The sequence below is a fragment of the Pyrus communis genome, chromosome 14, assembly GCF_041283825.1.
Source record: "Pyrus communis isolate YQ-2024b chromosome 14, ASM4128382v1, whole genome shotgun sequence".
Classification (NCBI taxonomy): Eukaryota; Viridiplantae; Streptophyta; class Magnoliopsida; order Rosales; family Rosaceae; genus Pyrus; species Pyrus communis.
Genome location: NC_142578.1, coordinates 12,144,705 through 12,216,793, shown reverse-complemented (window position 1 = coordinate 12,216,793; position 72,089 = coordinate 12,144,705). Strand labels below are relative to the sequence as shown.

General features: G+C 37.1%; 2 protein-coding genes and 3 pseudogenes across 2 annotated transcripts; 1 reads left to right on the top strand and 4 right to left on the bottom strand.

Moving 5' to 3' along the window:
• Window positions 1–5,074: 5,074 nt before the first annotated feature.
• Window positions 5,075–5,687, bottom strand: LOC137712567 (protein LURP-one-related 3 pseudogene; annotated as a pseudogene).
• A 23,817-nt stretch (window positions 5,688–29,504) lies between these two features.
• LOC137712220 (protein LURP-one-related 11 pseudogene) lies at window positions 29,505–30,144 on the bottom strand (annotated as a pseudogene).
• Window positions 30,145–42,608: 12,464 nt separating this feature from the next.
• LOC137712221 (uncharacterized) lies at window positions 42,609–45,585 on the bottom strand (annotated as a pseudogene).
• Window positions 45,586–52,131: 6,546 nt separating this feature from the next.
• LOC137712083 (protein LURP-one-related 4-like) lies at window positions 52,132–52,942 on the bottom strand. Its single transcript, XM_088684813.1, has 3 exons — window positions 52,700–52,942; window positions 52,389–52,610; window positions 52,132–52,266 (listed from the first exon to the last, which is right to left on the bottom strand). The coding sequence occupies exons 1-3, from the start codon at window positions 52,940–52,942 to the stop codon at window positions 52,132–52,134; spliced, it is 600 nt and encodes a 199-aa protein (XP_088540939.1).
• A 3,813-nt stretch (window positions 52,943–56,755) lies between these two features.
• Window positions 56,756–58,934, top strand: LOC137713852 (actin-depolymerizing factor 7-like). The gene is made up of 3 exons (XM_068453205.2): window positions 56,756–56,881; window positions 57,364–57,623; window positions 58,365–58,934. The coding sequence occupies exons 1-3, from the start codon at window positions 56,879–56,881 to the stop codon at window positions 58,513–58,515; spliced, it is 414 nt and encodes a 137-aa protein (XP_068309306.1). The 5' UTR covers window positions 56,756–56,878; the 3' UTR covers window positions 58,516–58,934.
• Window positions 58,935–72,089: the final 13,155 nt, after the last annotated feature.

Below are 72,089 nucleotides of genomic sequence, written 5' to 3'. Positions count from 1 at the left end.
GTTGTTACTTATTCAACAGAACACAGTTTGATATTGTCGCTTTTCATTTATATTGGTAGCTACCATATAAGTGAAAACATCATCGATGGTAATCTCATTTCAATTCCATTAACTCATCCAAACTAGTATATTGGACCAAGAACATCAAGTTTCGAGAGTAATCTGGATAAATCTCATGAGATGGAAATGTTCTGAGACAGCGATCAAGTATGGATTCATTGTTGTGCCATGATTTTCCTCTTCTAGGGAAGTGAATCTGATGAACCGAGTGATATATTGTGCTCCAAGCCAAGACAGATGGATTGGCTATCTACAATATACCGGACCATCCATTAAGAGCATCCAAACTGTCGAACAGGGCGGTACACCCTCTAGGGATGTTGACTCGACGTCCGTTAAGTACGTCTATCCTTGTAGGCATGTTTGCAGCTGGTACATGATCTCGTCACTTTAGTTAGATTAAAGGAATGTGCCTGGAGCAACATTCTAAAAACTAGAATTCATCACATTTACTTATCACACTCGTGCGGTATGGGGATCGAGATGAGACATAGTGGGCAACGTCCACGCAAATTCACTTTGTTCTACAGGAACATTGATGTTCTTATCTCCTTCTAACGATGAGAAGACTGTCTCATTAAAATGACAACCCGCAAATGAGTGGTAAAGAGATCGTGTGCAAGGTCTTTAAGTGAGCTAGTGTGAACGAGAATCATAATCGACAAAGATTCACATCCTTCTTTGAGGACCAATATTGGTACGTTGTGGCAACGCAACTTGGGACATGGAATGCACACCCAAATCGCATAAATACAAAGCATCAGGTTCGTACCCAGTAACCAAATGTAATGTCGAATAGGTTGGGTGGCAATAGGCCTTAAGGCAGACCAACATAGCTGCGTACAAGATTGCATAGCCTCAGGCAAAAACTGAAAACTTGGTACGTTCACCAAGGTCCAAATGATCATTTAAATTGTGATTTATGATCACTAGGCAAGGCTATTTAGGGTGAACGTAGGAATTCGATGTTCAATCATAAACCTAAAAAACATGCAATACTTTAGCGAAAATCGTCGATATAAACTCTCCGGCATTATCCAATCTCCTGGACCTTAAAGGATAAGTAGGGTGGTGAACCCTTAATCTGCCGGGGGATTTAGCAGCAATATGTGTGGAAAAACATGTGACCAGTCTGTCGATTCATCAACCAAAACCATAAGTATTTATATGGTCCGCATTTTGGTTGGTTTAGTCCACATATATTCCTTTGAATCCACTGTGAAAAGAAGGTTGTTTCGTATCTTTTCAAGGGATGATTTAGAAAATCAATTTCCCTAATGAGCAGGCTTGGCAATTTGTGCTTGTAAGCATAAGATCTTTACTTCAAGTAAGGAGATATGTTGTAGCATCATTATTCAACCTAAATGTCCCAAATGGTCATGCCAAAGCAAGTAAACTGCTCAATCACCAAGCTCCAGGCTGGCCACATGTGGCTTGTGCCCAGTTGGGAGACAGCCCATTGGCCCAAAATCAAAGCTTCAAGCTAATTCTTGGAGGTGGTGCAAAGATATTTCACCCTATATTCTTTAGTGGTTTCATTCATGATCATTGTCATCTCGAATATCTTTAAGAAAACTTAACAACGTTCTTCTGGAATGGATAGAGTATAAGGTCTCTGACATGATAATTTAGTACAATTCATACAACGAGGAGCATGCCAATTCGCTAATCAGGTTGGATAAACCTGAAGTCGTTGCTAGATATGTGATTTAGGTGTAAAGTTAGTGTGCGTAGTGTGACATTCGTCCATACAACTAACTTTCCCACATTCCTACCTAATCATGTGTTTAATTGAATTTGGTCACATGTATGCAAGAAACATGATTCAATTAACTTGTATTTGAGGATAATATCAATAAGATTATCCATAACGAAAAACAAACACCAAACTTGAATCCAAGAACAAGAAAAAATGTTCACAAAGTAAACCAGAGTTACTAAGGGGATTCAACCAACAAGGCCATTCATGTCAAAATTCTGCTCTTCCAACAGTGTTTGGTGGAGCAAAATTAATCTCACAAATTGACTACAAGAATGTTACTCCTCAACGACGTTGGTAGAGGCACGAACATGTGCATAACCAATGATTTATTCCATTGAGACGGAAGTAGATTCTACAAGGTTGAGGTTTGGGAATAATATCTCTTATTCTTGAAGTTTTAGGTCTTAGATGCCAAGGATCATGCTTTGGGCAAGATGCCACACCTTGGCATGCCTTGATTCCATCATATGTTGTAAAAACAAACTCGAAATTGGATGATGAGATAGATAGACCCCGAAAGGTTCGGTAGGCTCCAGCCGAAGCTGGAGAGGTCTGCTCGGTAGGTATCTGCGAAGTAGAGTAGTACTGTTCAGTGCATTTATGTCGAAGCAGAGTATGTTCTTCAGTGCATCCCTGCCAAAGCAAAGCATCACCATTCGGTAGGCTTTGATCAAACTAGGTTGAGCCATTCTGTAGACTCCAGTCAAACTAGGTTTATACTGTTTGGTAAACTCCAGCCAAAGCTAGGTCTATACCTTTCTTTCACGTTTGTGGTAGTAATCAAATTCGAGAATTTGGTAAACTTCTGCTTTCTACACTGCTACCTCGAGAGGGAGTTAGAAACATGGAAGGACGAGAAAAAGTATTCTCCAATTAAAATTCTATCGGATTTATAAACTTCAAAATCATACTCATTCATGGACATTATCATGGTGTGCTTTAGGCAATATCTCGCATGATCAGACGATCCGTAGAAACGAGCCAAATAGCCATGGAATCCTTGCTCAGGAGGTACTTCCGTTTGTAATGCTTTGGGCATAAGTCTTCAAATGAAGATCATGGCAGAGGCTTATTCAGCTCTTCCATGCCATTGTTAGCTACAATGGTTTCTCATCTCCTTGATAGTCAAGTGGAGATGCACGTCTTGTACCCCACATAAAGTGGCTTCTATTAGAAACATCCAAATCAGGGAAAATCAAACTTGTGACAGTTTGACAATCACTGAATTGGAAGGAACATGATTGTGATTGGTGCTATAGGAATGAATCATCCATAAGCATCAAAGTTAGAACATTCGAGTTCTAAGACATGGTTTTCATGAAAAACATTGGGTTTCCATGAGTGTATTGTTTTATGAAAACTACAGGCTTCAAAGGCACTAAGTTTGAATGTTTAGTTCGTAAGGGAGAGGTTCCTACAAGAAATACAGAATGCAATATGCTGATTTAAGTATAGTGGATTTGAGTTTCTTCGGGAACTGAAGTGTGAGAGCTTCGTTATTATGAAAGTATGTCAACGGTTCAAAATATAAAAATAAATTATTGAATTATTAAAGTCCAAAAGTGATCTTCAGGTCAATAATGTTGGATTTATTATCAGATTAATGGACTGCAGGTCATTTTTAATTAATTCAATAGATCGAGACCAAACGGGGTCGATTGTGGTAGCAAAATAATAATAACATTCAGGTTAAAATTATTTAAAATGCTTGGATTCAAAAAACCATAGCCCTATGGTATTTGGGCTAGGTTACGTAACTAGGGCAAGGCCCTAGAGGCAATTGGGCTTGGGTTTGGCTGCAAGAGCAGCTCATATGTGGCTAAAGGCCACGGGCTGAGACTGGGAGCCCAGCAGCAACATCTGTTAACATTTAGGCCAGGTAATTGGGCACAGGTGCAAGCCTAGCAAAGAGCGGGCGGTTGGGTTGGCTTGGGAAGCCCAGCCGAAGCTAGGTTCGAGTTAAGGCAAACCAAGCCCAGCAGACAAGTCTGCGAGCAAACTGGCCGGTGTGCATGGCATAGCCTAGTGGGCTACGGGACATTGCAGGACATCAGGCCAAAATGCTGTAGGCTTTTGGTTGGGCTAAGGGTTTGCAGGCCCATTAGGTTGATCAGGCCAAAGGCCTTGGGATGTCTGGGTCGGCGCATCAAGCCCAAAGGCTGCTGCCTTGTGGTCCAAGCTTGACAAAATTGTCACCATGTCATGATGTGCGCCACACGATTGGGCTCCAAGCCAGGGGTGGTCCGGTGGTGCCATGATAATGGTGCTGCATAGTACCTAATGCAATTTTTTTTTCCGACACGTTTAGGGTTTGAAAACCACCCAAATTGCTCCTAATTTAATTGCGTAATGCATGAAACGTATATATATATATATATATCGGAAGGTAAATATAAATTTAGGGGGTTCATGCATCATGGGGAATGTTTTCATGCTTCATGGTCGTTTCAAATATCTTCCTTTATTTTAAGTATACCTGATTGATAGAAAACAACAAAAGCCTTTGAATTAGTAGAAGATCCTTATCTGAAAGCTGGAATTGCATCTCCAATGCGTTGTATCATGTTCAACATAGAAAAATTAAATTGAATCAATAGCATGTAGATCAATTCAACATAATAATAAATTAATCATAAAAAGAATGATTAAAACGTAATACTCCCCTGATTGAAGAACAAACTCTCTTTAGCGCAACGTTAAGAGCGTGCTGATAACATGTTGTAGGCATAATTTACTTAAACAATTATGGAGGCCAGAAAGAGGGAGAGGATGTGGCATAGAGAGAGAAGAGAGAGATGTGTAATTGTGAGGTGTGTGTTGCATCACCCCATTGTGCCTTTATTTATAGTAGTAGGGAAGGTTAATTCCTTACCCTTTTAGGATTACAACCCTAATAGGTAATTAACTACTAATAGAAATATAAGAGATATTCCTAGATCTACTGGGATTTACACAATCACATTCCTAATTTAATAGGACTGCAACAATCATCACCACGAAGTAAAATTAATATACTATTTGACCGAAAAAAATGAGTAATTAATCAGCGTGTCTGAAAGTTAATTAGGAGAAAAGCTGGATCCATATATGTATGTCTCACAGAGTTAAGGGTTGAATTCCCACAAAAAAAAAAAAAAAAAAAAAAAAAAACCAAAAATCGGTTATAAAAAACACAAAAACTAAATTGATTTTACCATGCTGCTCTACTATTTAGACATCTATCCATACATGTGTCTGAGACTGCTCTAAGAATCATATTTGATGTCTATTTAAGCCATAAACAGTGACAAGAGCCATGATGAAGGAGTGATCAACGTGAGGCTCCACCACCAAAGTCAGCACATCATCTCCAAAAACTACTCCTGAATTTGACTGCTTTCTCTTTGCCTCTGCTACAATTCCTCCATTGCTGTCTCTTATTCTGAAAGTTGATAATGATGATTTACAATTCAAACCCTCTAACTTGTTGCAATTTATATCAGATCCCATTGTTACTTTATAAGAACAGGCTTTATTTCCAAGATTAATTCTACAACTTTTTCTCACTTGAAATATTCGCTTATTGGCACCAATATCGTTGCCTTTGTACCCATTCCAACTTGTAAAAACGCTCATTTTCTTCTCACCTAATGTAAAGAGAAGTTTCCTGCGGAGATCCATGAGATAAACTTTGTTGTTGTGCTTGTTGTTGTAGTTATCTATGCGATAAACAACTTTTACATTTTCATCAGAGGTAGTGCACCCATTTCCTTGCATCACATTTCATCCATATAGTGAAGGTTTCTCTCTTTGAAGTCATATGCTCACTTCTAGAACATGAAGTAGTACTAGTTGGTGTAAGATTTAGAGGATGAACCGTGGCCATTTGGGAGCTGTGAGATGAGAGAAGTTTTTGGTTTGATTATGGAGGAAGAGATGCTTGGTGTGTGATTACTACACAGTCAAGTTAGTAATTTATCCGCACTCAGAGAGGACCACGACGAATATTAAATTTTCTGAATATATATATATATATATATATATATGTTTTTATAAGTCTTGCAAAACTCCACGTTTTTTAAAGTATGCATTTGTGCAATAAAATAGAGGACACTGCGCAGCATACAGTATATTATATAGAATGAATTAAAAAGTCGTGAATATTAATCTCTAAATTGTCATAATATAGAACAATGATTCTTTTATTTAACTTTGTTAAAACTTTTGTCCACATTTTTCACTTAAAATTTTTTATTTTGAACAAAAGTTCTAAAATAACTATTACTCCACGTTATTACAACTCAGAAATCAATACTCAACGTTTTTTTTTTTTTTTTTTTTTTTAATCTGAGGCCAAAGCTCTAATGGATCTAAAGCTGTCAAAGCCTAATGCCCCAGTTGAGCTGAGTTACTAACTAGTTAAGCTTAAGAGGTGCTTAAGCAGAAGAGGACTATATGAATATATGTATACGTGGGAAGGGATCCTTTTTTTTTTTTTTTTTAATGAGGATTAGTTGTGGGGTCCATACGACATCAAATTTTACCGATTTGAATTGTCTAGTTTTCAAGTTATATTATATATGGACACACACACACACACGCACGCGCACACACACATATATACACACATGCCTTTTATGCAAAAGGATCCCCATTTTTTCCAAAAAAATGGGGACTAAGTATGGGGCCCACTTCACATCGAACTGTCTATGTTGTAAGTTTCAACTCATAGATCATCCTTGTAAAAATTCAATTTAATCCGAAACCACTATTTAATTATCAAGATAAAATTTCATTGTTTCTTATATAACAAAGTATTCGTTAATTTTTTTAATCCAATTAGATGTCATAAATATTTCCGATTTCACTAATATTTTGTAAAGATGATCTATGAGGTGCAACTTAAAAAATAGACGGTTTAGATCATTAAAGTTCGATGTGGTGTGGTCCCTACCACTAATCCTAATTTTTATATAAAAAAAATAAAAATCCCTTCCCTTAAAGGCTTCTTGTATATATGTATATAAACTATAAAGTGCTTGGAATCAGTAGATAAACTGATCTTATATTCGGCATTTGCTGACTTGTTCTAGGCTCCCACGAGTATTTTATGAGCTATAAATACAATAAAGAAGTGAAGAAAATAATGGGGATTTTAACATTATTCGTGCGTGCAGATGAGATACACTTGGTTAGCTAAGAAAATGATTTTTATTGAAAATAAATTAATCGATAAACAAATAAATAAATTAATTAATAAAGCTTGCTAACAAGAACTTGATGCATTAATGTGTTTGTATCATTTTTTTAGCGTGAGAGCTCAAACACGGTACTTCTGGAGTATACATGAATATTTTTAATTAATTAAGCTACAAGCGCCTTATTTTGTATCAATTTTTTAATTCTTTGACTGTCTTATAAATAATATAAATATATTGTTTTCCCAATTTAATTACAGACTATATGGTTTGTTGGTATTGGAGTTTGAAATTGATCTCTAGCTAATTATAATGGGAAATTTTATTTGAACCCACATAATTTTCTACACCTATATTATTTTCAATGAAACTATCAATATCTCTTTAAACTCAAATTTACTACACTACCCTCACAAACCCAAGTCAATATGTAAATTTATCTTCACACCCATTTAGAAAATAAAAACCCAAAATCAGAGTTCTCCAACTCATTAAAAGCATAAAAGAGAGCAGTCAAATGAATGATGTTTATTTCATTGATCAGAGTATAATGTCCATACATGTTTGAAGTCGTGTTTGATGAATTGGTCAAACAAGCAGTCTAGAATTGAGAAGTTATGTGAGCAAACAAGATTAGATGAAGTAATTAAATCATACGTTGCAGTCCTTTTGTGTTTATCTAAGATTGAAATGTTAAATCAATATGCTATTTCTCATACAATGGAAATCGAGTTGGGTTTTAAATTGTATTCTCATTGTTCTTACCCCATTGGTGCTTCATAAACAAGATTTATTCAAACTCACCCATTGCCACAGTAATTACACTTTCCTGGATGAATTACTGAACTCAAAATCATTCTATGAATACAAGCACACAATATAATAGTGATTATATAAATACACAAAATATATATAATGGGTTCTTTTGCCTGGTTCGTAATGTTTATTAGGCCCAAATGCTTAGGCTAGTAGTAGGGGTGTCATGAATTCGTCTAGATAATAATTGTTGTTGAGTGGCATTTCCATAAATATATTCATTGTGATTGCCCGCACAATTCATATTCCATCTTACCAGAAGACAGAAGGCTCTTTAACTAGCTGGTGAATCCATACATTAATCTAAAAAGATGATTAGCTCACCATCAAGTTAATCTAATAGAGGTTCTAGAAGAAAAAGAGCCTTTTAACAATAGCAAAGCTTCTAGAAAAAAGAGTCACGAACAAGAAGCAAAAATTGGTCAAGTGAAATGGTGTGTTCACTCGACCTTTGTCACTTTTGCTCATAGAGGTTCTCTTGTTCCAGTCATCCTTTTTTGTCGACCATGGGGATTGTTTAGGCAATAGAGGAAGAATTCGAGGTTAGCAAACAACGGTTGATGTGGGTGTTCACAGTAGATACCATGTGGTTGCTTCAAATGATTAAACCTCGTTGGTGAAGGAAGGTTGAAAGTACATAGTAGACTTGAGTGTCAAGAAAGATAGCCCCCTTGTTTACATTCAATGAAGATGTCAAGAAAGATAGGCCCCTTCTTAAATCCAATTTGCTTCTTTTAGATTCTAAATTGAAAGGAGCCTCATGCATTCAATGGTTCATTGATTAGTGGGTTTATAGATACATTTTAATTTTATTATTAATTTCATTTTGTACTTGATGATAATTTTGCAATAGGATAAAAAAGATATCTCACATTTAAAATTTAAGTTGGATGTAGAATGAGATTATATGGGTTCAAATAAAATTTTCCTAATTTAATTAGAGAGGGTATCAAGCGGTTATGATCTAGTAGTTTAGGGCTTGTCAGTACGTGGTTGTCCCGTTGGGTAGTTATACCAACCATATGTATCGGAGATAGCTTCTCATCTTTGTTGGCCTGATACACTTTAATATTAATGGTGCATTCAGTTTAACATTGACAACATCTTTTAAGAGCTCTTCGGTGGAAAAATGTACTCATGAAGATGAAGATAGACCTATTACAACTCCGGTTGAATATTCTTTATTGGAATATTTCAAATGTAAATTTGTTTTTCTCTAGTGAGTTATGAATGATTGTGAAAATCTTAGGACATCAAGGTACATTCTTCATCCAAAACTCTACATACTTCCAATGCAGAGGCGGATTCTCAAAAAATGGATCCAATGATATTGGTAAATTTTTGTGAACATTTTGAAAATATAATATTATATTCATTGAATAAAAGTAATAAAAGCGGGCCACAAAAACTAATTATCATCTACTTTCCAATAATTTGTTTTGGCCATTTAGTACTATCACTCCATCACACATTCCGATTCTAACAGTGCTGATCCACCTTATAGGACATGGTGAATCGTCCTCTATTAAAACTTCTCCACAGCTGACCTTTTTGTAAGTATCGAACCATTCTCTTACTGCACACATATGGAATGTACAACCGGTATCCAAATTCTAACTTGTGAAAGCCTTGGAGCCTGATGTTATTAAAAGAAGCTCCCCGTCACTCTCTTGCTCGGTGACCACACTAGCTAAAGCTTCCTACCATCTTGGCTTTCTTCTCTTACCAAATCTTGCAATTCCTCTTCTAATGATCGACACACATTCGAATCACCCTTCCTTCTTTTCCTTTTTCTTCTTGGGTTTTGACCTACCCTTGTTGTTGTTGGTCTTCTCTTCCTTTGTGTTTTTCTGCCTCCTCTCCTTGCCTTTGGCATAAAGACCTTGAGAACTCTCAGTTATATCATCTAATTTAGCATAGGACTGAAGAGCTAATGTACATCTTCAAGCTTCAAGGACTCTTTTCCAAACATTAGAGTTGTTCTAAACTGCTTGAAAGACGAAGGTAGAGACCTTAGCAAGATGATAGCCATATCATCATCTTCATAAGTTTCTTCGACCTTCTAAAAATTGTTTATGCAATTCTGGAACCTGCATACATGATCTTCAATATCACCTCCTTCTTCTAGTCGAAGCTCGAATAGTTCATCCTGGTGAAAAAGTTTATTGGACACGGTTTTGTCCTTATAAATGTCCTCCAACTTGTCCCATGCTTCCTTAGCAGTCATTTTTTTTTTTTTGTTGTTGTGATATGAGATCAGACTAATCTTGTGAGATGGATATTGATGGAGCTTTTGGCCTTCTTTAGAACCTTGGTCTATGCCTTTACCGTCATGATCGTAGGCTTCTTACCAACAAGTGCATTATCTAAATCATGCTATATCAATACATTCTTCATCATCTTTTGCTAGTCCATAAAGTCATCTTTACCATCAAAAGGATCTACGCAGGCCCTAGGTCCATTGTAACCTTTCTTTTGACACCATAGAACACTTTGAACCAAGCTCTCGATACCAATTGTATTTTGACTCCCTCTAGATCTTACTCTTTGATGTATCCGGTGATAAGAGCATATTTATGCGACTTAGTTAGCTTGTTTTCTTACATTTATATTGTTAGTTCCTAGTTATTTAGTATTTTGAGCTATTTTCGTGTGTTTGTAGGTCCAATTGGCTAAAGTGGCAAGAAAGTGCAATTTGGAGCAATTTGTAGCAGTTTTGGGCTTGGAATGGTTAGCACATACTTGGAGCAAGGTGGATGGACGAAATGGAAGACCAAAGGAGGCTAGGAATCTACTAAAGAGATGGAAGAAATTAATGCAAGACTTGGAAGAAAAGGAATCAACCACAAAGAAGGAAACATGAGTCAAACTTCCTTATTTTGACTTAGTTAATCCTAATCTTTTCCTACTTATGTTCCAGCTATCAAAGGGGTTCCTAATCAATTTGGGACACTTAAATATATGTTCTAGAAGCCTAAATCCCAGTCAAAGTGGGATGCCGCACCTCCTTGCCCTTTCTCTTTCCATTGCCATGCAAGGTATCCTCTTTCCTAATTCCTAATCCTTGCCGCAAGTTTCCTACCCTTCTTCCCTTAGGATTCTGACTTTAATTATCCTTTTCCTTGAGGATTTGGGGTCCAATTCTTTCCCAAAACATTTAATTAAAGTCATGATCCTTGCCTTAAAAGATATACATTCTGCCGCACCTATTCATACATATATATATATCACATACACAATTCTAAATCACTCTCTACACACACACAACCGCAGCCACCATTCAGCCATCATCCATACACACTTTTGCACCCTATCATCCATCATACTTCCCTGCCATTCATCAACCCTTCACCATAGTACACCATAACCCAAATTCACCCATTCCATACCCTTATGTCGCAGCCTAGCAAGGAAGAAAGAGAGGAGGAGCAGCCTTGGACGTTTTTGCCATTCAAGGTGGATTGTTGGAACGTTTTTAGATGTAATCTATCTTTTGTTTTCAATGTTTAATTTAATTTCTCTTTGTTTTGCTGTGAACATGAGAGGCTAAACTTGTTTTAGCTAGAAGAGACTTTGAAACCATGATTATATTTGCAATATGAATTGATTAATTCCAGTTGTGATTTCATAAATTGTGAATGTAATTTACTTAACTGTTTGATTAAGAACTTATTCTTGTATGTTGATTAAGGAGGCCTACTTAGTTTGCATGCATGAATTTGATGCTAGAATATAAGGGAGTTTCACATAATCGTTATAAACTTATATTCACAAGTAGTAAAGGTTGCTGGTCATAATCATGTTAAGTTAAATTCCTGGCATGAGTATCATGATGTCATAGTTACGAATGCTTTGTCAATGCTTATGATTTTCACGAAGCTTGATGATCTTTGCTTGTGTCTCTATTATGCAGTTCATGTAGGGAACTTGGGAAGAATAATTTGGTTGGCGATGCGTTGTCCGTCTAATTCAATGACTTAAGGAAAATCTGAGGGTTAATTAGTGATGTCACATTTAATCTGGGGTGTTAAGGTTCATGGTTTATTGAAAAAGCAACTGGAAATCAATTTGTATGCAAGTGTGTTATGTGTGGAGAATGACCCTCTAGCTAGCTTATCATCCATCCATTTACCCAATTTTGTACCAAACTTTGTTTAAGTCTTTAAGTTACTTGTTTTTACTTTAAATTCATCAAAAACCCAATCCCCTTTATTTTGTTGTGTCAAATTAGTTAGAATCTGTCCAAATTGTGTTTTTAAGTGTTTTGAGTCAAGTTAAAGTTAGAATTCGTCCAAATCACTCTTGGTGTCTAGTTTGAGTCTTTTTTATTGTTTTGTGCTATTTTGAGTCTTTTTAGTTTGTTTTGAGTTCTTTGAGTCTAGTTAAATGTTTTCAAGCCTAGTTTTATATTTTTGAGTCAGTTTTAAGTAGATTAACAATCCCTCATAATCCCCGACCTAGAACGATCCCTACTTACATCTTTACTACAATTGTCAATAAGAGGGTTTAATTTGGCAGGACTTTTGCCTACGTTCATTTGTGATTTATTTGGGTAGAGAAATCACAACTTCTTTGATTAGTAACAGAGTATACAGAACTTTTGCAGACTCTAGAACTAATCATTCTTCTCCAGTATTGGCTGTCTTTGGATTCTCTCACCTTTTTCCAGCCTTGCCACACCCTATTTATAACCATAGGGTGCGGCTCTCATGTCTCTTGACAAATTATATTTCCTATTTTAAGCGGAATAGGAAATTATACTTCCTTTCAAAATAGACTTCTAGGATTCCTAATCTAAATTGAATAAGGAAACGAAGATTCTTTCCTAGTCCTTTTAGGAGAAGAATTGGTGCACCCTTTGTTTCCCTAAAACAATCCTAAATGGAAAAAGACACTAATGAACCAAAAAACCTAGCAGTTTCTATAGTTGCTGATGAACAGGGTTGGCCGACAAAAAGGTAAGGAATTTTGTGGCCTAAGAACGGGTTAGGTTCGAGACCTCAAGAGATCTTCTTCATCTAGTTCTCATCCTCCAAACGAGACATCTTCCAGACTGCAGCAATTGAAGATGGAGCTAGCTAGCTAGCAAGCCAGAGAAAAGAAGCCGTGCATAAGCGAGAAGCCATACACTAGTGAGATGAGGGCATTGTGTGATACACTGCTGGAATAGCTCAAGCAATGTTAGCTTCTGGCATTCGCATTCCCAATCCTCCCAACGACCTTTAGCTGCCATTCCACTAGCCACCCTAGTAGTCCTACTTAGTTTAGTATTTTTCACATACAATTATATGAATATTTTGTTGTTAATATAATTAAATAAATTTCTTTTATCTTTTAAATTAACATAATTAGAAATAACTAAATTACGGAAATTAAATATTGTTTTAATATCAAATTTTTAAAAATATTTAAAGACTTTGCCCGACAAATATTTTTGTCAAGCAAATATTCCTTGTATTTTTAGTTTTTCTTTAAAATAATTTCCCCACGAATAATTCGTTGGGCAGAATATTTTTTATTTATTTATTAATTGGACGAGATAGTGTCGTCGAGCAAGCTTTCGTTGGGCTAGGTCGGTCAACGTTCTTTTGCTTGACGACTTTATTTCACTGGGCAAATGGAGTTGGCCTAACGAATGATTCTTTTTCGGGGCAAACATTTGAGTGACGGGTTTTGCCTGACCATGTTTGCTTGACAGAATGTTGTCGGGCAAAATTATAAGCGACAAAAAGGTATTTTGTCTGACAATGTTATTTCATCTGGAAAACGGTTTTTTCTTTTTTATTATTTTTTATTATTATTTTTTTTTTGTAGTGTGACTTGGCCATTTGAGAGCTGTGAGAAGAGAAGTTTTTGGCTTGATTATGGAGGAAGGGATGCTTGGCGTGTGATGGGACTGCTACACAGTCAAGATAGTGATTTATACTCTCTCAAAGAGAGGGATTAAGACCAAATGAAATGTTCAACACACAAAGAGAAGGACAATATATAGGATGGGTAGAAAAAATTGTTATACTTGGCTCGATCATGATCCAAAAACGCAGGATCCGAGATACTAATAAATAATTAAAATAGTATAAGAATGCACCAATCCTAGGGATCCATATGATTAATTGTGGATCCAACACTATAATAAAAAAAAAAAAGCGTTTAAGTTGTTTCATTTTATATTTTTGTATTTAAGATTTTGTATATCTACATAAATATGTATTGCCAAAAATCTATACACATATACAATAGGATATTTGTATTTTAGGCTCAATCCTTTTAGTAAAAGATTGGACCAAGTGTAATTTCAATTCAATTAAGAGAACAAACAATAAATAATTACTGGATTACGAAGTATCCATTGCTTCGAATTCGAATTTGATCTCCTTCCATACTTCACAAGCAACAGCTAGTTCAAAACTCCATTTACTAGCCTCACGAGCGAAATCATGTCCCTCATTACAAGCTTGTACACATGCTTCTAGAGCTAGTCGATTAGCTACGGCATCAGGTGCATTTCCCCAAGGGTGTCCTAAGGTTCCGCCACCAAATTGTAGTATAGAATCATCTTCAAATATCTCGATTAGAGCAGGCATATGGCAAACATCAATACCCCCTGAAGCCACAGGCAAAACACTTGGCAAAGAGACCCAATCTTGAGTGAAATAAATACAGCGACTTCGATATTTTTCAAAAAGATCATGATGTAGTAAATCAACAAAGCCTAAGGTAATCTCTTTTTCCCCCTCAAGTTTACATACTACAGTACCAAAGTGTATATGATTACAAACTTTACAATATGAAATATGACAAAATAACAACCTAAATCTTCAATCTTTCCTTACATCAGTCCTTTTTTATATTGTTTTTTTAATAATCATTGATGGTTTAATCCAATATGGATTTTTCTCTCTCTTAATGGTTATAAAAAGTGAATGGTACTTGTAAACACGAAAATCCTGTAGCAAATGAGACAATAACTCGTGTACAAAATAATTGATTTGTATTAATATAAATGTGGGGTTGCAATTTCTTTACAACTTAAATCCTCTGATTCAATCTCAAAAATATGTAGATTGTGGATGCAAATTTTTGCTGTCTTCTCCTTTGACAAAAATGCACCAACAAAATAAAAACACCTAAGATTAAGGCCAAAAGCCTCAAGCGCCAACGATGAATGGGGGGACTTTGGTCGAAGAATCTTTGATGACAAAGTTAGAATTTTGAAAATAATGTGTTGAGGAGTTTGTGGGTAGCCAATGGCCTCGCTTTTTAGTGGGAGAATAGGGCTATTTATAGGGGAGTGACCGGCCCTATTTGGAGAATAGGAGCCGGCCATAGTTGGTCAAATTGTGAGTATAATTGTAAGCTATTATGTGAAATAATATCTTGCAATTAACTTGGCAATTAAACCTAAAATCAATAGGAAAATTGGGAGTCATCTTTTGAATAAGGATTTGATGAGGAGTGATGAGAGGGATTTGAATAAATATCATTTTGATCACCTTTGACAATTCCTTGATTGAGTCATTATTGTTCCTTGCATACGCGTGGGAATCCTGGAGTGTCTCGAGGGTAATTTTGTCCTTTTCACCAAAAAGTCCACGTGTCACCTCCATAATTTTCTTGATTATTTTTGGCTCCACAAATGACCCCACACCTGTTGGGCTGCTTGTAAGAAAGGGCAGCCGGTGTAGAGATCTTCCTTTGCTTTAGGAAACGTAATATTATTTCCTATTTTGATGTAGATTCCCACATTAATTGGAAATTAGATCCATCTAGGAAAGGAAAATAAATCACTTCCGAAGTCTATTTAGGTCTACCTTAAGTAGATGATTATATCAATTTCAGAGAGCAATTTATTCTACCCTACAAGAGAGAGAAAGCTAGAGGATATTTCTTCTTCCTCCCCTACCAATCTTCTACACTTGACCATGGAAATGACTGTTTTTCGTTGCTTTTGTCGTCTTAACGCTGCACGAAGGTAAGAAAATTTAATTTTCCTTGTCTTCTTAATTTTTTGGAGCCTTGAAGCTTGAAATTTGGCTTGATGAGGGTCAAGGATGTGTCAAAATGTGGCTTGAAAGGGCCATGTCATTGTTGTTGTGGATGGCTTGGTGCGGCGGCAACTCAGCGTGGATCGTAGAGGCTAACTAGGGCTTAGCTCGGGTCAGGAACTTCTCGGTTTGGGTCGAGGCCATGAGGCATTGGGGAGCTAATCTTTAGGCTGTTGGGCTTAGGCCTGTGCGGGAGAGGTGAGAGAGAGAGATAGAGAGTGAGAGAGGCGCAGGGGTGCTAGCCTCCTCCTTTTGGATTGGGTCGTGAGGACTTTGGGCCGAGGGAATGGTAGCACCTGGCGTGTTGGGCTGCCTGGCATGCTGGGCCCCCTGGCGTGTTGGGCCGCCTAGCGTGTTGGGCCGAGAGTGAGAGATAGGAGCTAGCGCGGGCTGCGCTCACTTGGCTACTATTCTTAGGTCGTAGGGCCCGATTTTTTGTTTTTAGCTATTTAACGATTCTTCCTTGCATCTTTGTAGAATTTCTTCAAGCATGTCTTCTTTAAGCCATAAGAGTGACGATGGTGTGCCACCGTTGTATCGTCAAGGTGGGTCTTTGAGTAAAGTGGGCTACTTCAAGGATGCTCACTTCAAAATTAATTTTGATGACTTGTTTAGAGATTTCCTCGAAGCATATAGGCACGTCATTTCGTTTGGGGTGCATGTGAAGCGTGTTAAGAAAGATGGCAGTCGTGAGCCATGTAATGGGGCTCGGAGAACCATCAAGTTTCACCCCTATTACTTTGTGTTGGGATTTACTTTTTTCATACTGCATTTCTTCCAAGAAGTGCTTTATTCTATAAAGTGCGCCCTCACTCATTATTCTCTAAATGCGGTATTTGTGATGGTGAGATTCCTCAACCTAAGCCAATTCTTTGACTTGGATCTAACCGTCAAAGAATTTTGGTACTTCTTTGACATAGGCCATATTGATAGAGTTGGCTAGTTGCGTTTCCGCCATAAGCTCTTTGATCATTCGAGCAGGGGAGATCATGATTGGGCTAAGGAGACTTTGGAGATAAGTGGAGAGTGGGAGTCTAATTCTTCCCCTGAGCTGCGCATTCCAATGATTTTTCATCTCTGATAAATTGACTGCTTAGTTTCTAGGCTGCTTTGTGCTTTACTGAGCTGCCCTTTGATTTGTTGATTATCCTTCTCTGCTTATGTAGATTCGGAATTTGGCTCAACTCCTAAGATTACTCCAGATATAAAGAAGGTGCATGTTGCTCTAGGTATCCCTACTGAGTACCGTGAGTGGCGTTAGCTGCTTAGTCCTCTTCACTGGGAGAAATGTGGGCTACCCCTAAGAGAGGAGATAAAGCGGATCAAGGCGGAGGTGTTAGCTTATCTCATCGATGTCGTGGAGCCTGCTGTGAATGAAGGTGGAAAGAAAAAATCTTCCACGCCTACTCAAGAGATGTCATTTGAGAAAAAGCTAAAGACTTTCTCCACTGCTTGTGAGGGTCCGCCTAATACCGATAAACTAGTGATTACCTTGATTTCTTCCAATGAGAAAAAAGATAAGGGCGCTAGATCTGAGCTAATGACACCTGTCATGCTGAAGGTAGTTAGGACAATTACTGATAGGATTGATCAGCGTAGAGGTTCCGTCGTGCCCTCAGTGCTGAAATTTATGCCAAGACATCTATTGGGAGCTAAGCCTTGTTCATTTTCGGAGAGGCTTGCTACTATGAAGAACAATAAGGTGGACTCCGCTGCTAAATTGGGGCAAAGGCCTATTCCTCTTGCTACTGAGACCGGTTCACCTATTGAGAAAGAGGAGATTGCTAGCATGGGCAGTTATGAGAAATCCACCAAGCCTGTTTCTGGAATGACTGCTGAGTTCTATGCACTTTGGAAGCCAAATCTGCTTGAAGACATAGACACGTGTCCCAATCTTGTTAATGGCGTTAGAGGGGTTATTTGCCCAAGTTCCCTTACGAAGCATACGACCTAATGTAAAATGGATGCTCTGCTTGCTATGATGCAGAAAACGATGATTCTGGCAGCCGAGTCTATGCTCCTTAACCAAAATAATACTGAGGCTGCCAAAGAGATGACAAAGATTATGGCAGCTGAAGCTTCTTCTTCTGTCGCTTTAATTAAGAGGTTGAAGTCTGAGCTCATCACTTTAAAGGGGTCCAATATCTCTGCCCCCACTTCTCTGGAACTTCAGACCGCTCGCCAAGAGATCGTTGACTTAAAGACTAGGCTTGATGCGATCTAAGTTAAGTATGAAAGTGCATAGAAGGAGATCGGATGTTACATACCTCAGATTCAAGATCTTGAGCGTGCTGTTTCTGAGCTTCATTCTACTGTTTACACAAAGGATAAAGAGTTTATTGTTGTCTATAATCAAGTGATCCACTTCAAGAAGGTTATCGATAGGTTTGAGCCCCAAGTGTTGGAACTCTAAGGTGTACTAAAGATGAAGAAAAATTTGAAGAAGGATGTGGATAAGCTGCAATGCGTTCGTGTTAGTATGCTCAATGAGAACAAGCAACTAAAGGGTGAAAATGTGAGGCTCGAGGTTTCGCTTATTCAGAGTCAGGTCAATTTCTACAGGCTAGGCTATATAGGCCATCTCTTTGGTAGGCCATCTGACTTTGAGTTTGTTGGGAAAAACTTCGAGACCTTCTCTATTTCTTCTGAAAACTTGCTTGCCTTTACTTTTGATGCTTCCATTGGTGAAGTAGTCAGAGAAGTTGGTGCCCAAGCCGGGGTAGCCGGGGGTGAAATGCTAGATGATGCCGCAGCTGAGAACATCGTCGCTGCTGAAGGTGTGGTGACCGAGTAGTCATGGAATGTCCAAGCTGCTGAAGAGTAGTCTTACTTCTAGGTAGCCTTTAGGATTTTCTTTGTTTTCCTTGTTGCATTTTTGCTTTGCTTAAACTCCTTTGGCCTTTGCTATTTGTTTATCAATTTTGCTAGAAAATTTAATAAACTTGCTTCCTTCACTTTTCTTCATCTTCACTTCTTTTGTTTACGCCTAACCTTTGACATTTAGACCAGCGGCAGGTATGCTGCTTTTCTATAAGCAGACAGGCACACATAACCTATGCAGCCGTAGGTGTTGGTGTAGAACTTTTGCAAAGTTTTTAGCCATAGGGTCGACAACCGGACGCCTTACTTACAGAAGCAGACGAGTCCGTGTGACCATTTGACTGTTAACCTTGGCTATCTTCAATTCTTTGAGTTGTGTGGCTTGCATCAAAACATACTAAAGATTTGCGGGTCATGAAATTCGCTAACCTTTCGTATCAAAAGTACGCAGTTGTATAGAATTTCGTAAGCAAAGGTCTGAGAGAACTCCTTGCTTTTTATGTAACCAATTTCATGGGTTGCGTAACATGTATCACAACACTTTAGGAATTAATGTAGATCTAAACAATCATTCCACGCTTGGAAAAGGTGAAACGTATCAACTGTGTAGTATGTTGGCAGTAAATAGAGCTTCGTATATACACACTAACTGTTTAACATTTCACAAAAATGTGAGATTGTATAAGTTTAGCGTGTACTACTCGAAGGGCAAGTCGTAAGTAGTCTTTTGGAAACCGTAAGATACCTTAGTGCACTAGGTAGCAGCTTTAGGGTTCCACTGCAGCCATCCATAGGGCGTACTGCGTAATGTGCCTCCTTCATCTCTGAGGCCCGGTTCCCTACAAATTAAGCCAAGAGACCAAAAATCCCTCAGTTAGTTAAGCCTTGAAAAAGACCATTTTGGCTACTTCTAAGAATCCTGGCACAAGCTATTGTGCACCTAGTTACACTAGGGTAGCTCGACTCATCCAAGTCTGGATATTCAGAGTGTATAGTTTATCCTCCCGCATCAGAGAGTAAACCCATGTGGGTGTCGGGGAATTGGTTTACCCTCTCGTACTGAAAAGCATGGTTGGTCCCCAAGAGGTGCAATTCCTACAATAAGTCTCTAAGAAGGGTACGATCTTCATTTGAAATATAGGAGTGATCAGTTGTTATAAGCATGCAGCTGAGCCAAGTTGTAAATTACTTCTAAATTCCTTATTGAAAAAGGAGTGAAACGAACAAAAACTTAGTTATAAGATAGGAACTACATAACAACTGGATAGTCCTTGGCTAGAGTCTTCGGGCATTAATGTAGCGGGAGGTTACGCATGGTACTTTCTCAAATTGTAGATGTTCCACTGCTCGATCTCTTTGTTGTTCATGGTGGTGAGGGTGTAGCTACCCTTGCCTCCTGCTCTGCTGATCTTGTATGGACCTTCTCAGATAAGATTCGTCTTCTTGGAGCCTTCTTTGCGGGCCATGATAAAGGTTTTTCTTCGGATTAGATATTCAATCTATAACTGCAGATCTTGGTCTGTTGTTGCAGCTGAAGAGGAGTTGTTGCTGGTAGGTTGCGATGCGGGTGATAACCTTCTCGCGTTTCTCTTCTGCCAAATCTAAGTTTGTGACCATCATTTTTCTGTTATGCTCGATGCTCGACAGTAGATTACTGATACTTAGCACGATGATATTAGGAGGGATGATTGTTTCTAAACCAAATGCCAAACAGAAATGAGTCTCACTGGTTGCTCATTCTTTGGTTATGTGATACGCTCATAGACATCTAGGAAGTTTGTCTGCCCATTTTCCCTTTTTGTTGGAGAAGGATTTCTTGAGGCAGTTAAGAATCATCTTGTTGGATGCTTCGGCCTGCCCATTACCTTGGGGATACCTTGGCATGTACATGTGATGTTTGATGCTATATTTCTGGAAGAACTTCGCCAAATCTTTGCTTACGAATTACAAGCCGTTGTCTGTGATGATGGATTGAGGGATGCTAAAACGGCAAATGATGTTCGTCCATATGAAGCATTCTATCTCCGTTTGAGCTGTGGTTGTCATGGGCTCTACTTCCACCCATTTGGTGAAGTAGTCAGTTGCCACGACTATCATGTCTCTGCCCCTAATAATGGGCAACATTGACCCTACCAAGTCGATTGCCCACTTTATGATTGGCCAATGACTCGTCTGCGGGTGTAGTTTGCTGGCAAGTAGTGCTGGTACCGGCTTGTAGCATTGGCAACGGTCATACTTTTGTATTAACTTCTTAGCATCTTGATGCATAGTAGGCTAGTAATAGCCTGCGTTAAGCTCATTTTGTGCTAAGGATCAGCCTCTGGAATGTTTTCCACAAACACCTTCGTGGATTAAATGTAGAACCTTTTGGTCATTGGGAAGCACTAAGCAGCGAAGAAGTGGTCCAGTGTAGGATCTTCGGACGAGAATATTGTTCCACATGCAGTGACATGCTGCCTTTGTTTGAAGCTTTCTAGACTCCAATCTTTTTATAGGGAGTGTGCCATCAACCAGGTAGTCTATAATAGAATCTTGCCAGTTTCGAGTTGTACTAACCTATAACACCTTGGCTACTGGCTCCGCATCTATGATTGGCTTGTCTAGATACTCCACTGAAATAGAGCATTTGAGTTGAGGGTCGAAGGCAGAGCCTAGGGAAGCTAACGCGTCCGCGTGGGCATTGTCTGCTCGTGAAACTTGAGTGAGGGTTTAAGTCTGAAATGCCTCAAGTTGCTTTCCTACCTTCTATAGGTATTGTGCCATCTTCGGATGCTTTGTCATGTATTCCCCAGTAGTCTGGTTGATGATTAGCTAGGAATCAAAATGAATTGCAAGCCTTTTCACCGACAAGTCTTTTGTCATTCGAATGCCTGCTAATAGAGCTTCGTACTCTGCTTTTATTGTTAGATTCTTTAAAGCCTAGAGTCATTGCCTGCTCGAGCATTGAACCGTTTGGGGTGTCAAGGACCACGCTTGCTCTCAAGCCTAATTGAATGCGTCATCGACATGCAAATGCCAGAAGTCTCTAGGCGTCGTCAGGGCGTGCTCGGTTGCCTTTGGGGCGTTGTTGGATCGCTCTGTGGTGTCCTCTAGGCTAAGCGTGAATTCTGTTACGAAGTCCGCCAAGGCTTAACCCTTTATCGTTGTTTGGGGTTGGAAAACTAAACCGTATTGGCCAAGTTCCAATGCCCATTTCATTACTCGTTGAGAAGCATTTGGACCATGTAGGATTAATCGTAGAGGATACTGAGTTATTACGATGACTGTATGAGCTTGAAAATATGGTCTGAGCTTTTGAGTCGCAACAACTAGCACCAAAATTAATTTCTCGATCTTTGGATATCTAGTTTCCGCATCGAGAAAAGCTTTACAAGTGTAAACTACCGATAGTTGGGCCCCTAGATCTTCTCGTATGAGGTAGATTTCACCATTACTTCGAAGACTACCAAGTAGATGTATAAGTCTTTCGTTGCTTCCTGCTTGGATAGTAAGGAAGGTGATGTGAGATACTTTTCCAAGTATTGGAAAGCTCATTCGCACTCATCATCCCATTTGTCTCGTTGTGTCCTCTTGATTGCTTTGAAAAAAGACTTGCATTAATTGGTGGACTGCGAGAAAAAGCGGTTGAGTGCAGTTGCTGGTCCTGTCAAGCTTTAGATCTCCTTCAAAGAAGTTGAAGACTTCATTTCTAGGATTGCTCGGATCTACTTGGGATTGCTTCAATTCCTCGTTGGGATACTAGGTACCCTAAAAATCTGCCTGTAGATGTGCATTTGGCGAGATTGAGCTTCATCTTGTACTTTCTAAGGATGTTGAAAGTTTCCACCAAGTTGTCGATGTGGTTTAATCGCTGCTTACCCTTTACCATGATGTCGTTGACATAGACCTCTATGGTTACTCCAATTTGCTTCTTGAACATCATGTTTACCAATGGTTGGTATGTGGCTCCCATGTTCTTGAGGCTAAAAGGCATGACCTTGTAGTAGTAGGTGCCTCGCTCGATCATGAACGCGGTTTTCTCCTTATCGGGCTAATGCATGGCTATTTAGTTGTAGCCGAAGTATACGTCCAATAAACTGAGCAACTGGTTCCCAGAAGTTGAATCTACTAGTAGATTAATTTAGGGAACTCGATAAAGATCCTTCGAGCATGCTTTGTTGAGGTCGGTATAATCCACCCAAACGCTTCATTTGCCCTTCTCTTTCTTCATTACTAGTATGATGTTGGCAAGCCATGCTGAGTATGCTACATCTTCTATGAATCCGACCTCCAATAGCTTGTCGATTTCTGCTTCGATGATTGCCACTCGTTCGGGTGCGAAATGTCTTCTCTTTTAGATCATTTGTTTGGCAGCAGGGTTGACGTGCAAATTTTGGCAAGCTATCTTGGGGTTGATGCCGAGCATGCAAGAATGATGTGTTCGACATCCTCTTCGAGTTTTCATCCTAGCTTGTCTGCTAGTGCATTTACTTAGACACTATCTTCCTAATTTGTCTGCTGTAATTGTTATTTGGTAGCTTCATCGTCCATTTGGACCTCGGTAGCCTCTACGGGGGTAAAGGTCTTCTTTTTTTACTCCTTCAATACTTGCACAGTGCCTCGTCGAGATATGGTCTGATCAGACTTGATTTCTCTGATTACTCATCCTAGGATGCGAAATCAGATTTTTGATACTTAACAGACGTTACGACATCCAACTTTATCAGCCAAGGTCGCCCTAGAATCCCATTGTAGGGAGACAAGTCACTTACTATCGTGAACATCGATTTTGAGATAACTGGCAGTGTTTTCATGTCAAGTATAATGTTGTCAATGGCAGTCGAAGTGTGTGCATTAAATCGGGTAAGTACCTCCATTCAATGTATGATTGTGTTTTCCATGCCCATCTTTTAAATTACTGAGAACTAAAGTAGGTTGATCACATTGTTGTTGTCAACCATCATTATGTCAACTATAACAGGGGCTAGTTAGACAGATACCACTAGTGCATCATTATATGGGAAGTAGACGCCTTCAGTATCCTACTCAGTGAAGCCAACGATGGGTCCAGGTTGGGTATTGACTGCCTGGACTTGTAAGGCTAGTAAAGCCTGTTGGATTATCTTCTTCTTGGAGTTATTGGTGGCCTTCAATCCAGATTGTCTTGGTCAGTAGCTCTTCGTCGGCATCTGCGTTTCTTCTAGGATGCATAGCTACCTTGTCCAAGTATCTATCGACCTTGCCTTCTTTCACCACCTTCTCTAGGTAGTTTATCCAATTGTAGCAGTCGTCAGTTGTATGACTAGGACCTCTATGGAATTCGCAGTACTTAGTGTGGTCCAACTTAGAGGTATCTCCCCTTGATTGTTTTGGCAGCTTAAACCATGGTTCGCTCTTAATGTTGTGGAAGATTTGGTGAATTGATGGACGTAGAGAAGTAGTGGCTCAATCCAGCTCAATTTCTCGCAGGTTGCCAATTAAACTTGACACACAGAAAGAAGCAGTCACTTAATTTCTCGCAGGTTGCCAGTTACACTTGAGTCGGATTGAGCGATTGTTTCTCTCCATCTGTCGTGCTGCCTACTCCGATGTGAGGTGCATAATGCTCCTTATGGGCCTAGCAGCAAATAAACATTTCGCCTGGAAGGTTGCTCATGTTAATTATCGGAGTGTGACCCTAATCGTGAGTGTGTATACGTCCGTGGGCCTAACCAAGAATGCACGCTCATTCACACGCTAAGATTGGAGTATACGTTATTTTAGAGGCCTAGTCGGGAGTGTAAGCTGGAAAAGTTTACACTATCTTGGTCAGGGGGCTGCTTGTTGAAACGTTACTGGAAAAGTTTATCGTCTGCTATTGTCCTACTTCGAGACACCTCGTATAGGGCATGTTGCATCTCGGTACGTTGTAAAAGCTAATTCACCAAGGTCGTCTGCTGTGTGAGGGTGCTAATCAACTCTATGAGTAGTGGCTCTTTGGACGGTATGTGTCTCTTTGAGTAGTGGAAATGTAATGGGCCTTAGGCACGAGATTTGAGTTAGGATATGTCAAATCTTCGGTTCAATCGTCGATCCAGAAATCTGAAGCCGAGACTGTTGAACAAGTCTTAGGCCGGTTGGGATTGCTTTGAGGGCTACGGGAGTAGGCTGGACCTCGGATTGGAGCGCGAAAATTGGTTGGATCATTGAAAAGAGTTGGGCCGTTGGTGTGGATTGCTTGGCATGCGATGCGAGTGGGTGTTAGGCCTAGGCTTGGCTCAGAAGCACACTGGGCTAGCTCTGGCCTTGGACCCGTGAGCGTTAGGCTGCTTCTCCTACCTTAGCTGCTTGGGCTTGCGCTATTGAGGTAATAGCTCGAGCCGGCTCGGGCTGGGCCTAGTTTAGCTGCCTTGCAGTGTGGGCTGTAGATTAGGCCGTGCTCCAATTGGATGAAGCTTGGGCTGCTTCTAGCGCCTGGGCTTGCTGCTGCAAGTTGCGTGGCCCTAAATTATTGGCTGCCTCACTGCTCCCTGCTCATCATGGTGGCAAAGTTGCTCATCTTGCCATCATATTGAGCCTCGTGGATCGTCATGGTGGGGCTACGTCTCGTCCTTTATCATTTGATCTAGATTTTTGGGCGTAGGAAGTTTCATTCATTGTGGCTCCCGAATTTCCCGTCATTGTATTTTCTCCTCACCTTTATTCAAAGAATTAAAAATTTCTAGGAATAAGAAAGTATGAAAAACTTACGAATGAACGAGAAACTTTGAATGTGAGAGTCTTCTTCAAGCGTATGAATCAAGCTCTCAATGAAAGCACCAATTTGTGGATGCAAATTTCCACTATTTTCTCCTTTGACGAAAACGCACCTGCAAAATAATAACACCTAAGATTAAGGCCAACAGCCTCATGCGCCACGATGAATAAAGGCGAGGCTTTGGCCGAAGAATCTCTGATGACAAAGTTAGAATTCTGAAAAGAATGTGTTTAAGAGTTTTCAGGTAGCTAATGAATGTGTTTAAGAGTTTTCAGGTAGCTAATGGCCTCGCTTTTTAGTGGGAGAATAGGGCTATTTATAGGGGAGTGACCGGCCCTATTTGGAGAATAGGGGCTGGCCATATTTGGTCAAATTGTGAGTATAATTGCAAGATATTATGTGAAATAATATCTTGCAATTAACTTGGCAATTAAACCTAAATTGAATAGGAAAATTGGGAGTTACCTTTTGAATAAGGATTTGATGAGGAGTGATGAGAGTGATTTGAATAAATACCATTTTGATCACCTTTGACTCGATTTATCCGTTATTGTCCATTGTATGCGTGTGGAAATCCCGGTGTGACTCGAGGGTAATTTTGTCCTTTTCACCCAAAAGTCCATGTGTCACCTCCATAATTTTCTTGATTATTTTTGGCTCCACATAGATGGGTGTTGTTGATCTAAGGGTTGCGATAACTTGATCTCGAATGAACGAACGCCTCAAGGTTTTGGCTTGCAACGATGGAAGAATTGGCACGTGTAGTGGTGCTTGATGATTCTTCTCAAGAACAATGAAGAACACAGAGGATTTTCTAACTCTTCTGAGTGTTTGAAAGTTTGGGAACTTAGGTGTTTGGAAAGGCTCTAGAGCTTCAACGTCTAGGCTGTGAGAAAGATTTATGGCCCTTTCTTTTGTCTTGGAACCTCCTATTTATAGGCTCTCCAAACTTGGCCTACGAAAGAACCAAGACTTGATTTGTGTCTCGATTCGTGAATTGTGACTTTACTCCATCAATTAATATTTGATATAAATACATATAAAACAAATAAATTCATTCATTTAAATTGATTAATTTGTTTAATTTAAATAAAATCAAATAATCCCTTTTAGCCAGATGTTGACACGTGTAATCTTGATGACTCATCTGGTTTTTATGAGTCACATGTCATGTGTATAATTTGTGAGACACATGGTACAAGCCACGTAAGCCCTCACATGCGTCGTTGAACATTTATTTTCACTGAAATTTGCATGTCTACAAATGCCCCCATTTCAAGGCACGACATACGTATACATGTGCTTGCCATGTGTAGAAGATGTATTTTTGAAGTCCTTCAACGTACATGTCAATTCAAGGGCCGTTAAGGCTTGATCTTAAATTTGGCTGCAAGTTTCTTCAAGGCCCGTAGAGGCTTAGTTCAAATTGGGCTAAAAATTTCTTCAAGAGCTGTCGAGGCTTTATCTTGAAGGAAATGAGACCATGAGGAGCTTCACGTGGCAGGTGGTCTTCGGCTTTGTTGTGGTTGAATATAATGTGTTGGTAAACATCTATTTTCACCAAAATTTGCATGTCTCCAGTACCTATTGTCAAACCTAATACAAATAATAAGATAGGGTAGGAAACTATTCAACCAGTTAAATCTTTTTAATGATTTCTTATAAGTCTCGGTATTGGAAGAAGTTTGAAATTTTTGAATTTATCCTATCACGTTACTTGAAGATAGAGATTCAAAATAACTTGTTTATTTATTCATGTTAAAACTCCTCCACGTTTTTAATATATGCATTTGTGCAAAAAAAATATAAGAAACTGTATACACAGTATATTATTATATAAAATATATAAAGTGGTTCGATCAAGTATATATACTGATCTTATCTTCGACATATTCTGACTTTTCTCTAAGCTCTCACGAGTATTTTATGAGGTATATAGATGCAATAAGGAAATGCTAAAGAAACAAAGGAGACTTGACTAAAAAAAAAAAAAATTAGGAGACTTCAATTATTGGGAGCGTGCTGATGACACACTAATTGGCTAGCTAACAAGAACTTGACGCATTAATGTATTGTAGCAATTTCTAAATCCACTTGAAAAATCATATAATATTTTGTCTTCCAAGTTAACTGTGGCTTACATAATTTGTTTATAAATTAATTAGGGCTGGTATTACGCGGTTACGATATAATAGTTAGGGCTCCTCAGTACATACTTGGCACATGGTGTGGTTGTACCAACCATGCATATGCTTTGAAAACAGCTTTAACGAAGTATATATGATTCATCTCTTAATTACCAGATTATTGGGGCTTTCTTCTTCTATGTTGTTTTGATACCCTTTAATATTATTGAAGTGGAATTGGTGTGTTTAGTTTAATACTCAAATTAATTACTTGAACTTTTTCCAATAACATATTGTACGAATGTAACAGATCGCATAGAAGTTGAAGAATCAACTTTACAACTTGCATATCATCACTAAATCATTTATTTCCATTTGGCATATCATGTTCATCATCACTTCGATCAGTTGTTATGATTTTTTTTTTTTTTTTTTTTTTTTTTTTTTTTTTTTTTTTGTCGAACAACTGTATGGGTTTGAACTTTGAAGTAAAATACATATATAGATGCCTCCTGAATCTATTTATTTATTTATAATGAATAATAAAAATAAGAAATAAGAAATACGAAATTTAGGAATAAGGAAATAAGGCTATCCCTAATGCCCCCAAAATTTGGAGTCTAATAGTCATATTTCAGGCTACTTAGTACTACGGTTTAGTGGTATTCCTCTTCATTTGTAAGTGAGAAGTCTTATGTTCGATTCTTGCCAAAGCGAACTTAAACCACATTATTGTTAGCCCATTGTATGGCTAAACCTCACCCCCTTCCCTTAATGTAGATAATATCGTTTGTTAAAAAAAAAAAATAAATAAAAATAAAAGAAGAAGAAGAAGAAGTCATAGTTCACTCTAAATTTGATTCAATCTCGCTCTAATCCACTTAAAAAGTTGGAATTATATATATCACTTTTGTGCTATATGTAAAGTCATGTTCAGTTTTGGATCTCTCTGAAGTTCAGGGTGAAACCTTCACCTTTAGAAGACACAAAAGTTATAACTCTAAAATTTGTTTAATCTCTCTCTCTAATGCATAAGAATTAAAATTGAAAAGTTAAACTTAACTCCGTATGCATTAAAAATATTATAACTTGCACTGCCACATTTGGAGTTAAATATAATCTTATAACTTTTGAATTGAAGGCAGCCGAATGAATAGGAATCATATCAACTGTTTGATCCCATTCTTGATTTTGAGGTATTTGATTACTAATTTTAGGTTGAAAATCACATATTATTTTATTGCTAATGTGCTAGAAAACGTGGGAGGTTATAAGTTGGAATGATTCACTACCTTCTCATGGCATTAATGTTTTTAGGGACAAGTCATACACGTGCATGCCATGATGTGTATAAGATTGAAGGACATAACCCATTTTTTAAATTATCAAATTTTATATGTAAGAAAGACATTTTGAAACACTTTTTAACCCATTTAGACAAAGTAAATTATTAACACATTCATTTGTGGTGAAAAAAATGGATAAATACGATTCTACAAAGTAACATTTATAATGACTATGATTGAATTCAATAGCCATATGATTTAAAATTTGGGTGATTTTTGGTACAAATAATATTTGGGTGAAGACCTATAACATAGACGATTTGATCGTTGAAATATAAAATACGAAGTGAGCTCAACGAAAGTGTGTCAAAATATGTGTCAAAAAGTTGATTCATACCAATCTCTAGTTTAAGCCAAATAACAACTCCACTATAGCTTGAAATATAATTAGAAGTCAAGATAAGTAATTTAGTTATTAAATTGGAAAACGAAATAATGTGCAGCCAACAAGAAGAGAGGAAATTTGAAAAATGAGTATGGATTAAGCATCTCCTTTAATTACATCATGTTCATGTATTTACAAATATAACACACAAATTAATGGGTTGAATTCCCACCAAAAACAAAACTTTGAACCACATCTATCGATCACTACAAAAACTGGTCAAAATAAAGGAATTGACCACTCATGTACGAGTCATATTAGATTTCTTATTAAGCCATAAACAGTGACAAGAGCCATAATAAAGGAATGATCCATATGAGGCTCCACTACCAATGTAAGGACATCATCTCCAAAAACTATTCCTGAACTTGACTGCTTTCTCTTAGCCTCTGCCACAACTCTTCCATTGTTATCCATAATTCTGAAAGCTGTTGATTCGCCATTCAAACGCTCTAACCTGTAGCAATTGATATCAGATCTCATCGTTACTTTGTATGAAGACTCCTTATTTCCAAGAATTGATCTAAAACTCTTTTTCACTCGAAACAATGGCTTATTGCCACCAATATTGTTGCTTCTATAGCCCTCCCATCTTCGGAAACTGCAAACTTTCTTCTCACAAACAGTGAAGAGAAGCTTGCCGCGAAGATTCATGAGATAAACTTCGTTGCTGTGCTTGTTGTCGTAGTTATCTATGCGATAAACGACTTCACCATTTTCATCAAAAGTGGTGCATCCGTTTCCTTGCATCACAAGAGATTTCATCCATATAGTGAATGTTTCTCTTTTTGATGTCATATACCTATTATTAGAACATGAAGCATCATCACGATTACTACTATTGATTGTTAAGAGAGGATGAACCTTGGCCATTTAGGAGTACAGCCGAGAGAGCTTTAGTTTTTGGCTTCCGGGGTATGGTAAGATGTTTGAGGTGAGGTTTGAATTATGTTAGTAATTTATAGTCCGTTGTGATCAGTACTGAAAAGTAGAAACGAACACGAATAAAAATGTTTAATTTGGTCATCCAAGAACTCCGTTGCACGTTTATTATATGTGCACAGAAAATTATATGAAAACTAATATATATTACAAAATAAATTATCATCGACATAACTTGACTTCTTCTAGGCTTTCAAGAGTATTATAAAGGAACTTGTCGGGTCTAGGTTTTATATATAGCGTCCAATTTCTTAATAGCAAAAAATCATTGCATATAATGTTATGTTTCAGGAACTAAGCGAGGGATTTTTTTTTTTCTTGAACAAATCGATATTATTTATACCAAAAAGGTGGGATAATTAGCTAAGCCTCAAAATAGGATAGCAAAAATGTGGTTCAAATTTGCATTTGGTGAGAATCGAACCTAAAACCTCCCACTTATCAGCGAGTAGAAATATCACTACTAGATCATAGTATCAAGTGGCCTAAACTGAGGGTTGAGTTCTGCTGATTAGGATAATTAAGTGGCTATCTTGTTAGCGAACAAAAAATGATCTAATCCCTCAAAAAATTAATTAAAGAACTTATTGAATTTGTGGAGGGTGTCACGTTGCTATTTGTCGCATTGGGTGACTATATATGCCTGCCAAAGGTGAGCTAAGGCTTACATGGAAAGAAGACATGAATGTTACCTAGAAAGGTAAAAAAGAACAAGGAAATTAAAGGAGGTGTTTGCTACTTTGCATGTATCTTTTTCTTGGTCGATGCTACTTTTGCTACTTTCCACAAATTTTGTTAGCTAGGCCGCCTCCTAATGTTTAATAACAATCGGAAAAACCAAAAAAGAGAGTATTCAAAATTCCAATCTCCAAAGGTACTTCAGTTCTTTTTTTAATTCGATTAATTTCTGAGTTCTTTTTAGTGTTCTTCTACTACTTTAATCATATTTCCTACTCCAAGTACTCATGGATTTTTTCTAATTTCCTTTTTCTCTCCACGAACTCCAAACTATTGAGGTGCTTGTCAAATAATGTATATAATGTTGTAGCATAATTTATTGAACAATTATGGAGGCCATATAGAGAGAGAAAGTGCGGCATAGAGAGAAGAAGAGAGAGAGATGTGTAATTGTGATGTGTTTTTTATTCACCCCATTGTGCCTTTATTTATAGTAGTAGAAAGGGTAAAAACTTTCCCTTTAGGATTACAACATTTAATAGGTAATCTAATCCTAATAGGAATATATAATACTTTCCTAGATTCCTTAGGATTTACATAATCACATTCATATTCTAAATATGACTGCAACACTCCCCCTTGAGTGTGTAAATACTCAACAAACCATCGCATCATATTCTTCAGCGGATAAGGTAGAATAGTTGATGAAGTCATCGGCACAACGGGTGATCGCGAGTCTCAAATTTACTTTGAAGTATGCATTTGTAAAAACTCACAAAAACCTTGCTATGGTAAAACCCAAGGAATGGGGAAAACCCATAGACTAAGGAGAAAAGTAAGAAAAATATGCATAATGTCTGAAACGCTCATCAAACTGGACGAAGGTAGTGAACTCTGATGCGTGATTTATACGCACACAAATTAAACCCTCTTTTCGTCAAATTGTAGTATATGTATAAGTAGGGATCGTTCTGGACCGGGGATTAGGAGGGATTGCAAATCTCTTGGAAATTGACTCAAAAACGTAAAATAAAGTTTAAAACACTAAACTAGACTCAAAGAATGCGAAACTAAACGCTTAAAACACTAAAACAAACCAAAAGACTCAAACATCACCAAAAACACTCAAAACTGCCTTAAAAACACTTTCTGGGCAGTTTTGAGCACTTTGGTGAATTTGGACGAATTTGTGTAACAAATTGAATCAAAACTCTTATAAACACAAACTAAGACACTTTCTAACTAAATTGGACAATAAAGTAAAGGGGGATTGAGTTTTGGACGAAAATAAACTAAATGCACAGATTGCAATTTAAAGCAGAATGTAAATATGAATTTGATGGAATTGAATAGATGGGAAGCTAGCTAAGGGGTTCATCTCCATACATGTTATACTTGCATATAAAACGATTTCCAATTGCTTGTCAATAAACCATGAATTCTCAACGCCCCAGATTAACCGTGAATTGCACTAATTAATCCTCAGATTTTCCGAACGTTATTGAATTGGATGATTGCATACGACAACCCAAAGCGTTCCCCACAAGTTCCCTATATGAATTGCATAATAGAGATACAAGCAAGAATCATTAAGTTCTTTGAAAACCATAAGCATTGACGAAGCACTCGTTACTATGAATTGCATGAAACTTATGCCAAGAATTTACTTAACGCGATTGAGATCATCAAACTTTACTACTTGTGAATATAAGTTCATAACTATTAGGTGAAACTCACTTATATTCTAGCGTCATATTCATGCATGAAAATTAAGCGTGCACTCTCAATAAATCATACATAAATAAGTGTAATTCACATAGATAAGTAAATTGAATTCACAACTTATGAAACTCAATTAGAAGTAATCAAATCATAACGCAAGCATAAACATGTATTTCGAATTACCCCCTAACCAAGGGGGGTTTAGTTCCTCATGGTACAAAACAAAGAGAATCAAAGAAACACCTAAACATTCCAACAACTCAAACTTGAATTGTATGAACGTTTAGGCCCTCTTCTCTTCCATGCCTCATTCGTACAAAACAAAGAGTATTGAAATTAAACATAGAAATCAAAGAAACACCTAAACATTCCAACAACTCAAACTTGAATTGTATGAACGTTTAGGCACTCTTCTCTTCCTCTTCGTTGTGGCACAAGGTCTAAGGTGAGTTTGATGGTGTGAATGGTTTGGGGAGTGGTGAAAATGGAAGGATGGTGTTTGGATTGTAAGGGAGAGCACGGCACAAGAGAGTTTTGATGTCTACATTCTGAAATGTGGAAGGATGTGTGAATGAATTGTGTATGAATCAGAATGAATGCAATGGATGCTTATTTATAGGTGAAATGGGGGGAACATGACAGCTAGGAGGGAATGTGGCTGCATGTTTGAATGATTAAAGGATGCATGTGGGTTGGAATTGCATGTGCAATGAATATGTGGCTGCATGTGCAAGGGGACAATCTGAAAATGCATGTGAAAGCATGTGTTGGCTGCAATGATGAAATGGATGGGAGTGCATGTGCAATGTTTTAAAGGATGGAATGCAATGAGTGCATGTGGAATGGCTGAAATGTTGAAAGAATAAAGGGTGCATGTGGGTTAATTAATTAAGTGTATGATATGATAAGTGAATGATATGATAAGTGAATGATAAGTATATGATATGATAAGTGTATGATATGATAAGTGGTGAATGATATGTGGTGAATGATAAGTGGTGAATGATATGTAGAAGTGGTGATGATATGTGATTATGATAAGTGATGATATGTGGGAGTGTGGCTGAAATGAAGGAGTGGAATGTTGGAATGTTATGCACGACTAAGGATATAGGAAAGGTTTAAATGTCCTAAAACTAAAGGGAATAAGGTTCCAACACTTTGGTCTTCAATTAGGTCTTCAATTTCGTCCAACACTTTGGCTCCAAGCATAAGCCATCCATCCTTAGCCCAAAAGTGCTCCAAAAGTCTCCAAAATGCATCTTTTTGCTCCTTTAGCCCTTTGGACCTACAAACACACGAAAATAGCTTAAAGTACTAAAATAACTAAAGAAACATAACGTAAATGCACGAGAACAAGCCATTTAAGTCGCATGAATATGCTCCTATCAAACTCAACGAAGTATGATCATCCCGGGATGGGTGCCTCATTAAAACCTAGTTAGGTAGCAAAAATCCAATGGGAAAAATGCTCCTAATCGTAGGGAAAAAGAGTACATTAAGATCATGTGAGTACGATTCAAGATACTCCCCCTGAGTTAGACATAACTTCTAAATAAAAGTACTAAGAAGTCTTTGGGGAAGAAATCACGCATCGTGATGGCAACGGACGATCTTCGTGTCACTATTTCATCATCCTCAACACTTTCATGTAGCTTTGGAGGTTGACGACAGCTGTTTTGCCCCCTTTCCGATTGGTGAACTTGTGGAGGAGACGTATGCTTCTTGTGCATTTTCTTTGGAGTGACATGAGTCCATCCTTCAACTTCACCTGACTTGAATGACATGGTTTTGGAGCATGCCCCAACAGTTGAGGTGAAGATTTTGAGTTGAAAGAGCCAGAAGTGACAGTGGTACAATTCGACTTCACCACATCGTCAAGATCTAGCTCAATGATTCCTTTCTGAGCCAGCTTCATGATGAGATCTTTTAGCACGAAGCACTTTTTCGTTGGATGGTTGATGAAGCGGTGGAATTTACAGTACCTTGGCTGTCAGTACGATTCATCTCTTCTGGCCGTCTGCACTCAGATAGGTTGATCACCTTCTTGTCAAGCAAGTCTTTCAACATGGCAACCACATCAAAGTCGAGGAATGGATAAGTCTTCTCCTCAAGCTCCTTCAAAGTGGGTCTACGCATCTCTTGATCACGAAAAGCTTCAGCTTGAATCGCCTTGCCTCGTGTAGAGATTTTGACTGGAGTTATGTTGACCGTCATTGCTTCCTTGGTGGTTTCCACACAGCCTTATCTACCTTTGGCCCTAAAACTTTGTCGTTCTTGTAGTAGGCGATCGGTTCTTTGTTCCCATAATAGACGATACTTAACTCCATATCATGGGTGCGGGTGGCTAACTCCTCAAAGGCTCTTGGTTTAATGCCTTAAAGGATGTAGTGTAGTCCCCACTGCATGGCTTGAACGCACATCTCAATGACGGAGGTTTCAAAAAACCGATCTTTGCAATCCAGACTTAATGAACGCCATCTATTGATATAGTCGACGACAAGTTCATCCTTCCACTGTTTCGTACTAGTCAACTCTAGCATGCTCACAGTGCGGCAAGTACTGTAGAAACGGTTAAGGAATTCCCTTTCTAGCTGATCCAAACTATTGATAGACTCGGGCTCGAGGTTGGTGTACCAGTCAAAGGTGTTACCTTTAGCGAGCGCACGAACTACTTGACGAGGTAGTCTCCTATTGTCCCAGCATACACAAGCTATCAATCATCTTGGTGTATGGCTTTGAGTATAGCAGTGCATCTCACGAAGTGTTTCCCACATGTGCTTTAATGGTGTTGGCAATATGCCCTGAAGCTGCTAGATGGAAAGAGATCCCATGAGCGCCATTGCTTGGTCTGGCTCCAGCTTCTCAACATCTTTCTCCACCAGAGGCTCATCTTTTTCGTCGGTTTCTCTTTTTAGTGGCTCAACCTTCGGGTCGCGGTCAACATTTTCGTCATGATGCGCCTCCAATCGGTTGATAAGTGCAGTGATTTACAAGTCTTTCTCCTCCGTGATCCTTGTGAGCCTTGCAATTGCTTCATTTATTTGAGCCAGTTGTTCTTCAATAGAGGTAACGCTGATGGTCATGACTTATGTAACTAATAGACACGACTTTCCTTCAGACATCCAGGGTGCTGACGAAGAACCTCATTGGCCATTTTGGGATGTCATCTTGTGCGCCTTAGCAACATGCTTTGGTGCCCCCAGCAAGGTCAGGTTGATGACGGACTCAGGCTTTTGATGCTTCCCTTGCTCGCTTAGCGGTACCAACTTTGAAGTGGCATGTTGAGGAGTTCTTGTGGCGCCAATGGATGCTCCATTCGTGGCGGAAGTGCTCAGGGTTCTTCCCTTGGTGGTTGCAAGAACGACTTGTCCCTTGCTTGATGCCATTGATTTTAGAGGTGTGCCTTTGTTTTCTTGAACGGAGAAAGAGATGAGAGGTAAAGATTGTCCCAATGGGCGTGCCAAATTTGTAAACACGAATTTTCCTAAAACAAGAACACGTGTACAAAATAATATTTTGTATTGCTTTTGGGGTTACAATCTATTTTACAATTTGATCCTCTGATTCTATCTTCGTAAAATGTAGATATGTGGATAGGATGTTGATCCAAAGGGCCGTCAGGGCTTAGTCTAGGGATGAACAGTTATGCGGATTTATTGATGTTGTTGATCCAAAGGGCCGTTGGGGCTTGATCTTAGGATGAACGGTTGATGAATGGATATTCAAGGGCTTTTGGGCTTGATCTTGAAGAACGGGTGTGTGGATTTGTTGATGTTGTTGATCCAAAGGGTTGTTGGGGCTTGATCTTAGGATGAATGGATGATGAATGATGAACACTTTCTTCAAGGGTCGTCGAGGCTTGATCTTGAAAGAGAATTTGACAAAGAACGAAAAGGGCTTTCTTGATCCTTCGGGATTTGCTTTAAAGCTTTAGAGCTTTAGAGCTTCAAAGCTTCAAGGTTTTGGTGTGATGTGAATTGGTTTCCCAAAATGAATGCCTTGGCTTCCTATTTATAGAATTCCAAAACTTGATTTTTGGATTTAAATAATCAGATGAAATAAATCATTTCTGCCAGGTATTGACACGTGTCCTATTTGTTGACTTTTTCGATTTATTTCGACTTTTCGTTGAGTCACACGTTACGTGTAAAATTTATGAGACACGTGAGCGTTGAAATTTTAATTATTGGTCAACATTCATTTCATCGAAATTTCGAAGTCTACAGGATGAGCTCTAGATTCAGCCATATAGGTCACGTTAGGTGATTCCGGCTGACATATCATTTGCATTGATTTATATCACCTAACTTACATATTTTTTTATGCTGAGATATTCGACATGGCATATTTGTGAATTTTGCTATTCTGAGCATGGTTGTGGAATAGATATATATATTTTATTTTCTGGGAAATTATACAGGTTTTACGGCGAAGGGTTACTATCTTTGGTAATTAAAATGGTTTTGGAAAGTTTTGTTTTTGCCCACTCACACTTTTTGTTTTGCGCCCCTCCACGTTATAGTTAGGAGTTCTTTTTGGTGGCTTGCGAGGAATCCACAGCAGCTCTGACAGATTATCACCATTGTATGGTCAGCTTTGGGTGTTGTATAATTAGTATTTGTCCTGCTGGACTGCACTTAGGCTACTTGTGCTCTGGTTGTGAATTCACACTTATTTCGTTTTGCACCTTATCTTATTTCGTGCTCTAGTTAGTTTGGTTTTTATTTATTCTCATTTTTATATTATTATTGCTTCCACACTGTGCCCATGGCTACGTCACCTTTGCGTGACGGCCAGCATGCCTTGATGTCGGTCGTGGTGTGTCCCCAGTTATATAGGTCACCTTCGCGTGACGGCCAGCACGCCTTGATGTCGGTCGTGGTGTGTCCCCAGTTATATAGGCTCTTTCATACCTCTTCAAACACCTTTCCATGTCTACGTCACCTTCGCGTGACGGCCAGCACGCCTTGATGTCGGTCGTGGTGTGTCCCCATTTATATAGGCTCTTTCATACCTCTTCAAACACCTTTTGGATGTATCTAAAGCTATACAACTATTTCCAAAGAATCGTATCTATTAATCAAAACGCTTTTAATTAATTTAATTAAAAACTTAATTTGAAATTAAAACTAATTGATCAAATTAATTTTAATCCCTTGGCCCCGATTGCCCCAAGGGCCTTTGTCTTGATTAATTAATATTAATATTATAGTATAATCATCAAGCCTAATCTACACAATTAATGGCCCAAACCTCAATCCTTATTCCAAATGGTCCAACATCTAATCATTAATAAAAAGGACTTGACCTATATAAAGGCCTTTGACAAATTGTTATTTCCCGATGTGGGACAATGGGAGTTGAAAACTCCATCACGTGCTTGTTGTCGTAGTTATCATTGACACGACAAACAAGCTCGCCATTTTCATCAAACGCAGTGCCACCCTTTCCCTGCATTACATGAGATTTCATCCATATGATAAATGTTTCTCTCTTTGAAGTAAAATACCTATTATTGGAAAATGGGTTACTAGTAAATCTCGAAGAAGCATACCAGTACAGTTGGATTAAAAGAGGATGATCGTTGGCCATATGGGAGGAAAGAGATGAGAAAGGTATTTTATTCATAAGAGGTGAGAATGTCTTTGTTAAATTGGCGACCCTACATTCATTCCACGTGCAGTTTAACCAAGAAGAAGATTCGAGCTGTTGATTATGACTTTACCAAGCTCCTCTACTTATGGAAAGGACATAAGGAAAGGGAATTAAAGGTAAATTTGATAAGGGTTATCTGTAATAGTCCCTAAACTTTACCCCTAATTTAGTTGTAATGGCCTCACGTTCTTTTCAGAAAAAACTGACTTAGACATGGGACATGGGAGGTTCATTGGCCAAACCTTCTCCCCCCCCCCCCCCCCCCCCCCTTTTTCTCTCTTTCATCACGCTTGGTTCTCCACCTTAACTAAAGATGTTTAAATTATTTTGTAGGGACAACTTCGTCAATTCCGTAGATCATGGCCAATTTTTGCTACAACACCTTTAATTTTAGTTTGCGGAAGTGGATACTTGGTGTGTATGCGACCACTTCAATCAAACTAATGATTTATACTCTCTTCAAACGAGAAAAACCCTTAATGTGTTCGTATATAAAATGTTTTTGTCTTTTCTTCGAAGAAATCTTTTATACCATACTTCACTAATCTTGAAAGTACCGAGTACTAGTCAACTTCATACCTTCAGAGACCCACTGAATGATTTATTTTGAGGTTAGCACAAGAGTTTCTAGAGTCACACATTGACCACATATGAAAGCATGCGACTCTCCTTAAATTATAAAAGGAGACTATTCTCCTACAATTAATCCCTAATTACCATTATTGTACCCAATCCATTATTAGAATTCATTAATGATCATAATCCTTTGTATCATGTATTCACTAATGATCATAATCCTTTGTATCATGTACATAGTACATTATTAATGAGAACTCCTTTACCCTCGTGGACGTAGCCCAACTTGGGGTGGATCTCGTATATGTTGTGTTTGTTTCTCTTATTTCTCTCTCTACATATTACCTTTAGATGGTAACTGGAGCAACCTTACGAATGTCACAAACTTAACATTTTGCGTTGTTCTAAAGTCTCATTAATTTTATCAACAAACACCACGTGTGCATGTGATTCCTTAAATAATGTATTGATATGCGATTTGTGCATATAAATTGTAATAAATATTTAATTTCATTTATATGTTATTTTATCAAATAATTTATATTAGTTATAAACCCACAACCATGAACATTATTAATCAAGAGGTTCCTTGACTGTATATGCTGATTAGTGAGCTACTACACGTTAGAGTTATCTTCGACATATTTTGACTTCTTCTAGGCTTTTTAGAGACATTAATTATTCAAGGGGATTTTGACATTATGTGGATGGTGGTGATGGCACATCACATGGCTGGCTACCATGGACTTGCCGCTTTCTTCATATATTATTGTTCGAGTTATTTGTTTCTAGTTACGTCTTGATCATAATTTTTTATTATTGAATATTAATAGCCTAATAGGTGTCACGCGGTCATCTCTTTGTTAAAGATCCTTTTTGTTATTGTTGTCGATGATCCTTTTAAAATTTCAGATTGTGTGGCTTTGCCTGCGAAACGTGCGACTACGTACTTTAACGAACCTTATTAAGCTACGTATATTGCAAGGAAAATAAATAACATTTTTGGCTTATCTGGAATGGACTAAAGAAACAAAAAGAGATTGGGTTTTGGGGGGGGGGGGGGGGGGGGGTTGTAAAAAAACAAGGAGGGAATAACCAAAAAGTCCCCAAAAAAAAAAAAAAAAAAAAGGATAAAAGGGAAAATGAGACACATGTTTGGTTGTACTTGGCTTGCCTTGATAATTAATCTTTGTCATAATTAGGGTCTCCTTCCATAACATAGCTTAACTGAATATTTGTAATTTTTTTTATTGTTAGCGATATTCTACACTAATCAACATACATTCTCAAAAATGACCCTACATAATGATGACGGGTATGAGAGTTTCTTTTCTTTGGATGAGCATGCTACTAATTTGAGTTAATTGAGTATTCATTTTGAGATGTTGGTGGAACAACAACCAGTATCAATTAATTTAATGAAAATAAAATCTAATACAACAAAATTATACTATGAAATAGATACATAAATAATCATAAAGAATAAAAATATGAAACGCAATGAACTAACGAAGTTTGCAAATAGAGGCTTGCAGATTTGCAGTGTCCTTGAAACAAAATTTCACCCCTATTAATCAGCACAGAGCCTGACACGAGGTTCTTCCAAATTTCTGGAACATGAAGCACATCTTGCAGGGTTAAGTTATTTCCTGAAGTAAATTTCAATACCACTTTGCCTTTTCCTTAAATGACAAATGCAGCAGCATTGCCTATATACAGCTTCTCACCACCGCAAATAGGATGGTAATCAGAGAACATGTTTCTGGCACCACATATGTGCTTATTTGCACTTGTATCAACCCACCAATCACTGATATTAGAAACCAGATTGGTCTTTCAAACAACAGCAGCAAAATCGTCAGTTATATTTGCTTGGTTGTTGTTTGGATTGACATCTAGCCTGGTTTTCCATATACATATCACGAGACATTAAATATCTTGAATTTCTTGCCCTTGGGTCCATGAGCGGCAAATTTTCCCTTGCCTTTGTTTTCTAGAAAGTTTTCTTTGTCTTAACAACATTTCCCTCAATGAAATTGGTTTTGGCTTCGAAGGCAGACACTTCATTCTTGTCACCCTTCTTTTGATCTTCTTCAACATGGAACCTAAGAATAAGATCCTCCATCTTCGTCTCTATGCGCTTATGCTTGAGGTATATATAGCTTAAAGTCCTTCCGGTGGTAGTTTCTCTATAATTGCCCTGACTTGGAAGTGCTTATTGATCTCACAGCCCTCAGCATGAAGTTTATAAATTAACTATTGCAGTTCTTCGACTTGGGTGATGATAAGCTTGGAATCAACCATGGAAAATTTCGGAAACTTGCTAATCACGAATTTCTTCGAACTGGATTTTTCAATTTTGCACTTCTTTTCTAGTGATTCTCATAACTCCTTGGTTGTCTTACAAGTTGAATAAATATCATAATGATTATCATCCAACCCGTTCAGATTATAATTCCTAGAATATGACTCAAAATGGTCTCATGCCTCGATGGCACTCAAAGTTTCCTTAGTCATTGGATTCTCATCAACCTTCAGAACTTCCTCTTTGACAACATGCGGCAAGTTCATTGTAGTGAGATAAAACAACAATAAGGGACATAGAGGACGGAGTAAGGAACCTTAAGTCTGAAAGAAACCCTTTAAGCCAAATAAGTTCACAAGCAATAGCTGTCATGGCTCGATATTCAGCCTTTGCTCTAAAACGAGCAATTACTTGTTGCTTCTTGCTCTTCCAAGTAACAAGATTGCCCCCCACAAACGTACAATAGTTTGTGGTAGATTTTCTATCAAGTGCATTCCCTGCCCAATCTGCATCTGTGTAGCCACTAATAGTAGTGGACTTATTGTTACGCATGATGATTCCTTGCCCTATTGACCCCTTGAGGTAGCACAAAATTCTTTTAACAATGTGAAGGTGATCAACAATAGGAGAGTGCATAAATTGGTTTGCCAAGCTCATTGCATATATAATATTTGGATGTGTGATGGTGAGATATATAAGCTTCCCTAATAACCATTAGTAATAACTCACATCATGCATGGTTTCTCCATCTGTATTGCGCCTCAGTTTGCAATCTACGGGAGTGATGGTAGGTTTGCAGTCAGGCATGTTTGCTTCTTAAAGAAGATCTAGTACATATTTGCGTTGATGTAGAAATAGCCCCTTTGAAGATGTTGCCATTTCAATACCCAAAAAATACTTGAGCCACCCCAGATCTTTGATAGCAAATGTTTGATGCAGTGAATGCTTCAGTGCCTCAATTTCAACAGCACCATCTCCCACTGGTACCAGTTCTTACAAACAATGAGGAATCAACATTACTTCGCATAAAACCAGCTTTCTCGAGTACTGAACTGAGCATGGCATACCAAGCTTTTGGGGATTGTTTCAATCCATATATTGCCTTGTACAATTTACACACCATATTGCCTTCAAGACCATTATAGCTTGGAGGAGGCTGCATATACACTTCTTCTTGTAACTCTCCATGAAGAAAAGCATTATTCACATCCATTTGATAGAGGGACCACCCACAATTTACAGCAACTAAAAGTAAAACCTTCACGGAATTCATCTTGGCCACATGTGCAAATGTTTCTTTGTAATCTACCCTAAGGGTTTAGGTGAAACCTCGAGCTACAAGTCTAGCTTTGTGTCTCTCGATAGAACCATCAGCCTTGAATTTGATCTTGTAAATCCAGCGACTTCCAATAGCCTTTTTTCTTGGTGCTAGTTGAACTAAACTCCTGGTATTATTTTCTTCCAGTGCATGAAGCTTATCTACCATGGCTTGATTTGATCTTGTAAATCCAACGACTTCCAACAGCCTTTTTTCCTGGTGCTAGTTGAACTAAACTCCTGGTGTGATTTTCTTCCAGTGTATGAAGTTCATCTACCATGGCTTGATTCCATTGTGGGAAGAGTGATGCTTCTCGGAAACTTCTAGGTTCACAATGTTTATCAATTTCACTAAGAAATGCAGCATAAGATGTAGAGAACTCACGAAAACTGATGCTTTCAATGATAGGGTGCCGTGAGGCATAAGTAACATAATCTTGCAACCTAGTTGAAGGTTTCCTTGTTCGAGGAGGATTTCTTTTTATCACTTGAGGCTCTGTGAGAGATTGAGAGTGATCAGAGTGATACTCATCATTCTCTTCACTAGTAGGAATTGGAATAGCAATGACTGAGTCAATTTGCACTTCTTCACCATCAGTAATCACAGAGATAGAGTTTTCTTCCAACACAGAAAGATTAAAGTTCTGAGGGAATGGAAATAATTCAAATAATTCATCCCCCTGAATTGTAGTAGTTCATTTGGAAGTGAAATAAAGATAGTTTTCTTCAAACTTCACATCTCTTGACATAATGCACTTCTTAGTGGCTAGATTGAAGCACTTATATCCCTTTTGGGTGAAAGAGTAACCCATAAACACACACTTAGTAGTCATGGGATCTAATTTGTCATGATTCAAGGCTTCAATGTGAACAAAGCAAACACATCCAAATACCTTGAGGTGTGTCAAATCAATTTTTCTACCTTTGAGTACTTTGTGATGAGATTTGAACTCCAGCACTCAACTTGGGACTCGATTGATGAGATAAGTAGCAGTGAGGATTGCAAATGACCAAAATTTCTTTGGAACATTCATGTGAAGCATAAGGGCACGAGTCTTCTCTAAAAGATCCCTATTCTTTCCCTCGGCAACTCCATTTTGTTGGGGAGTTCCAATACAACTGGTTTGATGTATGATGCCCTGAGAACTTATGCATTGAAGCATGTTGTTGGATAGAAATTTAGTTCCATTGTCAGATCTTAAGACTTTAATGTTTGATTGAAATTGAGTTTGAACATGTAGATGAAAGGCTTTGAAAATGTTTAGGACTTCATTCTTTGATTTCATAAGGTATAAAAAAACTCATTCGAGAGAAGTCACCAACAAATAGAACAAAATACTTAAAACCTTCCATTGATTCAATTGTTGGTCCCCATACATCAGTGTGTACCATTTCAAAAGGTTTACTTGTCCTAGACATTGAATTACCAAAAGGTAGTCTAGTAAACTTAGAAATTTGACAAGTATCACAAGAAAAATGAGATTTACAAAAATGTGGAAATAGTTTTGACAAGACAACTTATGAGGGATGAGCTAATCTCTTATGCCAAAGTTGGTTTTCATCTATGGACTTCGATTGAGCTTGAAGAGCCTGAGAAAAGCTGGCATTCTTGCACAAGTAGTAAAATCCATTTATGAAGACCCCTTCACCAATCATCTTCATGGTGAGAACATCCTGAAAAATTACATTATTTGGTGAGAAAATAGTATGGCAATTTAGGGTGTTTGTGATTTTTCCAATTGAGAAAAGTTGGAAAGGAAAGGTTGGTACATATAAGGCAGTGAAGGGTGTTTTATGTGAGAGTAAGGTTACTTCCCCTTTGCCCAAAACTACGACATTTTTTCCATTTGCAACTGAAACATGTGAAGACCTCGAAAAACGTTTAAAATGATGTAAGTTTGTGACTTTGTTTATCCTATGATCTGTGGTGCCTGAATCTATTACCCACCAATCATTTTCAGTACTAGTCAATAGGGTAGTAGTGAAGGCTTTGAGTATACCTGGTGCTTCCTCTCATGATACCTTCTCATTTCCAGCAAGAAAGTTGGCAAACTATCCTAACATAGCTATATGATTGCCGTCATCCTGGCCTTGAAGTTGTGAACCTCCTCTATGTCCCTTACTTTGAAGATAGGCTGCAAATTCATTGATGAGTGACAATGGATTGGCAGTGAATTCCATGGATCCTTGTGAGACAGTAGGAGAGTGAGCATTAGCAAGTTGAGCCTTGGGTTGAGAGTGAAATTGTTGTGAGGATCTTGGTATCATCTTCCCATCTTAGCTAAATTTAGGCTTGAGTTCAGGATGAAGTTCCCAACACTTATCTTCCACATGACCAACGCCATTGTAGTATTTTCATTTTAGGTGTGTATTTTTTCCCTTGTACCCATTTGCCTCTGAGTTCTTATAGTTTGAGGTATATGCACGAGTCTCAGTCAATCTTGATATGTGTTTGGCATTCATCACTTTCTTCCTTGCTTTTTCTCGTTGAATAGTTGCACAGACATTGTTGAAGGTGGGCATATCTTGACTCATCAATATGTGACTCCTTAGGTCCTCGTATTCAGAGTTCAAACTCCCTAACAGCTGATAGATTCTGTCTTCCTCAGCTCATTTCAGGAGAGTGGTAGGGTCTGTGGTATGAGGGAGATAAACATCTAACTCATTCCACATGGCCTTGAGACTCCCAAGGTGTTGAACAAACGCCTTTCCTTCTTGTTGGGCACTAGCAATGTCCTTCTTAAGTTGAAAAACTCGTGCATAATTGTTTTGATTTCCATACATATCCTGCAAGGCTTTCCAAAGATCAAGTGACAAATTGTAATAGCTGAAAATCTCAGCAACATGTTTCTCCATGGTGTTGAAGAGTAAGGACATGACAAGCTGATCCTTGCAAAGTTATGCACTGTATGTTGACGAGAAGCTATCTAGAGCCACCACGCTTCCATTGACAAACCCTAATTTCCCTCTACCTCCAAGAGCTAGTGAAACAGCTCGAGACCAAGGAAGATAATTGAACTCGTTAAAGAGAATTGAACACAAACGTTGATTGGTATTAACCTCAACGTCTGAGAAATTTGGGGAAAAGCTATGATGAGTTTCTTCATCGCGATTTACTGAACATTCTTCAGCCATGGCTCAACGATGAAAGGAATAACGCAGCAGCAAGAATGGCAGAACCAGGTTACGAAAGAACCCGCTCTGATACCATGTGAAAATTTTAGCTTTAAGTTTCAATGTATTTTTCATAGATTGATTGAATGTACAAGGGAGGATATATAATGAGGTAGAAGGTTATAAGCAACCCTACCTTGGAAAATTCTACTAACCCCGTAAACCCTAAAGTTATCACTCCTTAAATTAAAGGAGTGCAACAAGTAGCTAGCACACAACTATCAACAAGTCATATAGATGTCAATCTTCCTCAAATTAAGGGATTAGACTTAATAGAGAATCCCATTGAAAGAGGGAACATAAAATCTGGTAGCATCAGTCACCCTATATCGTCTAATATCCATACACAGTATAAGTGGGGTGACTCATGCAGCATCAGTCACCCTGACTTATGCAACATCAGTTATATGCAGTATCAGTCACCCCATATCATCTAATAGTTTCTCTCTTAGGAAATTTGTATGAATAAGTATTGCAAATTGACTTATGAAATGCATATGCACATTAGAAGTATATGGCAATCTGATGCCGTTTCATAACAGGGATAACTGTTTGATTCAAATTCAAACAAATACAACTATTTGAAATAATCTGTAAATTTAAAATAATTTAATTAATCCCTAATTAAACGTTTAGCCAATTAACGTCATAATCTAGAAAAATGACGTATTAGAAATTTGTAACTTTGTCGTTTGAGCTCTGAATTGAACCCGTATTACCTTTTTAGAAAGGAAATTATCCGACAAGTAATACGCATAGCTTTGCTATGACGTGTGATGAATTTTGGCTATCCAAGGTTGTTTACTAGTTCAAAAACGCGTTTAAAGTTCTATAAAAAAAAAAATTGAACTTTCATTTCACTTCCGTTAATTGTTCCAGATATTCCCGAGCCTTTTCAAGGATTCAAACAATGTTCTTCAACACTAACACTAGATGGTAAGCGCGGCTAAACTGAAGATCCAATCCCGTACAGTATGTAGTTTTTTTGGAGGCATTTACTTTTCTTTGGTCAGTTCATGAGCCTTAGTTTTTCCAACTAGAGAAGAGGTAGTTCAAGAAAGGAATAAAGATAGATGAGATTAGGTGGTTATCTTTGAAGTTCCGGTTAGTAAAACGGCAGGGCATTTCTTTTATCATTTTTTGCGATAATTATGTTGGATAGTGTCATTATATTGAATATGAATATTCAAATAAGGTTATCTTATCCTCTAATGAATCCTTGTTTCCTTAAATGCAGATGGCACAAACTCCTCTTCATGTTTCTGTTGGTTTCAACAGGGAAGATCTTTCAGTTTTTAAAATTTGAATTGGGTTGTATAATTAAGACTTTATCTTCTGCAGTCTGATTTTGGTATTTGAAAAGGATTTGCTTTGTCTGTTTAACCATTTTGATTTGGTATTTATCTTGATTTAGAATTTGATTTTTTGCTTCTTGGACTAACTGAATGCAGATCATCAATTATGATTAATGGGTTGATAATTAAATGTGAGTTCATTTCCTTTAAAGCCCAATACAAAAGAAAGAAAAAGGAATGAAATGGGCTCAGGCCCAAAACCAGTTGAAAATCAAACCGGATCAGAAAGGGTCGGTCTGGTTTACTTCTGTGACTTAGCCAAACTCCCCTTTCCTTAGTGTAAAAATATCAATATATTTGGAAAAAAAAAAAAAAATCTAACTCAAACGATGTCATTTAGGCCAAGTCATTTAAACAAGGAGCTTTAATGAAAATGGTTTCTCCAAACTTTTTATTAACCAAAAACCATCTAATAACTTAATTTAATGAAAAGAGTTTAAACTTTAACGAAATGACTTAAATTTTAATAAACAACCTGCAAAACAGTGAACCATGTGTAAGCCTAAGATGGGGGGTGTGTGTGCCGGCCAAAAGCTATCTGACGGTCAAGTTAATAAGTAGTGGACAGGAGAATTAAAGTATTGAGATTGTGTTATCAAAGACAAACCCTAGATGAGTGTATTTATTCCTTTAAAGCCTAGAGATTCCTACATGATATCTAGAAGTAGAGAATGCACCCTCTTAGGAGTTGTGAGTACTTGCGGCGCACGCCAATTCCTAGATTGTAGGAAGTTCAAGACTTATGAGGAATCTAATTGTGTCCATATCAAAATCAGATCTCGTGCCTTTTGAAACAGGCGCGGTTATACCAACAGAGTCGCTCGGACTTTGCCCATTGCACCAGAACAGTGTGATGGTGGCACCACTACTCCACTAATCCAGCTTTGCCCAAAGCTGTTGAGTCCATCACTGGACTTCTGAGGTACCAGTATTCAAATCAGCCTCACTCTGACCTTGGAAAATCATGGTCCCACATTTAATATAATAAAAAAAGTAACAAAAATTTGAGTACTAAGTCTTAAACGAAGTACTAACTATTTCTTAAACTGAATACTTTTGAAGCTAAACACGGGTACTACACTATTTCTTAATCCAAACACTAACTATATCTGAAAACTGAACACAGATACTATCACTCTTTCTTAAACTGAACACTGGTACAAACTGTTTTATAAACTAAACACTGACTATTTCTTAAATTGATTATTTCTGAACTGAATACATGTACTATTTCTGAAACTGAACACGGGTTGGTGTGCGCCTTGCATGCACTTTTGGTTGGGTTTTTTTTTTTTCCCTTTCTTTTGTCCTTATCACTAAATAAAGTTATTAGATGTCATTTATGTAAAATTCGACGTTTTGAAAGTCCCAAAAAACGCATGTGAAAAGGACCTAAGAAAGGGTTTCAAAATTCAGAGGTTCTCACATGCGTTTCCTAGGACTTTCTAAGGGTCTATAGATCACTCTAGTCCATCAATAGATGCGCCTTCGTATGCATGACAAAGTAGGTATATAGATCAAGATTTAGGTAAGCTAAGCGTATAACTTAGTGCACCAATTATTGAAACGCGTATAATGATGAGAGCAACTATCATAGGGTGTTATTGTCATGTGATAGTTAAAAAGATGTTAGGGCATCTTCATATTAATACGTAAAGTCATGTCATGAAAATATATTCCTTGAACACCTTCAATCTTATAACTGAATTAATCAACCATAAAGTTCTGCCGAATGACGAAATCAGCATAAAAAACGTTTCTTATGTATATAAGCCTTAATATTGCATGTGTTTTTTAGTACTTCTAGAAAAGAAAAACAAGTACAAGTTAAGATGCAGTATTGTTGGACTTGAAATTCTAGAGAGGTTGGTCCATGCAGGATTGTAAATAAAGAGCTTACACACATATAAATACATGAAAACCTTTAAGGGAAGGAATCCTCATTTTTCTATAAAAATAAAGATTAGTTGTAGGGTCCACACCATATCAATTTTAACGATCCGTACTATTTATTTTTCAAGTTGCACCTCATAGATCATACTTGCAAAATATTAGCCAAATCAGAAATGTTTAAGACATCTAATTAAGTTCAAAGAAGTTAACGAATACTTTGTTATATAAGAAACAATAAAATTTTATCTTGATAATTAAATAGGAAAATAGCTTTGGATTGAATTGAATTTTTGCAAGGATGATCTATGAATCGAGACTTACAAAATAAACAGTTCGGATCGTTAAAGTTCGATGTGGAGTGGGCCCCACACCTAATCCCTATTTTTTTAAAAATAGGAATCTCCTTGCATAAAGGGTCTGATATATATAACTAGACTAATACTTTTGTCTTAGTTCATTAGTCTTTCCAGATGCAATTACGCTTAATGATTATCAAGTGAATCTGATCTCTCATGACCACGCTCATTTAGTATATTTGATCATTCGGAGCATGCATGTTAAAGCACATGTACAAATAATCAAAGATTTTAGTATCCGAAGAATCAATGCGAATTCGATCTGTTGAAAAAGTAGATCAAGAAAGATACTCGTAACCTCAAAACAAGGAAGGGATTATTGGAGGAAACTGGAATATTTGAAATTGGACATATAATAATTGTAGGCCATTCTCAATTGACATGTTTATATATATATATATATATATATATATATATATAATAATATATTTACATTAAAGGGTATGGAAAAATAAATTGGTATCGAACTTGCATCTTACCACATGTACAATACGCCATAATGTGGTGTTTTATCACAAAACCTCCGTGCAATTAGAAGTAGATCAACTGCCCAATATAATTCATGAACATTTGTTTTTCTCAAATTTCTAGCGTCAGATTTTTTTAACTCTTCAAAGTCTTCATCTACTCTTTTATTTTTATTTTTATTTTTTTCATTTCTCCTACGTTTCTAATAAATAAAATAAAAAAGGAACTTTAATGAAAAGCTCCTAGTATTGTTCACTTTAACGAAAAACCACATTTTTACACTAAAAAATCAATTTTGGTACTAGTTACTTCACCCTTTATTTTGTCTTTATCGTTAAAACTCAAAGTTTTCAAGCCATTTTCATTAGTTTTCCTTAAAAAAATGATAACGCTTGCATTCATTTTTTAGGGAACTTGCATAACGTAACTTAACCATAAAAATTTTATAATCAGAATCGTTCAATATCTTATTCTCCATTTTAAGATTCTCCTTACAAAAAATCATTCGAATTAGTGATCGTTTAGTCATCCAAATGTATCAAATAAATTAACTGTTCATCATAAATATGTTACTTGATGTGGAATTTTTTAGGTCGACGAGCTGAGGGCCCACTCCAACAACACCGATATTGTCCCCACTTTACCACCTGACCAATCCTCAGGTGTGAGGTTTTATCACAAAAGGCTTCGATGTTAGTTAGAGTTGGGTAATTATATATAAATGGGTCTTTGCCCTTTCCTCTATCCAATGTGGGACATAATGGTGTTCCAACACTTACTCACACGTGAGACCCCATTTATGAGTCACACGTGAAATTTCACACATCAGCAACCACGTGGAGCCATGTCGGGACTTACCCAATCGCACAGGGCCGATGGGGATCCACCCAATCACATGGCATCTTTGGCCTACATGGAACCATATCGAGACTCACCAATCACGCGGGGCCAATGGGGACCCACCCAATCACGTGGCAGTACGGGCCCGTGCCCTGGCTCTAATACCATGTGGAATTTTTTAGGTTAACTGGTCGAGGGCCCACTCCAACAACACTGATATTGTCCCCACTTTACCACCTACCCAATCCTCAGGTGTAGGGTTTTATCACAAAAGGCCTCAATGTTAGTTAGAGTGGGGTAATTATATATAAATGGGTCTTTCCCCTTTCCTCTGTCCGATGTGGGACAGAATGGGGTTCCAACACTTGATACATACACTGTTGATTTATTTGATACATTTGGATGACTAAACGATCATTGATTTGAATTTTTTTTGTAAACATGAACTTCAAATGAAAATTAAGATACTGAATGGTTCCGATTATGAAATTTTTAAGCTGAAGGTTATTTGTAAGTGAGAGAATGAGCTCAAATCCCAAAAATAAAAAGTAAAAATGAAATCTCCGGTGCATGCAAACCAAAGTACAAAATTCAGAATAGTTTGGATTCACAAGTTTTATTTTTCGCACCATTTTCCCTCCATCGATCTTTAGATATAGAGAAAGGACAATATTTGCATCTCCATGGAAAATGCATATATCATATCCCTTGCAAATAAGCAATGACATATTTTTACTGCATAAATTTGATAATCAGAATCGTTTAATTTCTTAATGTTCATTTGAAAATCATTCATACAAAAAATCACTCGCATCGGAGATTACTTAGTCATCCAAATGTATCAAGTAATTAGATAGCTCATCATGAATATGTTATTTGGTACTTGTACCGTCGATTTGATTCATACAATTGAACGTATAAACAATATCCGAATTAAGTGATTAATAAACTAAATAGTTCTAATAATGTAATTTATACATTAAAAATATGTCATTTGTAAGGGATGAGATATGTGCATTCCCTATGAGGGAAAACAAGTATTAAGAAGAACTAAAAAGAATAATATTTGCGTCCTACTCTTTTGGAACCCTCCTCGTTGCACCCTTTTCATTTAAAAAATGTTTCTTATAGTCAGCTCTTAAATCATCATTTCAAGATCATCTATGAAAAAATCCAAATAAAGTGGTGATAGTTTAGTCATCCTTATGTATCAAACAAATAGATGGTTTTGGTAGTAACATTGTCATGGTGAATGGTGCATTTAGTTTATATCAAAACCATTTATTTGTTTTTCTTGATTTTCTTGATTTTTCTTGTTTTTCTTAATTTTTCATAGACATTATCTTGGAATAATGATTTAGGAGATGAACGAATATGATTATATCATGTTTATGAAAAATTCGTTAAATAAAAAGGGTGAATGAGAAGGTTGGATCACGGGTGGGATGCAAGTATCATTCAACTAGAAATAAAAGGGCCTATTGATTTATGATATAGTTACAAAGGACCATAATCTCTAGCTGTAAAGTAATTTATAAGAAGGCGCATTTTTACATGCTTTGGAAATAGCCATGCTACATATTATGTGATAACACTTACATTTTGCGACAAATCAATCCATACACAATCACAATAGCCATTATAAGGGAATGGTCCATATGAGGAACCACTTCTAAAGTTAAGACATCATCCCCCAGAACTACTCCAGATGATGATAGCTTCTGCTTTGCCTGCACAAGCCCACCAAGAAATATGTTAAAATTATTAATAGATAAATGATAAATATGTATATATGGTCGATCCTTATAAGTTACATATAATTAGATAGTATAATTAAAGACCCAAGGCTCACCTCTGCAACAATATGTCCATCAATGTTTACTATTCTATATCCCACAGTACCACTCTTCCCCGCCACTATCCAATACTTGTCACACTCTACTGTAATTTGACAAGTTGTGGTTCCCATTAGCATTCTACTATAACTTTTCACTTGAAACCCAGGCTTCTCCTTGTTTCTATTAGAAGGGCTACTAGTTCTGTAGCCATCCCATTGCTCAAAAGCTTTTAATTTCTGCAAAATCAAAGAAGCGCACAACCATAAATATACTCGAATTCACAGTTAGACAACGTAACCATGTTTTTTTTTTATATTATATTTACCTTTTTACATATAGTATAGAGAACTTTGCCTTGGAGATCCATGAGATGGACTTCGTTGCTACACTTTTTGTCGTAGTTGTCGACTCGATAAACAATGTTGCCACTGGAATTGTAAACAGTGCAACCATTTGTATGACATACAAGTGATTTCATCCAAATGGTATAAGTTTCTCTCTTTGATGAACTATTAGTGTAGGAAGATAGAGAGAGAACTTGGGGAGCTGGAGGACACACGTTAGCCATAATAGATGAAGGAAATCAAACTATTAGAACCTCGGTGGTAACTAGAAATGTGTCCAAAAGAGCTTATTTATATAGGTTACAAAAGTTGTAAGCTAAGTAACCAATTTATTAAAAAAGTATATGAAGTTTATGGATTATGTATTTATTTATCCAAGTACCATTGGATTTATTTAGTATTCGTTAATTTTGTGCTTGCTCTATTATGGAGGAGCACTTTCCATTTCCTTAGTCGTTGATCAGTAGGGGGACAGGGAGCAATATATTAATGGTCCAAGATCAACGGGTCAGCTAGGATATGTTAATTAGAATATATAATAAAATCAAGCACGTTTAATTCGCGCAAGAACTGATAGAATAATACATATGCAGCAGTCTTCTTCTTTTTGAAATATAAAAAATAAAATTGGCAGTTCTTTATTGAGTTGTAGCCATTTGAGAAGATGAAGAGAAAAACTACGGTGGTGACTCCCCACCATATCATTTGTAGTGTCATTCTCATAAAAGTATAAGCGCCATTATTTTGGGTTCTACATCACCTCACACTTGTTTCACCAACATGTGAGAGCTGCCTATAAAACAGTCCTATCAATATATTTCTCGGCGACAAAGGACAAATTGAATGGAAGTAGTACGTAATTAAACTATTAGATAGTATCATTTAGTATTACGGTCTAGTGATATTCTTTTTCACTTGTAAGTGAGATGATTTAGGTTCGAGTCTCACCAAAGACAGATTTGAACCACATTATTACTCACCCATTGTGAGGCTAGTCCACCCCTTCTCTTTTAGTATAAATAATATCGCTTGTTCAAAAAATAAAAACTATTGGGAGTGATCATGTCATCTAAATATGTAGAGATATGCATGAACCATTTCTGCCTCCTGTGTGCTTATGTACATATCTATGCTCAATAAGCTTCATTTATTATATTATCAATTTGGTCATCAATTTAAACCCAATTAAATTTCTAAGAATCTAACTCATGCTTTTTGTGTAAATATATAATCATTTTCGTTTACTTGCTAGCTAGGCTATTATTTTCTTCATCATTAAATGTATAAAGAGTCCAAGCACATGCTTTTGGTGTACATATATAATTATTTTCGTTTCCTTGCTATATGTACTTTTAAAGATTATCATCTTATAGTTTGAACTGGTATACTGGTTTGAACTCTTTATATTTGTTTTATACTACACCGGCCATATTGCATTTGTTTTAAAATTATGACAATATTAGAAGACAAATAATCAATACGTAAAGTTGAATGCTCTTAACTTCTTAAGATACATGTGTAAAGTGTACCCTCGCGTTGCTGTGGGGTTTGGAACATTGTTGAAAATGTAGAAAATCTAGAAAATGTGTCAAATTGTAGTGTTTATGTATGCAGGTGTTCTTTACAATCATGTGTAAGGAATAGAAGTTAGCAAAATTGGGAATGTTGGTGTGCCATAGTTAGGGAGTGCTATTTACAGTCATATATTACATGACAAAAATTGTAGAGTTGGTACGCTGTCCTCGGGGTTGCTTTTGAAAGAGAGTTTTATGCTTACAACTATACAAAGTACAAAAAATGAAGTTTTGTTCCACCAAAGACACCCAAATTCATAACTACATTAAGGGCGACTCCTTTGTTTTGTACATCACCATTGAACTAAAAATTAAAAAAATAAATAAATAAATAAATAAAATAAAATAAATAAAAAAAGGAAATAAAAAATAGAATTTGATTACTCATGAATGAAATCACCTTAAATTGCATATGAATCGCCATATAACTTCAGGTGCTTGCATCTTAGTATTTGTATTCCACCCATCTAAATGCAATTGCCTATTCTTTCCCATAATTTCAATCCCATCATTGAATATACACTTAACATGTATTAATTCAACGTCTAACAAACGATTACCACATGATAAAATGATTATAAGAAAGAATCTCTCCCCTAAAGCGCCCCCAACAGCCTCACCCCGAGCCATCCCTTTCCGATCTAACCCCTTGCATACCCCTAAAACTTAAAACCATATCCATCATTGTTGGATATACACTTCACATGTATTCAACGTTTAACAAACGATTACCATGTGATAAAATGACTATACAAAAGAGTCTCTCCCCTAAGCCCCCTTTCCCGAGCCATCCCTTTCCAACCTAACCCCTTGCAGACCCCTATGTACCATTGGTTCAACAAATTAGCACTAACTACACTTAGTGCAGAAGATATTTAAACTATGTTCTCCGCGAACAGTTGAACTTAAAAGGCATGCAAGTGAATAATGCATAGCAACATATAATAGGATCAAAACGAACTATCGTAAAAAGATAAAAGCAAGCTAACTATTCTCCATGATGAAAAACTAAACACGACTGGATTTAGAAGTGGTTACATGAATGCAGTCAAACGTTTCCTGGCACTGTCTGTGGAAGCACTCAAGGTTCCAAAGCTTGAACGTCCCCATTGATCCGGGGCACACCCAGCCTCCCTATTACCAAAATGTTCCATAAGATTCTGATTTCCAATTCAACTTCATCAAGAGAGAACATAAGAGATTGGCAAGAAACTACAGCTTTATACGAAATGGGTTGAAAATTATAATAGAATGGTCAAAGAAAACACATTAATTTATGTCTTTGAGGGAAATCAAATTACCCAACGAAAAGTTGTTGGAAATCAAAGGCTTAACCTCGTATTGGAAATCAAAGTAGAAATATGTAAAAGAGTGGTGACATACCTGTGGAGCTCTTGAGCATGGGCTCCGATTTTTCGCAAAACAATGAAAAATAAAATAAAAAACCCGTTGGAAAGTTTTCCAATAATATCAACAATTTCCATGATATTTAAAATGTAGCACAAACTTTTGGAAAGTTTTCCAATAATATCAACAATTTTTATGATATTAAAAAGTTGTGCACTGCATTTGAATAATCAGTGGGCAACATAATTGATTCTTCGTGACTTGATGTATTTGATCCTATAACATATAATTTAATAGGAGTGAAGAAAGGAAACTAAATCTCTATGTTCACAAAATATTATAGGAGGTAAATTAAATATATAACTTGAAAAACCCCAATAAAAAGGGATCTTTACGAGGAATATTAATTCAATTAAACAAGTGCAACAATGGGAAGAAAAGTACTGGGAAAATCACTCAAAGCAGCAATACCTGTAATTTCTTACGAGATTACTTTTAGTTTCAGCAATGAAAATTCAATGTAAATTAAGCGCATAAATTATAATTACAATGTGTACCCTGTTAGTTTACAATTTCAAATTGTTTGACTGCCATCGACATATTTTCATCAATGAGACATAGGATTTAAATTTCAAAACAAGTTTTAACATTGAAAAGAGAAATATTATGACACAACAATAAATAAAATTTAATATCACTTAGATATCCTCCTATATCTGCAATGACAATCTAATCCGAGCATTTGTACTATGTCTGTCTTTATTCAAGATTATATGCGAATAACCATAGTCATAAGAAGGTGTCTTGGAAATAAAATGGATCTTATGATTAGTTAACTAAATTATTAAGACTACAAATCATCAAATTAAATTCAACGGCTACAATTATTTAACACTTCATAATTTTCCTGATTATCAAATGTCATAACAGGAAATTTCAATAGACTTTATCCCAAAAATCCATAACAAAATTAAGGTTACAATACGTGGAAGGACTAGAGTGAATTGTGGACACAATCGGCAGAAGAAGCAAATTTTCTCCTCCAAATTCTCTCCTCCTCCATTACCTTAGCCTCCCAATTTCCAGCTTTTCTACCTTTCAAAAACAAGGATCTATTTTCTCTTTTTTCGCTCCCGTAGGCTCTCATTGTGCTTCTTGCCCATTTCCATTCTCTTAGGCCCCCAATTCCATTCTATCTTTTTTTACACATTTCAGAAGCCCTTTCTCATTAGAGACAAAATGGTATGCATCCCCTTCTCTTTCTTTCTTTTTTTTTTTTTTTCTCAACAATTTATGATGATTTATACTGATCATAGGTTCAACAACGATGATTAATTTCTTATTATTTCAACCAAAGGCATCATGTTTGTATTAAACTTTGTGATAATGCTGTGACTCTAATTTGTTTGTTTCTTCATTTTTATTCATATTAGCTTACGATAGCATGTCATGCTTACAATCTCAACCTCACATTCAAACAAATAAGAGAACATTTCACAATGCTAACATCCCGTGAAACGCTTCTTATGTGATGCAATTACAAAACTTTCATTGGTTGCTTTTGGAAATCACTTAAGTAAACAAAAATGAAAGGAAAAAAATTCTTACTCAGATTCATATATAGTAATATTTTTTTGAGCAACAGATACATAATGACGCGCCAATTAATTAGAGGTTGTAACTAATAATTTAGCTTTTATATATTATGGCATGGGATCCCGCAGGCCAATGCAGCTTCTGGAATGGCTGTGCACGATGACTGCAAGTTGAGGTTCTTGGAGCTCAAAGCAAAAAGGAGCTATCGCTTTATTCTGTACAAGATTGAGCAACAACAAATTGTGATTGATAAGCTCGGGGAACCTAATGAGAGTTATGAGGATTTCACCGCCAGTTTTCCTGCTGATGAGTGTCGCTATGCTGTCTATGACTTCGATTTCACTACTGAAGAGAACTGCCAGAAAAGCAAGATTTTCTTCATTGCATGGTAATTAACTTCACACAAAAACTGCATCCATTCTCATTTTCTCTTACGATACAATTGGAAATTGAACCTGCCATGGTCACATATGTTATGCCTATCCTTAGCTTAACGATCTTTCTTGGCTCTCATTGAGTGTCGCTATGTGAGGCTCATTATACAAAAGTTTGTATAACGAGGGTTGTTTGTAGGTAAGGAGTAACTCATCCATACAACAGGTTATATACATTTATGTGTCTATCTATTTACCTTGTGAAAAGTGATCTTATCTTTATGGTCAATGAGATAGATAGTATCTCGTGAAGAGAGAGAGACACATAAATGTATACAATTGATGGTAGGGAAAAAAAATCGTATTTTAAAGGATGAATCCTTATTCCACCATTCTTGATTTCAAATTCACGAGCGCTTGTTTGGTCCTTAGCAGTGGATTGGATTGGATTAGATTGGATTGGATGGAGTAAATCATAAGATCAATGTATCTTGAAGTAAGAAAAGAATACCTTCAACTTGGACAAAAAAATTTCATTTATTGCTTAAAAATATCTTGATAAACAACTGAATTATCCAATCCAATCATACGTACTAAATGAGCCCTAAGTATGTACCTTCTGATGACTCTAACGCGAATATTTTTCAAGGGAAAATTTGTAATTTCTCTCCTAGTCATTTTTTCCATTTCTTTTTGCACTTTATTGAACACCTAAACAACTATACTTGTACGTGTGTTTTTGTGGCATGGATTAGGTCACCGGATACATCAAAGGTGAGGATGAAGATGGTGTATGCTAGTTCCAAGGACAGATTCAAGAGAGAATTGGACGGCATTTCATTTGAATTGCAAGCAACAGATCCAAGTGAGATGAGCTTGGACATAGTGAAAGGGCGAGCCTGCTAAAGCGACCCCCCTTTTGCTCTCTATCTCTTCCAAATCTTTTTCATGCTTTCCCTCACTGTTTCCTTTGGGGGCCACCACCATTTTATAGCCATTATACTTGGATTTTTTTTTTAAAAAAAAAAAAACATTCCATTCCAAAACCAAGTGAATCTGTGAATGTACTATGTACTCTTCTGTATAACCTCAAAGCCTTATTCGAAAAAGAAAAAAAAATATGATTTTTTGGGATTCAAAAAGCAAAGGATTGAACTCTTAAAAAATGAATTGCCTGCAGCAGAAGCATTAGTTGATGCAGAAATGTTGCTGCTGTTGCTGCTGCTGCTGCTTTAGAATTGGTTGAATAGGGTTTTGCTTTGCTTCCATTTGTCAAGTGTTGCTCTTAGAAGATTGTTATGATCGTAGCATAATGGTCTTTGTTTTGTGCCCCTTGTTTTTTTCACTCGGGGTGATTGTGTGTAGTTTCTCTCTCTCTCTCTCTCTCTCTCTCTCTCTGTGTCTCACTCTATATATGTGTGTGTGTGTGTGTGTGTGTGTATTGTCTATCCATATGTTGTTTTCCATTGTGCACTGTGTTGCTGTTATATATACTTCGTGCGAACAAAAGAAACACACAAATTAAGAGCATTGCCTCTTGAAAAAGGCCAAAAAGCCGTTGTCAGAAATATTACAAGGACAAAATCGCAAAAGTCTAAGTTCAAACATAGCCTTATTTCGTCAATTATCTTATGAAACAACAAATCACAAATGAGTAGAGAAATAGAGAGGAAAGACATTATACACGGAATACGAAGTAACAAAGGATCTCGAGAAGACGGGAGACAAATAACTTGGGAATCACTCAACCAGGAACAATGGAAATCGCTCGACTTTGCTACAAATTATGACTTTGATAAAGGATAAGTCATCACCAACCATTTTAAATTTAAGGATAATACTGTTCACACACCCATTTTTACCTCTGATACACCCTTGTTAGTTATTTGCTATTGACCTTTTTCAATGCATTATATCCACGCTGAATATTGAAAGAGGTGTGTGAGAATTAAAAATGAGTGTGCGGATAACACTATCAAAACTTAAAACCCATATTTATTTCCACATACTACATCATTCTCCCGTTCTATTAAAGAGAAAAAAAAAAAAAAAACAAAAACAAAAACAACTCGCCCTTAAGTTTGCATCTTTCTAGTCTTGGTTAGAACTTGGGCTTTCAACCTCCCAACAATATTCCATTGGTTGTTGCGTTCCCAAACCTTTATATTGCGATTTCTAAGATGCGGACATCTATTTACGGACCATATCTGCGGACCGAATATGGTTCGCTAGACCAAATCTGAACGATTCACAACAAATCCATCATAAACGAGCTTAGGGTGAATCCGGGTTATAAATGATCCTTCAGTTAATTATTATCGTACCCGGGATGTATTCAAAATTTCTTGGGATTTGAACTCTATTCCCGACATCAACACTTTCCTTCTTACAAAAACACTCATCTCCTTCTCCCGTGTTTGCTCAAACATCATTGTTGTCGAAAACATCCTCGTCGTTGGAAAACTTGCTTCATGTTCCAAACCGAGTATTAGTTGGTATGCGGTGGTGTTGTCTAGCCTCACATAATTTCTAGACTACAATGAAGAAAATGAGCAAGTAGGCTGTGGTGGTGTTGGTCTGTGGAGGCTGTGCAGTGCATTCCAAAGAAAGGACGTGCTTGTCGCTTCATTCGAGCTAGGGTCGGACTGCTTCCGCAATATGCATAGTGTTTTATTCCCCCAGTGAATTTTAAATTTGGTGAGTTTTGAAAATGGAACCCTAGAATTCCATCTAGTTATTTATGTTAAGTATTATAAATTAAGTTTAGTGTAAGGTTAATTATGCATGTTCTTGGATGTAATTAGGTGGAATTTGTCGATATATGTCATTTTTTTTTTAACAAATTAGGGCAAGTTGTGAACTTATGAAGCTATGTCAGCGGGCTGTGTAGATGCTCGGGCGTTATCTGTTGTTTTGGTAAAGTTGCAGTTTTGAATTCTGAATTTTGTTAATTTTATGGTGGTAGAGATTGATTTTTGTATTTGAATTATTGTTAATTTTATGGTGGGAATTGAAATTGCTTAAGTAATGATGCTTTGTTAACAGCAGATGTAAAGCTATGAAGCTTTGGTGACATGTTTTTGTTAGGTTATGTACCATTGATTGTTGATGTGTGTGTATTGTTATGTGCACAGGATATGGCAGGCCAGGGTGTTGAACTAGCAACCAAAGAAAAAGAAGCGTATAGGGGAAGGGTTAATAACCTATCTCAAGCCCCTCATGTGTTAGGATTGATTACGAAGAAGTTTAATGAGGTAGAGCTTGATGCCTTTGGGGCAACCTGCTTTGGCCACCTTCAAGGTGTGGACAAATTGGTCTTCAGTGGGCAATTGGTGCATGAGTTGTCACTCCGTATAGTGGGAAATAAAGGAGTTAAAGATGTAGAGGGGCTGACCTATTTAATAGGTTGTGAATTGACCTGGTTCACAAAGCAGGACTTCTGCCTCGTTACCAGGCTATGATGTGACGAGCCCCATGACAAAGAAGTAAAGCCATAAAGGATTAGGCTGCTGAGGGAGTATTTTCTCGGGTAAATTAGGGTTGGTAGGTGAAAGTAGCAAGGGGAGGAAAGAAAAGGAGAAGGTAAAGCGAAGGCCATCCCCAAGAAAGCCAGTAGAAAAATATTTTGTAACTTAAGGAGTGCAAGAATAAGGACGACGCCTTTAATCTAGGGCTGGTATACTTTGCCGAGGTTGTATTGATAGGGGTGAAGAACAACATAATTGTGAATCTAGATTACCTCGACCTTGCAGAGGATATGGATATGTTCAACATCTTTAAATGGGGTTCCATCTCCTTTGAACAACTTCATGACAGGCCCTTGTTTGCTGCCTTAAGAAGAGGTAGAGGTAGAGTTGAGGGGGGATGGCGAGGGAGATGAGGAAGAAGAAGAAGTTAGAGGAACAAAGAGGGCACATCGGTCCAAATAGGGCTACAAAGGATTTTCGTATGCTTTTCAGGTAATATGTGATGTTTTCATTGGTAATATTGGCTTTATCAATGTGAGTGAGTATTCATTTATTAATGAATACGTACAGGTGTGTGTATACAAAAAATTCCCTAACTCCGAACACAATTGATGTCGGTGAGTTGAAAATGGAGTTGAATGCGTCATTCGCGCGGTTGGCCCACAAGAAGGAGATGTCAAACAGGAATTTGGTGAAGAAAGTGGAAGAGATGTCGAACGTGGTGGAGGAATTACGGAGGGTAGTGATGGAAGAACCTATGAAGGAGAATACCGAGGAAGAAGATGAAGGAAAAAAAGATGTGGAAGAAGAAGTTGAAAAGGATGGAGAAGATGAAGAAGAGGGAGAAGAAGAAAAAGATGAAAAGGCAAAATACGAGGAGACAAAAGAATAGGAAACAGTAAAGAGGAGAAAAAAGAAGACCAACTGGGTGGTCAAATTGGCGGTAAAGTACAAACAGTTGTGGAAGAATAAGACAAAACCAAAAAAAAGAAGAAGACGGTAGTGAAAATGAGGTGATGAAAAAAATGGTTTGGAGGTAGGGGAGGAAAAACCAATAGGTGAAGATGGGTATCAGAAGGAGGAATTATGGGACAAAGGCAAAAGGGGGAAAGGCCAGGGATCGAGAAGGGACGAGGTAATGGGAGCCATGGATGACGAAGGTTGGAATAAGTTTGCAGGGACTGTTGATTGGGCCAGTCCTGTAGATGTATGTGCGAAGATGGGTTGGTTTGGTCAGAGAACCGGCAACGAAAGAGTGTGAAGATGTTGGAATGATGACGATGAGGTGGTGATATACACGCCCGATGGCCAGCATGTGCGGACCAAAAGGAAAGTCTTGTGCACAAGGGCAATGTCAAAATCTATGCTAACAGAAAAAGGGCAAAAAAAAAAAGATGAAAGTGGTTCGCCACACCTCATTGATATTTGATGTCACAAAGTGCCAAAAAATCCACACCGGTCAGATGAAGGATGATGTTGTGCAAAGAGAGGCGTTAATTAAAGCCATGGACGTAGAATGTGTGGTTGAGATGTGATGGGTGCATATTCTCATATATTTTTATCATATACTTACTTTGGATTTTGTATATATGAATAGGTTAAATGCACTAATTTGTATTGTTTTAATTTATAGGCATTCAATACTGGAGTTATGCAAAAATGAAGTGAAAAATAAGCTCTTCGGGTGTGTATAGTAATTTCAGTGGAGTAAGAGGCTAATTAACTGTACCAAGGCACATGCATTACAACAAGAAGATGAGACTGCAATGTTTTTGGAAATCAAATGGACATGGGAGTGCTATTCAATGGATTTAATGAGAGACATAATTATTTGTTTTTATTATTTCCGTTTATTTTGTTTTTCTTTAATAAAAACTTAAAGTGCATTAGTTAGGATTTTAGTGGGGTTTAATTGGTTTTTTTTTTCTTGTCTTTGTCGTGGGTCTTTATATGGAGATTGATTCTCCATTGTGAGTTTAAAAAAAAGCTACCAAAATATATCACACTTTATTGGGGCTGAGGCAAGGAAGGGAAAAGGGAAGAGCTTTTCTAGTTTCTTTTCTTTGTTAAGGTTACGATGTAGCCTAATTATGAATACTTAATTGCCTTGTGGCATTATTGTGGATGCAAATTTCCTCCTCCTTGTTCTTAGATAAAATTGCACCTACAAAACAAATAACACCTTAGGTCAAGGCCAAGAGTCTCACACACCCATGATGAATGGGGGGCACTTTGGCCGAAGAACCTCCGATGCCAAAGTTAGAATTTAGAGAAAAAAGTGTTTGGAGAGTTTTTGGGAGTTTTGCAAGAGTGTGGAACTAGCTTTTTAGAGAAAATGGGGTTCAATATATAGAGCATGGCCGTTTCTCTTTGGAGAAAAGGTGACCGGCCCTTTGGGGTATTTTTGGTGTGTAATGGGTGATCAATTGGTATAATGGGTGATTAATTGGGTGATTAATGGATTAATTATGAATTAATCCATTAATTAGCCTAATTAATTTAATTTATATGGAAGGTTTTGAAGGTTATGGAATGATTTCCTTGTAGAGGATATGGAGTAAAGATGGATGAGATAAATTTGAACTTGTTACCTATTTTGGGCACTCTTGACTCGGTTGATGGATGATTCTCCATTGCTTGAGTGTAGAAAACCCGGTGTGTCTCGAGGATAATTTTGTCCTCTTCACCTAAAAACCCACTTGTCACCTCTTGATTATTTTTGGCTCCACAATTATTATTATCATGTTTTTCATCTTTATTGAGTATCATTTGCTACTCATTATGTATTTGATTTTTATTTAGATGCTTGATCATCATCTAAGTTTTAGTTAAGTTGATTTGATGCAAGTTAGAGTAGATGCCATACTTAACTTGGGTTTAGCTTTTTGCAATTGATACCATAAACATCTATTTGTAGATGCCATGCAATTAGGGTTTATGTGATTTTCCAACGATTTCCATGGAGCTTAATGGGTTCTTACTTGTTTAAATTCTTCTAGAGGCCATAGAGGATTAACATATAAGGATACTTTTGATGCAACAAGATGCCATGGCTATTGAATAATTTAGGGAAAATCGATCATCAATATTGGGGAACTACTTGAGCATAAGATATTAAGGGAATTAAGTAGAATTGGTTACGGTGAATTCGGATGCCGTAGGTGTTATTTTTCTTATGTTTTTAATTTTATTATTTCATGCATTTTATTTTTAAGCTTTGTTTAATTTTCATTTTAAGTCTAAATATCATATATTTTCCATTAAACCTTTTCCATTATAATTTGTTTCAATTTAGTTAGTAAGATTTTTAGAATCAATTCGATCTCTGTGGGACGATATCCGTGCTTCAAAGCTATACTATCATCTGATTCGTATACTTGAGAGCACCAAAATTCGAGACTTAATGAGGTTAATTTTGGTTATCTAATTTTCGCAACAAGTTTCTGGCACCGTTGCCGGGGATTTTGATTCTATTCCTTACTTAATTGGATTGTTACATTTTTTTAGTTGGTCTAGCTTTAATGTTTTTTTTTAGTTTTTTTTTTAATAATAAATTATTTTCCTCAGTCTCTTGTTTAGCTTACCCATTATTATTATTATTATTTTTTTTTTTTTTGCAGAAATTGGAATCGCTCAGCTTTGATGCCACTACAAAATTCAAGTTTGGGGGTGGATTCCATGTACATCTTCGCTTGCATGTCTCCTTTAAACCCGGGAAGTTTCTTTGTCCAAGAGCTTACGCATTTATTCTTATTTTTCTATACGTTTGTTGTCTATTTCTGTTATTCTTATCTTCATTTGGTTTTTCAATCTTTTTGTTTTATTTCTAAAAATAAACTAAAAAACATAAAAAAAATATAAATTTTGGAAAATCCAAAAACATTTTATTTTTCTTTGGGTCCTGATGTTATTGGCTACTTCCCAATTCAGTGATGAGATTTGGTCTTAATAATTTTTTCATAACTTTCAAGAGATTTAAGCTTGAAATTAGTTCTTTACATTATCTTTGTTTTAACCATTTTTTTAATGAACATGAATTGGAAAATATATATGCACATAGCCTTGTTGGTGTGAAACTTGAGCATGATTTAACATTTCATATGTGAATCTAGTGAGCTTATGTGACCCTTGTGAGCTTTGGAGCCTCAAATAGATTGAACCACTATGCATCAATCTCATTCATTCTTGTGCCATGATCTCATTTTTACTTGTATCTCTAGAACTTGCTTTATACCTCTCGTTAGAAATGACATAGGCATTTTTTTTTTCTTTCGTTTGATCCTTTCTAGCCAACCTTTTTTATTATTTTCCCTTGTTAGCTAGCCCCTTGAGCCTTTCTGTGAGCCCTTTTTTTTAAATTTCTTTAACCTAAATTTTCCCTACCTGGCCTTGTAAAGAATTTCCTACCCGTCTAAAAGCTTGTAGAGTTTCTTTTCTTTTTTTTCTTTTTTTTTTTTTTTGGCCCCTTAAGAGGAGAGAATGCCAAGTCTTGGCGCTTAAGCATTTATAATAGTTAAGAAAAAAATGTTGCGAGAAAAAAAAAAAAAGAAAAAAAAAACTGATGAGAAAAAAAAAAAAAAAAACTGTTGTATGCTGTAAAAAAAAATAAAAATAAAAAAATGCTTGCTGTAAGGAAGGAAAAAGGGGGTTTTTTGTGTTGCCGCGGGGGGGGGGGGGGGGGGGGGGGAATGTTTCAAAGATCAACCAATTGAAATAAAGTTCTATTTTATGCTTAAGTTCTGATGTGCTTCATGGGTTTAAAGTTTCTCTATCTCTTAAATATAATTGTGATGCTCTACAATTTATTTAGACTTTGTGTTTTTCCATACTCTTTTATTGTGTAAGCAAGGTGATATTTCTATAGCTTCAATAAGTTGAAGGAGAAAGAGAAGAAGTGAGTAACTTATTAACGTTACGATTTTATGTATATGCTTCAGAATAATTGACGAAATGAATACAACGATGAGGCTAACAATTTTTTTGTTTACATTGTTTGTCCGGTTACCCAGTTGGAGTTCATGATTGTTGGAAACACCGATTTCTGGAGGCGGCTTATGGACCACAAAGGCTAGCTGTCAACAAATGTAAGTGAGTAAACCCTATGTGTGATGGACTGATATAAGTGTGTTGTCATTGGGTTGGTGTGATAGTTGAATTGTATTTTACTATATATTGCAACACATTCACTTGCAGCTCTATCTCTTAAGGAAACATGAGGATGAGGCATGGAGGATTCAGAAAGTGGTGATCACCAACACAACAAATTGGTTTCTGGTAATGCATCCCACTTAATTTATCCTAATATTGAAAAGTTAGGAAATTGTGATGTTAAATGTGTTTTCGGTTCGCTGAACTGTTGTACATGTTTATTTGATATATTTTACACTTGGGAATAGTCCTATTATGAATGAAGCTATGATGAGAGGAATGCTGAAGTGAAAAGTAGAGGGTGGAAAGGGGTTGCTTCCAAACCGTATGAGATAGTGTTGTACAAAACTGTGACGAGGAAGGGGATAGAGTTCAATGCATCATGGGTGGAGGATGTGGATAGGGTGTACATGCATCTCAACCTATCAACATTGGGTGGTGGTAAAGATGAATCTTAAAGATGGGACAATATTTATGTATGATTCATTGAAGACGACCACCCACACGCTGCAAGCGACTGCACAATTTGCTCCCATCGCTCACTTCCTGTTGGATCTCCTCAATAGCCTATCAAGGGATGTCAACAAAGGACCTTGGCCAATCGACGTAAGTCCAAGGTGATGCAGTCATTAATGCATACATTTTAATATCCTTTTTATTTAGATTCTTGTGATGTTTTTGAGTGAATTCAGTTCTCTTCCACTTAGTTATGTGTTTTTCCTAGTTTTGAGGAGTAAAGACAAAGACACAACAAAAAGGATAGATTTTGCAATTGAAACGAGTTATGTGTCCTAGAAGCAAATACTGTCTGTGCAGATCAGCCAACTTAACGGAATAAATTGTGCAAGCTATTGAGCCTTATACCATTGGAAAGAAATGGATGTTAGCTTTCAGGAGAATTTTACAGCCTGCAATTTCGAGTTTTCTAGATGATGTTATGAAGATTTTCATACAAGACGTCAGTCAGCCAAGTCTACGCGGAAATTGCAAAGTCTGTTGGGTTTTTCAAGTCACAATTCAACCAAAGCCCAAAGCCCAAAATAGAACACGTTGGAGATGACTTTAATCCTATTTCAAATGGGTAATTTACTTGGGAAGTTTGCTCACCTCAACAATTGTCCAATACAAATGAGGAAAAGATTGCAAAAGATCTAATCATATTCTAGCATCAAATTCATGCATGCAAACTAAGTATGCATCCTTAATCAACATACAAGAATAAGCTATCAATCAAGCAGTTAAACAAATTGCATTCATGTTTTAGGAAACAATAATTGGATGAAATCAACTCATATCACAAATATGTTCATGGCTTTGAATTGTCATCTAGCCAAAATGAGTTTAGTTCCTCATGTTTGCAATCAGACAAAGATAACTTAAATTAAACATTGAAAACAAAAGATAGAATACACTTAAGAACGTTCCAACAATCCAAACTTTGAATGGCAGGGCACGGCTCCAAGGGGCTTCTCTCCTTTCTCCTTGCAAGGCTGTGGCACAAGGGTATTGGTCTCTGAAATTTGGTGAGTGTGTGTTATGGATGGGTGGTATGAATTGTGGTGAAGGATGGATGAATGGTTCTCCCTTTTTGTGCAACAAAAAGCATAAAAATAAAGGGAAAAGGTAAGGCATTAATTAATTTTGGGAAAGATTTGCTCTCCAAATCCTCAAGGAAAAAGGGTAAATAAATATCAGAATCCAAGAGAAAAATGGAAAGGGGTATGCAGCAGGACCTAGATGGAAAGGGAAATGCCTTGCATGGCAAGGGAAGTGGTTTTCTAGAAGGAAGGTGCGGCTCCCTTTAGGAATCGGATTAGGCCTTCTAGAATCATTTATTTAAATGTCCTAATATAATTAGAAACCTTCCTTAACAGCTGGAACTTAGGTAGTGTAGGATTAGGATTGGCTAAGACAAAATAAGGTAGTTTGGCTCTTGTTTCCTTCTTTCTTGTTGAGCTCCATATCTTTTTTGTCTTGAATTAATTTTTCCATCTCTTTAGCATATTCTTAGCCCTTCTTGAACTTCAAATTCATCCATCCATCTTGCTCCAAGCATATGTTGTCCATTCCAAGCCCAAAACTGCTCTAAAATGCTCCAAATTGCCTTTTCTTGCCACTTTAGCCAATTGAACCTACAAACACACGAAAATAGCTTAAATCACTATAATAAATAGAAACTAACTTACTAAATGCAAGGAAATAAGCTAACAAAGTCGCATAAATATGCTCCTATCAAATTCCCCACACTGAGCTTTTGCTAAACCTCGAGCAAAACAAAACAAACAAAATACACTCTAGACCTCCAACATTTGCCTTAGGGATTTCCAATGAACATGTCATGTTAAAAATCACTACTCCTACATATTTTAGCCATCCCTACTCTTGAGTAAACACTTAACCGCAGTCACCACTCACTAGCTCGCATTTAATCAATTAAAACAACATTTTGAATGTAGTAACATGCCTTAGAGAATTCCCTCAATTCCTCACCGGATATACTCTCTATTTTCACACAGATTTTCTGACTACAATCCCTACACTAGGTATATGTGAGAAGATTGATGTAAACATGTAGACTAGAACTCACATATGTTATAACAAAGAAAGCATTTTCTGGAATTATTAATACAACATGTATATGATTTCATGAAAGGAATGCCACTACTTAGAAGCGAGAACCAGGGATTCCATATGCTCATACCAATTTCAAACTCCACATATTGAAACACATAACAATCAAGATGGAAGTCTAAGGGTTGTAACGGGGCTAAGGTATTGGCTAACAAAGAAAGGTAAAGAATAAACAAGGGTTCTTAAAGCACTAGTAAGCAAAGTAATTAAATAAACACTTAGAATTCACTTTTGAATGCAGAAATCAACTTTAAACACCCATGGGAGATTCACACAATACTTAGGGCCAGATTCAAACTTTTGGACCCTTTCTTCAACAACCAATACTTATGAGTTCATTCTCGCTTATTTCTCAACTCTTTTTCTTCTTTTTCATATATATATATATATATATATATATATATATATTTCAGATTTCCAACAAAAAACCTTCCCCCACACTTGTTTTTCTGCAATATGTAGATCAAAAGGAATTCCCTCTAAGTCATGCTTCACTATTCTTTAAGAACAAGGGTATGGATAGTTCTATTCTAGGCTAGGTAAGAATAATATGGCTAACAAAGAAAATAGGCTAAATAAGGCTCAAGGGGGTTAAACCTACAATACAAATGCAAAAGGACAAGGCTTTTTGGCTCTGGTTTAACTAAACAACTTCATCTTATTGTATGTTATGACTCAATATCATGCTTTGAATGAAACGGGCATGAGTTCTAGTATTTGGATCTATAATGATGAAAACGCATTGTAAGTAGCAACCAAGCAAAGAAACAATGAAATCATGTAACGACTTTAGAAAACAAGAAATCAAGATTAATAACTCTCCAAACAAAGTTTAGGTTCAAGTCTCTCAGGGTTGTAGCGTTAGTTTGAGTTCCTTCCTTCAAGCATGTTACAAAAACTGATTTTTTTTTCCTTTTGTGATTACATGTGAATTCGTAAACGACAACTACAACTAAGCATAAACCAAAGAGCAAAATTAAACTTTCATCCATGTTTGTAACTTTCTTTAACAGTCATGTAATTAAAAACCAAATCCTCATCATTGTGTTGGCAGGTACCCTAAGACACAAACAAACAAACACAAATGACTCTTTTTGGGTTTTTCAAAGCTATTTTTTATTTTTGTTTTTTTTTTCAAAATTTTCATATTTCCCTTTCAAAACACATTAAAACACTTCAAAACACAATAAAAACACTTAAAAACAATGAGTAACAACTTTAGAAGTGATAGGTGATAAAATCTGACGAAATTCATGAAAAACACTTTGTTTACCCCCCAACACTTAAATCAAACATTGTCCTCAATGTTTCAAACATAGACTCACACGCAAACAATCAAACAACACAACTAACAAATATGACATGTATGGCAAAGTAAAAGTAATAAGGAGTAGGGTTAAGGAATGCAAATCTGGTTACGGATTGTTGGAGATTTCTAGGTCTTCTTTATTTGAATGCATGGGTTGCCTCCCAAAAAGCGCTTGCTTTAACATCTTCCAACCGAACAATACCTCATTTCAATCTCCATTAGTGCCCATAGCATGGAGGGGTACATCCTCTATGACATGCTCCTCAAAGTACTCATAATAAGGCTTCAAACGATGTCCGTTCACTTTGAATTCTTGTCCTGTCTTTAAACTTTGAATTTGGACTGCACCATAAGAAAAAACATTTGTAACAACAAAAGGACCAATCCATTTAGAACGTAACTTATCGGGAAACAATGGAAGGCAGGGGTTGAAAAGTAACACTTTATGCCCTTTTGAGAATGTCTTACTATGAATCATCTTGTCATGGAATGCCTTTGTTTTCTCCTTGTAAATACGAGCATTCTCATAAGCCTTGTTCCTAATTTCCTCAAGCTCATTCAATTGAAGCTTCCTATGAAGTTCAGCCGCATCTATGTCCATATTGAACGTTTTAACTGCCCAATGTGCTTTGTGTTCCAATTCCACGGGAAGATGGCATGGTTTCCCATAGATAAGCCGAAATGGGGACATCCCAATTGGTGTTTTGTAAGTTGTATGATACACCCACAATGCATCATCTAAACGTAAGCTCCAATCCTTTCTTGTTGGCCCAACTGTCTTCTCCAAAATCTGCTTGATTTCTCAATTAGAAACCTCGGCTTACCCACTTGTTTGAGGATGATCAGATGTTGAAACCTTATGCGTGACGTTATACTTCTTGAGCAGCGCCTCAATGGTTCGATTACAAAAATGGGAACCCCCATCACTTATTAGCACTCTCGGCATCCCAAATCTTTGAAAGATGTTAGTTTTGACAAAATCTGCAACCACTTTGGAATCATTAGTATGGGCGGCTTTTGCTTCCACCCATTTCGATACATAATCAATCGCAAGTAAAATATAATTGAAACCATGAGATGAAGGAAAATGACCCATGAAATCAATGCCCCAAACATCAAAAATTTCAACAGAAAAGATAGGGTTCTGCGACATTTGATCTTTTGCACCTATATTGCCAGTTCTTTGACAACGATCACAAATCATACAAAAAGTTCTAGCATCCTTAAAGATAGTAGGCCAATAAAATCCACATTCTAACACTTTAAGGGCTGTGCGTTGTGTGCCAAAATGATCCCCACATGCATAAGTGTGACAGAAAGTTAAAATTGAATTAAACTCAGAATTGTGCACACACCTACGAAGAATCTGATCAGAGCAACAGTTCCACAAGTATGGGTCATCACAAACATAAAACCGTGCATCCTTTTTTAGTTTATCACATTGGTGCTTATTTAGGGTGCTTGGAACTTGTTTAGTCATTAAATAATTCACCAAATCGGCATACCATGGTTCACTTACCTCAATGGACAACAGCTGCTCATCTGGGAATGCTTCTAGGATGGGTAAAAACTTTTCATTGTGCACCAAATGACTCAAGAGGTTAGCCACCACATTTTCACTTCCTTTCTTGTCTCGAATTTCAATATCAAACTCTTGGAGAAGAAGCATCCAGCGAATTAGCCTAGGCTTGGCCTCTTTCTTGGTGAATAAGTACTTCAACGCTACATGGTTAGAATAAACAATAACTTTAGTGCTAAGTAAATAAGAACGAAATTTATCTAAAGCAAACACAACAGCAAGGAGTTCTTTTTCAGTGGTGGAGTAGTTCAATTGAGCATCATTCAAGGTCTGGGATGCATAATAGATGACATGTGGTTACTTGCTCTTCCTTTGGCCTAAAACAGCTCCTATTGCATAATTAGAG

Coding starts and splice junctions, on each gene's coding strand:
- LOC137712083 (XM_088684813.1), bottom strand. CDS start 52,942: ATGGCTAACGTGTGTCCTCCAGCTCCCCAAGTTCTCTCTCTATCTTCC. Junction 52,611..52,699: donor TCTATACTATATGTAAAAAG/GTAAATATAATA, acceptor TTGATTTTGCAG/AAATTAAAAGCTTTTGAGCA. Junction 52,267..52,388: donor ATGGACATATTGTTGCAGAG/GTGAGCCTTGGG, acceptor GGGCTTGTGCAG/GCAAAGCAGAAGCTATCATC.
- LOC137713852 (XM_068453205.2), top strand. Junction 57,624..58,364: donor AAGATTTTCTTCATTGCATG/GTAATTAACTTC, acceptor GGCATGGATTAG/GTCACCGGATACATCAAAGG.